The 72,089-nt window shown below is 41.4% G+C and overlaps 1 protein-coding gene and 1 long non-coding RNA gene across 2 annotated transcripts; one reads left to right on the top strand and one right to left on the bottom strand.

Moving 5' to 3' along the window:
* Positions 1–15,847: 15,847 nt before the first annotated feature.
* On the bottom strand, positions 15,848–48,146 carry LOC308408348 (uncharacterized protein; the record flags this gene model as incomplete). The annotated part of the gene is made up of 7 exons (XM_080900545.1): positions 15,848–17,607; positions 36,092–36,236; positions 43,667–43,804; positions 45,418–45,687; positions 46,753–47,357; positions 47,630–47,741; positions 48,105–48,146. The coding sequence occupies 7 exons, from the start codon at positions 48,144–48,146 to the stop codon at positions 16,268–16,270; spliced, it is 2,652 nt and encodes an 883-aa protein (XP_080756671.1). The 3' UTR covers positions 15,848–16,267.
* Positions 48,147–55,232: 7,086 nt separating this feature from the next.
* LOC308408574 lies at positions 55,233–57,681 on the top strand. Its single transcript, XR_013973810.1, has 6 exons — positions 55,233–55,353; positions 56,168–56,406; positions 56,504–56,615; positions 56,931–57,020; positions 57,135–57,307; positions 57,471–57,681. It is a non-coding gene; the product is annotated as an uncharacterized lncRNA (long non-coding RNA).
* Positions 57,682–72,089: the final 14,408 nt, after the last annotated feature.

Here is a 72,089-nt window from a genome sequence, read left to right as displayed (position 1 = left end):
CTGTTTTGGTGGATGAATTAAGCTTTTCTTCTTAGAAGGTTTACATACAGTATTTAATCTGAGCACAGTTGGAATCTTTCAACCTGACCTTTGCCATGATAACATCCACACAGTAGCTGAAGATAAAATACCAAAAAAGATGGCCTTTAAATTGCTTTTTCTCCACAGCTAGAGTAATATTTCAACTCAGCACAAACATATTTTTGGTGACACAGCTGTTAATTTTTGCCATTTATACTGAAAAGGCTCATAGGAATTGCTACAGATTGCAACTTGTGCAAAAATGTCAAACATCATTGATTAATCGAACTTCTTCTATAACCCTGGACTACTAATGTCATTACCCCTATGATGAAATAATAATGGTGTTGCTATTAAGTGATCCAAGAAGCAAGGAAATCAATAGCAAAATAACTAGATTTCTTTTCCTGTTTTGGAAGCCACTTCGTAAACAAATTTCTGCAAAATGGCCCAGGTTTGTCTCCCAAGATGCAATGCTTTCAGCAATGTGTGATGGTATCATAGCCAAGCACTTTCACATGGCAGCTGCTGCAATTATTTCCAAATGGGTGTGGGGTTTTCCGGCTTTATCCCCCTTTTCCATACTTGTTTAACTGCACTTTTTTTCTAAAGGAAAACCAAACACTGATTATGAAGCCAGTTGAGGTCATTAGATAACAGGAGTTCCTCTCTTTCTAGTTTTTAATTTTACTCGGGTTGTATAGCTACACCCCTCTGTATGATCTTGCAGAGTTCAGCTGAGAAGTCAAGGCTGAGCCTGGAAGCAGAGCAGGAGTCTGGTAAAAATATCAAACAACCATTGAGCTGGAAAGAAGTGTTTTGTTCCCGACACCGGTGTGATGGTGTTTGCTTAATCTCCAATCAATGCACTACCAGAATGGACCCTTTTTATTGATGGCCAAACCCTTGTGAGGCACACGCAGGGGATCTGGCATACAGGTGACATCATCAAAGCTGTGTGTGCATTTTTGTTCCTCTCTGAAAATAAATTTAACTGCTAAAGCTGGTTATTTCACAGCTGAACAGTGGAGCTCCTGGCTGTTTTGTTTTGGGTGGTTCTCAGAATCGCCTGCCAGATGTATCCGTATGTACAACAATCCAGAGGATATGTGGCCGATTCAGGCTGCCGTAGGGCTCCCAGCGAAATAACAAGAACCAAATGTTTATGAGATATTTCTATCTTTGACAAAGTTCCACTTGAACGTGTCTCGGTGATCAATTGATCGGCCATTTGTCACAGGGCAAAGACTATGGACAAAGTAAACAGCCTTTGTTGAAAGATATGTGCTCATTGCGGAACATCTGTGAAGCATTGCACTCGTGACCATCTTAACATCCCCACATTTTAACAAACTCCTTCTGAACTGCTTCATATGTTCAAACGTTCTCTCACTTTTTGTATTGTTCAGACCAAAAATAAACTGGCATAAATATCAAATCTGTGGGTTTCTACGAAGCAATTGCGTGTTTTCAGCTCAAATTTGTAGAAAAAAAATTAGCCCAGTGCTCCGTGAGGCATCTAAAGACTTCTATCAAGTCCAGTGCCATTCAGACGAGTGGAAGGGCAGCAGCTACAGTCTGTAGTCATCGGAGCTTTCCTTGTTCGACTGAAATTACGTTTCATCTCATTTTGTTTGCTCAGAGCTGCACAGGAACAGACTTGATGGTGTGGAGGAACACTTGGGAAATGTGGGTCAGTCCAACTCACTGAACACCACCCAGACAGCCCATGAAACAAATCCAAAATGAACAGCACTTTGCATGAGGCTGAAATGGATATACACAAGGCACTACCTATACGCTTCATAAAAATTTTTAAGAAAACAGGTCTGTGACCTTTCCTGTGAAACTGAATTCCTAAATGCTAAAATCTTCAGTCAGTTAATCTTTAGCAGTCTGCTGCATTCATCAAGTTTGATTAGAAATAAAACCCTGAAACGTTTAAATCCGTCTTCAGCAGAATCTGTGTTACAACTTGTATTTCCTGAAGTGATAACTTCTGCCATTTAAACATCTCTAACTCTGAGACTAGCAATGCTTTTCTCATATGAGGTAAATAGTGTATCTTTCAAGTTAGGTAATTTTTATGGTAAAACATCTGATTGACAAAACTTCTGCAGGTGTTAATAACCCAACTGTCTTGATGTAAAATCTAGTTGCAGAAGGCTACAAGACACTGTAAATGACAGATGCTAAACAACCACTCCTGTTGGTAATTTTATTCAAATTGTTATTAAAGGTGTAGTACGTAAAACTAGTATGTTTTAACATGACAGGAAAAGTGTTGAATCCACATCTGTCAGAAAAAACACGTCCTCCATCCTGTGGAATCCAAACAGATGGAGCAGGACACCCTGGTCTTTTTGGCATTGCTTGCTGCTCCCAATGCAGTTGCCGTTTTTAACTCACTCCTGGGAAGTCCCGTTCTGACCACTTTCCCCTTCTGCTTTTGTGATGGGTACTGGATCTCCTCCAGTGTCAAAACAGCAACCCAACAATTTGATTTTCTTTTTGGGAAAGAGGACAAAGCCCCAGGAAGACAAAATTGGCAGGTGGGGTCAGCTGGGTAGGAGAAACTTGTTGTGCTGTGTGTTCTTCCTCAGACACCTCAAAACAATACAACTGGGGGACAAGCTGACAGTGCACAATACCAAATGAAAGAAAAGAAAATGTTTACGAGCTGAAAACTGCTGTCAGTGGGTTGAATCCAGCAACACAGCTCTGATGGGAATGTCTTCTACATGAACGTTGGATCAGTTTATCACTGCCTTTTAAGAACCATGACAAAATGCATATCTTCAAGTGATCAGAACAAGACTTTCAGGTAATGATTAAAAACCTGCAGCAGTGGTGAAGCGGTTCTTTGACTTTCATCAATAGGGCTTTTAGGTATTCGCGTTAAGTCGTGGCCAGGGCTCTTGGTGAGGCTGTAAAGCTAATAGGTGAGGCCAGCACCTGCAGAGAAGGGAAACAAAGTAGAGCAAGCCTAAATATACATTGATGGGATTGGCCATTTCGTGCCTTGGCTCCCCTGTGTTACTGTCTGCTTTTCTTCAGTAACTGTGGTTTTAGCTTTCAGCTATGTGCTCTCTCACGGTACACAACTGAGAGGCAACACTTTTGGGGAGAAGCATTGCGACCACTTTTATTATAATTTAGAGGATTTAAGAGGTCTGAGACACTTTTATATTGAATTAGTGTATGAGTTATATGTCCCCATGACAAAAATTAAATGTTTCAGGGCTTTGTTAGTGTGAATAGATTGTGCAAAATGTTTTAGGGCAATTCCCTTAACCCCTTGCCTTAAGCATTTACATCTGAACAATATTAATCACCACTTTTCCTCAGAAACTCATCAAACCTACCCAATTGGGTCGCATTAGTTTGACAGTCACTTAATCCTGTCAGCGCTCTCCAAACCTGCTATAATCCCTGTTTAATCAACTGATCTGTGCCCTTCCCCAGTCATCAGTGACAGGATTATCATTTAGGGAGACACATCTGTGGCCAATTCAACATGCTTGCTGTTATGAGAATGACCCTGTGAGATGATACAAGAGATAAAATCCGCCGCAATGAAGTCTCCTTCGAACATAATCCTCTCAGATCGGAACCACCAAGACGTATCACATATCCGCTAATCATTTTCTAAATTGTTTACTGAGAATACTTCTTGTCTGGAAGACAGCAAGCCTGCAGGGAGAAGCAGCTTTCTCTGCATTACAGTCTGGGGTTGGGGTCACGCGGGGCAAGCGATTCACGCTTTAAATACTGAATGTTATACCGTGAAAGGACACAAATGTATTAGGTTATGGGGTTGTTAATGGAAAGAATTATTGCATTGACGTTTTTGGTTCACTGAGCCAATGTCGTACAGAAAACCTGCCTTTTATCAAGTGTCTGTTGAAGTGCAGCTATACTGCGGCATATTCCTGCGAGTCCAGTACATTTGACGAATAAACAAACCATGACTGGAAAGATTCAGTCATCTCGGAGACACAACAGCTAAGGCAGCGATTCATCTCCCTCAATAATATTCATTACAAATCTGCCTCTCTCAAAATGTTTTCCTTGTTTTTCGGTATTTGTCACTTAGCAGCTTTAAGTACAAACAAATGACTGCAAGTTATGTGACGATAACATTCTCCTGAACAACCTTTCAGTTGGCAACTTGTACATTCTGTAGGTTTATTTTGGGTTTTGCTCAGAACTACTACAAACTGCAGAGCAGGCTGTAGTTTAGTCAACATTGATGCCGTATATTTTACAGTGGAATAAAGAATCTGCCAACGACAGCAGCTGCACAAATGTATCTGCTAGAAATGTGACATAGCATCATTGCAATGAAGTGATTGATTTCCAGGATACAAGCAGCTTGGACCAATCCATTTTCTCCACCTCACTGAACTCATTGCAAACAGAGAGAAACAATATTTCAAAGTATAAATATCAAAAAGGTCAAAGATTGAACTCTGACAGTTATCTCTCTCTATTGGTTTTAATTTTCTGCCGTCATGCCTTAAAGCTATTACGGTTGCTCTTGCCAAAACAGACACGGGACTCGATGCATTCATGTGCTGTGCTCTCACGTCGCCCACATCACAGTATCTCAAATGGAGCACGACTCCTCTCCTGGCTTCTCCCCATCGTTTCGTACAACATCTGGCACTGTGGGCTGGCTCCAAACTCTGGTGGAGGTCTGTCACTGCATGCTGTAACACATCTCTGAGAGGACCCTCCACAAGATGAAGACTGACTGCGCTGGCAGGTCTGCATCAGAGCAGCGCGCGATGTTCGTCACACATCAACATCTGTCCACAACTCGGCGGGATGCAAAAAGGCCCCGTTTCATTTTCTACAGCGAGGGGCTTGTGCTCTGTAGTGTTTCAGTGCATGGTGGGGAATGGGTGCACCCGTGCCTGAAGACGATGATACACTGCAGCATGGAAAGATTATGCGTCTGTGGTAACATTTTGGTATGAGAACAGTTGTGATTCATGCTTATTTTGCACACGTTTTGGCCGGACTACTGTAAGCACTAAAAATTCATATTGGTTCAATCTTGTATATCCTTTCCTTTCCTTCTGTGAGAAGTCTTCAGCAGTGGAAAAGTAAAGCATACAAAGTTATTCATGAGACATCACCACTGAGTGATGCAGAAGTTTCTCTCTATGCTCTCTATGTTAATTAAGTCTGCCAAAGCAGGGTATACACAATTATTTTACCACATATGATACATGTTGGGATGCGGCAGAAAAGCTACTGTAAAATAAGGGTTTCTGGACTGTCAAACATTTGCCCTAAGTAGTTTGTTGTATGATTAAGCACAATATTTCTGAGTTCACTGATGTTGTGGTGCACTATCGCATTTTTCAGTTTCAGTTACTTGTCTTACCAACTACAAGTCCAGGGTCAAAACACGTATCCATCAAACATTCTGGTCTTTAATTAATCCCTCTGTATTTATTAAAAATAACATATTTGGGTTGTTGAGGTTTTTCAGTCATTAATATTTAACCTCTGAGTGCTAGGAATTGTGAAAAGCACCGTTTTTAAAAACCTTTGTAGCAAAAGATTCAGAAAATAATCAGAGAAAAATGTCTCAGCAATTGCAGTTATACATATTTTTAAAAAGCACACTTGGTAGGAAATTCTTAACATTAGGCACCTTGTCGAAAGCAGAGAAAACCATATGGAAAAATAAAGACGGCAAACGTTATGGTTACCAAAGAAAAAAAAATCTTCTTCAAATTTGGTAAAAATCTGTGGTTTGGATAAAAATCTACATATGGAGGACTAGAGTCCCCCTTTGCAGTAAAATATTTATTTCTCCCCTGACTTGGAGTCTTGTGTTCATGACAGCAGAAAAAAGTAGTAAAGTCTGGTCTTAAGAGTCCCGTTCGCCTCATTCCAGCCCAATTTGTTCCCCTTCTAGATGTAAATCATGCAACTTAAGTGTAAATCATGTCTGCTGCCTGAAATGATGCCCGGTCTTTGATGCTGATTTCCAAAGTGCAACATCCTCAGCCACTAGGTTGCTTCTAGGCGATGAAATTAGATGAAGAACAATACAACAGCAATTTAACAATGGTGGAAACTATGCTTTCGATATATTAAAACATACAAATATTGAGCCAGATAATTGTGCTAAGAAGACATGAAAAGAAATGCTGGAGAAGTTTGTTTGAAACTTGCAAACAAGCCTGATGCTTCTTGTGCAATCAGAGACGACGTTTGGAAATTAAAATACATAAATGGGAACTTATCCATATAGTAAGAGCCACATTACTGCTTTGAGTTTGCCGGTTTTCTAAGTTAAGAGTGGATGGGTGCATGAGGGCATTTGCTGAATAGGCACTGGCATGGTAACCATCCATGTGCATTTCAGTTAAAACTGAAATAAATACCTTCACTGCTCTGTTTGAACCTTTAAAAACCTTAATCACATTCACTTTGAATAAGTTGGCATCATGCATTGCCAGACTGAACTGTGTATTTATAGCTTTGCTTCACTGGTGCATAGGAGTTCAGAAACATTAAACTTTTCAAGCTCCGACATTGTGAGAAAGTGATGATAGTTTTTCAGTATTGTAAGCAGGATATTTACAGGGTATGGTTGTCAAAAAATTGATACTCGGATACTAACTGATTCTAAAAATTACTATTGGATTAAATACTTCTTTGCCACAGTGCAGTCGTTGCTTCTTCCAGTTGACACATGGCCTCACAGCATAGCTCCAGACAGGCAGGCACACAGCCTTCACTAAAGTTCCAGAACAAAGCTGAGAAAAGTCTACGAGCAACCAGACAGAAACAGTGGCAACCCTCCATAGCCACTCAAATTAATTAAGCAACAAAGATATAGTGACAAGTTGCAAGCAGCACAGAAACAGGGCTGTAGCTGAATACATAAAACAGTAGCCTAATCTTTATTTTAAAAAATCATACTTTTTTCCCCCAGTGGCACTGAAAATGTTTTCCTGGATATTAATGTTGAAATTTTAGTATTGTGACAACCCTACGGGCAAATCAATTTTCTCTTATTGCAATATTTCAGCAATGCCACTACCAATCAAGTCAAGTGGTGAAAATATTGTGGTTTGAGGTACTTGCTTTGTAGCCTATTACTCGACATTACAGTGAAGAAAAAGTTGATCATTGCCGTGGTTATTAGCTTGCTTTTGTTGCGACTTTTGCACCAACCAACCAACACCAAAGGTCAGGCACATCCACCATTAAGCACTGAAGCAACACACACATTTGAATCATTCCCAACTCTACTCAGTGTATGAAAATATTCTTTTTTTATGGATACCTGGACTCTAGCTGGACTTGTAACATCTGGGAAAGCAGCTACGAATTTTGTTTGCTTTGGGGAACTAAAGTTGCATTTGGATCTGTAAGTGGCTATTACATCAGAAAACAACCACGCTGGCCATTACTCTGATCCACGAGATCATCTTCTATCAGCACCATCCTAACCAAAGCTTTACTGAAGTCTGCTTTATCCTTTCTGACACTTACTGCCTCTCAGATATGAATTAACACCTCCATCATTTCTCTGTTTCTGGTGCAGCGGGCCTGTGAAATGCATTGTGGTTTGGGTTCTGGAGGGCTGTAATATGTCAAAACCAGGTGCTACACATCTTAATGCAAGATGGCCAATTGTAAGCATTCCATTGCAGACCATCGCTCAAAATCTCCGTCCTGGCAATGGAACTATTCAAACTGAAAGGAGTTATTTATGAAGGAGGAAAGTGACATATATTAGGCCAGACATGTCTTTATCTTTAAAATATCCTGACTGGTGAGCAGATATGGGTGCATATCGCAAGCTGTTACAGAAATTTAATACCGAATCCTGATGAATGCGTCTTTAATGTGGTTGATGGCTCCTGCAGACAAAACCAAAAGAAAGAACTTTGACTTGCATCTTTCTCCGGGTGTACGTCTGGCAGAAGGAGCAGTGGGGCAGCACTATCATGCAAGTGGAAACTTCTCCGCATGCAAAGATAAGAAAAGGAGGGGGGAGGGAGAGGAGGCATGGGGGAGAGGGGGTGGGGGGTTGCAGCTGGAAGACATTATGTGTACCAGTCATCCTCACTGGAAAAGAAATGACAAGGAAGAAAAAGAAGAAACAAGAAAATAAGAGACAACTTTCAGATATCCTCAGATGTTATTTATTAAAAAGAAGAAGCCCCCAGCCACCCCTCCCTCTCCTTGTTATTGGATGTATGCTTGCCTTGAGACTGAACTGTGCTGGATTCGGTTCTTTTTATAAGGTGCTTTGACATAATAAAGATTTGACAAATGCTTTCCGTCACAATCACCGTTTTCTTCGCATTAATTACTGCGTGTGGTACGGACGGTGAATGAACCTGCAGGATTTCAGACCCTTCAGGAAATCTTCAGTCATTCATAATAAAAGATGACCCTGTGCTACAATCAGAAGCATCAGGAAAAAATGGTACTATTATACCGCCATGTAGATGAAACACATTTCAAATGTTTGCCTGTTTTCTTTGTCTTTTCATGACTACAGTTATTAGTACTCTTCGCGATTCCTTTCATCTTAGTATATATATTATACCTTAATATGTCATCTGATTAAAGGGTTACAGAACAAAGTGATGGAAGGGAAAAGACTGCAGGACCCCATTTACACCTGGCATCATGGAAGTTGGGTCTCATCCAGGGTATACATGCAAGGCATGGCAACTGGAATTTACTGTCATGGTACTTTCTAGTCTGTTCTAGTCATTCTTAGACAAAAACATAAACAACTGTGCCACAGAAGATCGAAGGTCTCCTTAGGGCCTCCATTACCCTTTAATTTCCACCAATTTGCAAAATATTTACACCAGGCCACTGTAGATGATCCAAAAATGAGTTTTGTGAAGAACTGCATGTGAAAGTAATGGTTGTAGAATATTTGACATACATGACTCTCTTATTATATTCAGATTTGTTGGTTTGCAGACAATGGTTGCAGCATATTGTGAGAAAGTGGTCATAAGTAGTGTCCTTCTGACACTGTGAATTTTTGCCACAGGCTGTTTTTGACCACCACTTCCCAAATTTGTCTTTTCCCCCTTGATCTTACTTTGTGTGGTAAATCCATGAATACACGGAATCCGGGTGCTGTAGTCTTTGCATAATTCGACATGCCCCAATCTTGACAGTTTGACATTTGTGGAGCCTAAGATTTCATTGAATTTGCATACAATAAAATTAGTCAGTGTCTCTGAGCATGTAATGCCTAAATTGACCAAGTTTAAAATGTATTTCTTTGTTTGCTGAAAAAAAAACCCAAAGAAAAACACAACTCAAAAATACAAAGAGATAGAAACTTTGTCCATTCAGTCGATAGTCCAGACAGACTTTTGGCAAAGGTATTTGAGTCCCCCCATCTTGCAGCTGCTTTAGTAAAGTGAAGCATTGGCCAACAATAGAAAACTGTGGTTGTGGGTAGGTTTCCTTGCATGAAAGGATGTAATTATATGAATATGAAGTATGGACTTTGCTGAAAAAGAGGAAAAGTCTCACTTTTAGAGTAAAAGCAAAATTCAAAGAAAGGCTGTATCTGTTCATGGAGTACAAATAGAAAACTGGAAGAAAACAAACTAACCAAAATTCGCCTAGAACTGAAGTGGAATAAGATGACACTGAGGTAGTTACTCAAGATGGTAGGAAAGAAAATGCCAGAGTAAACTACAACGATGAGTCATAGACTCGTTTGTCCATTATTTCACAGCAGAAATGAACTGTCTGAATTCTTCATTTACACCCACAAAGGCTTTTTATCCCACCGCGAAAGTGCAGATTACCAACCCCAGTAACAAATCTGAACTTGTCAGCACGTCTTCCCTTCCACAGTCCTTTGGAAAGCTCAACGTTTCCACACTTCTCTCTGCATGTGAAGCTTGTACTGTACAGATGTACCCTCAGCACACCGGGAGGGGAAGTACAGCCGTGCAGCAATGGAAGCAAGTGCGGGTGTGTCCGAGGTCTGCTGTGGAAGCTCATGTGCAGTAACATTTTAGAAGTTGAAGGCTTGTTTGCGGTGTAGACACCAGCTTCATTTCCTCTCACGTTTGCCAGCACACACTTGAAATCACACTCATTAGATGTGGGAAAAGACCTCATGTGAAACCCCCACTCAGCTTTTATGCCGTGAATCTGAAATGTTTTCATTCAAAATATCGGCCAAAGTATATCTTAATACTGTTAGCACATTACATTGGTAATATTACTTTGAAACTTTTCAGTGCATTTTGATTGTAATAGACCATTTCCTTTTTACATGACTTTTCTAGTAGCTTTCAGTGGTGTTCACAAGTTCTTTACTTTGAAGGTTTGCCTTTTGTATCTGGAAAAGCGGTGAGAGTGCCTATACTAGTGCACAATTAATGTGCAGCAGGACCAAAATAACAGCTTAAAAAGGCTAAAATATGTCCATGAATCATGAGAGGAACTCCACGTTTATATAGATGTACACCTTGTCTCTATGTCTCTGTTTGGAATGAACCCCCCCATTGTTCCCCGCACATGACTTATTGAATGATATGTAAGTCCATAATTAGATGATCACATAGCAAAGAGCCAGTTTTGTCATCACCTACTTGACTGAACCAGTGGGTCTGAGTTTAGCTCCATTAGATCATCCATTGGAAGAGCGCCATCCTTTCAGTGTAGTGTCATAAATACAGAGGTGATGGTGGGAATGAGGAATTGTGGTGCAAGGGGCAGCTGCACCTCTCTATAGTATTTATGGCAGCAAACACAGAGGACACATGTAGATAAATTCAAAAACACATCATAACAATCCCGTGAAGGCTGCGGCTTATAGAGCTTGGTACGTCTGCTGCCAATTTTTTTACCGCCCTGCTTCGAGGGGACCAAGAAGGGGTCAGCATTTCAAGAAGCTCTTCGAAAAGTCTGTGGGATAAGGTACATTTGGGAATCTGCTTTATGACAGTATTGTAAGCATAGTATGGGTTTTATGACAGCTGAGGTCATGTACTTCTGTTATGAGTATGAAGGCTTATTTTATGCCAGAGACCACATTCTCTCTGAACGTATAGATATGTATCATGCCAAAAAAAGGTATGATGTCCAAATAGCAGTAGGGGCAGGAGAACTCATTAGCACATCAGTCCAACTGATATCTTTCTGGACAAAACGTTTCAGCCACGCAGTTTCATCCTTTGTGCACTAAAAGAAAGAGTATTTGTGTAAGCAGGGGTTTCTTCTTTAAACTATGTTTTAGCTTGTGTTTGCTCATAAAAAAGACATTTTGTGGAGATGAAATGGTCATAGGGAATTAACAAAAAAAAAAATATATTTAATAATTAATTGTAATAATGAATCAAGTTTTTACTGGGTAAAGTGAGAATGGGAATGAAAAATTAGTGTGATTAGGCATATTCATTGTGTCTTTGGTGGTTTTTGTACCCTCCGTGGTTTAGGCTAATTTTGTTACATCTTGAAAAGGCTTCTCTGGATTGGGTATGGGGAGTCTAGCGGCCAGATCTGTGAATACAGTGGATTTTAGCATCTTTTCCTCTTATTATTTGTTTTTGTAGCCTGAAACGGCATCAGACAGCAACCTCGTGGATGCTGTTTTCAGGTGACGGTTCTATAAACACGTTTTAAAGCAGATGCTAAGCTTCAAACAGCTACAGGCTGCTAACTGGAGTTTAAGTTGCAAGATAGCCTTTTACTGTTTATTTCTCAGAGGACTTCTAATAACATTATTCCTTGAAATTTGATGCTCCAAACATGAATTGCAGCCACAATGTGCATTATGATGTGAATGTTCATAAGTGCAAGAGTGCAAGAGTTACTCCTGCAGAGTTGTACAAATCAAACCGCATGGTGTTTGGTAACACATGCTATCTGAAATCTGTAAAGCTTCAGACCTGAAGAACCTGACACATGCTGGCTTTGTTAAGAAGCAAACAGGACAAGCTCTTGATCTAAATGCCACATATTTTGCTGTGGGTCGGCCACTGGCTTCATGCAAAATTATGTGCATTTTGCACAGCTGTCATTCAGTGAGCATATTTTATAAGCTAGTCTGACATAGCAGTTTGTAAACTCTTTGGTCTGGATCAACCCACTTCCTGTTGTTTGCCTCAGCCAGACTTGACAAATGGATTGTGCTCTAGAATTATATCGTTTTACTGTCATTATGTGTAAAATATTGGGTACAAAAGCTTGCAAATGTGCTATAGTGGGTATTTAGAGATACATCGGGCCTGCACAAAACATGTCATCTGAGTGCAGAGAGTCAACCAAGATGGTCAAATTATTGCAAGACAAGGCTAGACAGAGTTCTTTCAAAATACTGTTATAGAGGCACTCGAAATGTGAAACATCCATCCGCAGAGGAGTAATCTGACCAGCTGATGAACCACCATGTGGTTTCAGAGTTTTGGTTTTTAAACAACAGATATTCAAAGGGTTGTTATGCAATTTGGGGCACACAAAATAAATCAATCAACCATGTCATGTGAATAAAACTGACCAAATCCTTACAGTTGAGTGCCACTTTTGGGTCCTGACATTAATGTGAATGCTATTGTTACACATATAATTAGCTCATATAACTAATCAACCCTCGTCCACCCCTGGATGTCCCACAACAGAATTCACAGCCAAACGACCCAAAGGATACACCGCCATATCCAATCCCAGACACCTCAGACACATTGACTTTCTGTGTCCATGCGCTGATGAATCAGAGCTTTTTTTGTGTGTGTTGCCAACCAGTATATTTATTCAGTGTTCCCAGAATAGCTGAGTTTAGACCCATTTTGGGGGTGCTTAAAGCATATATTTTCCTAACTTCTCTACTGACAACAGTACAGGATAGAACAAAAACAGGTCCGTCATCAATAATAAGACTTTAGTTGCTGTGGCAGAAAGGAGATAAAGAGGTAATTTCATGACACAAATCAGTAATGTCGATTAAAAACACACTTCAACTTAAATACATCGAAAGTTCAAGCTTTTTTGATAATGAGGAGACATTGCTGTGACTTATTTTTATTTGTTCTGTTTGCCAGCAAAGGAGCTGATGTGCGTTATTATTTTAGTTTGTTAACAATTTTTATTCTGACTGAATTAGGTTTCAGTGTTTGTTTACAGTATACCTCCAGATCCAGCAAGTCGAAATTATGTTATCTGTCTATGTCCAGCAGCAGCCTGTATTCAGTTTGAATATTGCAATAAAACGATATGGACCAGTTTGTGTTTTTTATTCACTTCAACATTTAAATTCACCAAAAAGTTTTGGTGAATGATGCTACTTTCAGCGCTTGATGGTTTGGTGGGCTATCTCTATGTGATTAAAAGTCTGAAATAATGTTGTGAGTGTTTCTCATCTTATCTGCTTTTTCACAAATGAGCCTTTGTCTTAAAGGTGCCACCTTAAAACAGATTAGATTGAAATCTCAGATTATTCACTCTGAATTATTCTTAGACACTACTATAGGACATTCAATTAATTGGGTTGTTTTTGAAGGTAACATTGTAATGTTTATCCAGTTGAACTGAGGTTTGCAAATGTGAAAACAGTTGATGACATTTGGAAACAGCATATTCCATGAATATTGATTTCAAGGCACTGCATGCATGACATTGTGATTAGGAGCTGAGCCCGTGTAAAAGCTTGAACTTAGAATCGCCCCTGGTTCTGAGAAAAGGATTTCTTATGACTTAATGTGTTTTGTTTTTCTTTGTTTATTTTTCTCTTCTAAGTGAAGCTTTGCCACAAAATGTTGTAGACATGTTCACAACTCATGACTTTAGTTCTCCCTTAACTTTCCCCAGCATCACAGTTTTGATGCCCATTAAGTATATAATTTACTTTAGTGAAACCTTCACTCCTTCCTCGCTCCATCAGGTCAACAATCTGTTCTTTGAGCAATGAAAAAATGCCGACTGTATTCCCAATGATTTCTATACTTTGTGTTTGTACTTTTAGCTCTACAAGACTCAACATACAGTACCCACTAAACATCAGCGGGCCCTCTGTGGCTAAAAGTGGACTCTCAGGGCTGGCAGCATAGCTATGGATCATTATTTTCCCATGTTCACAAGTAATGGACACATCAATTTAAAACTCAAGCTAGAGTAACTGGATCTGGTTTAGTTGCTCTCATAATAAATCCCCCATCAAAAGTTTGTCTCTGTCTGCATGTGTACCAAACAAAGAACCAAGCACAGTCCGCCTGCATTTTGTTGTGGAGGGCTCAATGACGCTCACTCATCGTGTCTATAAACCATCGTGCTTTTGTTTGACACACAGTGCTGGGAAACTCAACTTCCCAGCCCTTGAAATAGGATTGCCCAACAGGATTATTTCATCACCAATTTATTGCCATCTAATCCCAGAGATTTCTGTCTTGGCATGGTGCCTTTCTCAAACAAACAAGCAGACAGAACAGGGCGGACATGGGGTACAAGTCCTTAATCATCTGCTCCCCCGCTGAGTCATCTTGTGAAAAATGGGGGGCTTCCTCCCTTTTTTTTTCAGCACTTTTTACTTCTTTTGATTTATTTGAAGGACAATTCTGGAGCAGTGAGTCTGTAATTAGGGAATTGTCTTTGAGGTTTTGAATAGAATAGCAAAAGGATGCCGTCACAGCTTATTCAACCAGCTTCGTGTTCAAAACCATTACTAACAGCATAGAACAATGCATGTGGTTAAAAGGCCACATTTCTGAACCTCATCACAGTGTCTTCCTAAATGGACAGAGCTGCAGCTGTCAGGAGATGAATGGTGCCAGAGCATTCAGTTTAATTCTATTTAAATATCACAACTTCAAAGTAGCAGTCATCTGAAGGAGCTTCCTATGGTAAAAGATAAGGACCCAACTATGTCAGAGGTAGAACCTTAATGATCTAAAAATACCTCACAGTATGTGTAAGGATCAAACTTTTTTCCAGCATGGCACTAATATCTTGGGTTTGGGTATCTGCTGATACCATCACCAGTGTTAAAATAATCTGTATTCCTCACTGTGGCCTAAAGACTGTAAATCATCCCTTCATTCTTCAAATATTGTTTTCCTACTTCCTACTAAGTGTTACAGCAAACATAAGAAGAGTGCAAGTGGGAGAGCATGCCACCGAGAAGATCAGCACTAGTTATAGTCTGCAAGCTTGTTAGCATCACAAGCATGAAATGCTGCCAAATTGCTGGCCCCTTGCTGTTAGCTTCCTCCATGCTACGTTAGCACTCTACCTGGTACACTGTTGTTGACTTCTGTCCTAGCAAGCAGAGAACAGTGTTGAATTTAATTAAGTGGATTGGACCCGTATATATAACCAGTATCCAATCCAGATATCAAATTAATGAAGCCCCACCTATGAGCAAAGACTTGGTGATAACTCCCATCAAATAAGAATAGTCCAACAGAACAGGCTCAATGAGGGGCAGCCATCTGCAGTGACGGACTGAGGGGGCAGGAGAAAGACATGATAAAAGAGAAGGGCATAAAGTGATGAAAAACAGGGTGTAATGCAAATTATGGGAGAGAGAGAACAGATGAAAAATAAATAAATAAGGACATACAGTAGTGAAGTTTGGGGGAGTTGAGGAGAAATGCTCTTTGTTCCCCCAGCAGACTGAGGCTAGAGCACCATCACTAATAGTTGGTTCAGGATCACCTAGATCTAAAATGGGCATTCATTACAACATTAATAACTTATAAGGGAAACAGAGTTAAATGGGCTACTATTGGCAATAGTAAATTCAAATTCAAATTCAAATTTTATTTGTCACGTACACAGTCATACACAGTACGATATGTAGTGAAATGCTTGGACAACTGCTCGTGACCTAAAGAAAACAAAAAAGGAAAGGCTATGAATAAGATAGGAAATAAATATGAAAAATTAAAAAGGGTAAATTTAACTAGGAAGGAATAAAATATAAATTAAGGTTAAAAATGAAATAACTGTACAACACAAATTAGAATGAAGGGTAAATTTAACTGGGAAGAATAAGATAAAATATATAAATTAAAGTTGAAAATAAAATAACTGTACAACAAAATACACAATACACAATATAGAACTATATAAGAATGTATGAAGAAATCTAAATATAAATAAATATATACACAATAACAGCAGCTGTACAAGTATTAACTGGAAATGAAGAATATAGTGACCAGTGTTGTGCAAAAACAATGTCCAGAAAGTCCAGTGTGTGTGTAAGAACCATATGTGTGGGTCAGTACTGTGTGGTGGTGTGATTGAGAGACCGTATCGCCTGCGGGAAGAAGCTCCTCCTCAGTCTCTCTGTGTTGGTCTTCAGGGAGCGGAATCGCTTTCCTGACCTCAACAGAGAGAACAGTCTGTTGTTGGGATGGCTGAGGTCCTTCACCATCTTCCTGGCCTTGGTCCAGCACCGCCTGCTGTAGATTGAGTGCAGGTCAGGGAGCTCGGAGCGGATGGTGCGCTCAGCTGACCGCACAACCCTCTGTAGAGCTCGTCTGTCCTGCATGGTGCTGTTCCCGAACCAGGTTAAGATGTTTCCCGCCAGGATGCTCTCTATGGTGCACGAGTAAAAGTTCCTGAGCACCTTGGAGGGCAGTTGGAAGTCTCTCAAGCGTCTGAGGTGGTAGAGACGCTGACGGGCCTTTTTCACCACGGTGTTGATGTGACAGGACCATGACAGGTCCTGCGTGATGTGAACTCCGAGGTATTTGAAGCTGTCCACTCTCTCCACTGGGCACTCGTTGATGACGGGGGTCTGGTAGTTCCTCTCCTGCTTAGTGCTGAAGTCCACTATCAGCTCCTTTGTCTTACTGACGTTTAGAAGGAGGTTGTTCCTCTGGCACCAGTTCTCCAGATTCCTAATCTCCTTCACGTAGGCCGTCTCGTTGTTATCAGAGATCAGGCCCACCACGACGGTGTCGTCAGCAAACTTGTTGATGGTGGTGGAGCTGGTAGTGGCCACACAGTCATATGTGTACAAAGAGTACAGCAGGGGGCTCAGAACACACCCCTGGGGGGCTCCAGTGCTGAGAGTGGTGGAGGCTGAGACATGTCCGCCCATCCTTACTGCCTGTGGTCTGCCAGTTAGGAAGTTGGAGATCCACTGACACATAGATGAGCTGAGTCCCAGATGCTCCAGCTTGGTGGTGAGTGTGGAGGGAATTATGGTGTTAAATGCAGAGCTGTAGTCTATGAAGAGCATTTTAACATAATTCCCCCTTCTAGTGTCCAAGTGAGTGAGTGATGTGTGGAGGAGATGAGAGATGGCATCGTCTGTGGAACGATTTGGACGGTAAGCGAACTGTAGTGGGTCCAGTGTGTCTGGTAGTGAAGAAATGATGAAGTCTCTGACCAGGCGTTCAAAGCACTTCATCACTACTGAGGTGAGGGCTACAGGGCGATAGTCATTGAGAGAAGCAGGGTGGGGTTTCTTCGGGACAGGAACAATGATGGACTCTTTGAAGCATGTGGGGATCACCGACTGAGATAAAGAGATGTTGAATATCTCAGTGAACACAGGAGCTAGCTGGTATGCGCAGTCTCTTAGGATACGACCTGGGATGCCATCTGGTCCTGCACGGTTCAAATATGTGTTAATATCAAGATGCAATAAATAAAAATGTTTTGAAGTGTACTGGTGTATATAGAGTATGTTGCTGTCATGGTCCTGGGTCGTTGACCCAGCGTTTTGTGTTTCATTTTTGATTCATCTTATTTTTTGTGTTAATTCTTATTTTGTATTAGTGCTTAGGATTTGGTTCTTGTGTTTAGTGCTTTAGTGTTCTCCCTCCTGTGCTCTGTTCGTGTCCCTGAGTTTGTCTTGGTGAATTTCCTGTTTTACTTTGAAAGTCTGTGTCTGTTATTACTGTGTCAGCTTGTGTCTTCCTGTCATCTTGTGAATTAGGATCAGCTGTGCTCCCCTCCTGTGTGCCATTACCTGATTACCTTGTGTGTGTATATTTAGTGGGTGTCAGTCTGTGCTCCTTGTCAGTTCGTCTGTGTTATTCTGCTCCTCGCTGCAGCTCTCTGCCCTGCCTTCTACGTGTCATGTCTGTGTATCTCCCACTGTCCTTATGTTTCAGGTTTGTTTGTTAGTTTTTCCCAGTTTAGGTTTATGTTCAGTTCTGCCCTCACCTTAGCTATTGTTCACTGTAAATGAAACTCACTCGCACCTCCGCCGCTGTCTGTTACTTGGGTCCTCATTCACTCCACCACACGACTGCTGCCCCAGCCGTGACAGTTACATAATTCTCCCCAGTTTGTTATAAATGGGATGGCCTTTCCTTAAACTGAACAAAAGTTAGATGTTAGGGTGACCCAATAGTTCCAGTGAATGAAATTCTCTCAGCTCTCAGATCAAGCTGTAATGGAGGAAAACACCCTGGTAGTCTCATGCAGGTTTGTTTACAGAAGAAAATGCTAGGTAGAAACCTCAGTTGATTGATGACGATAACCCATATTTATAAGTGGAGTCACTCTAGGATGCTATGATTTTAAGGCTATTTTGAAGAAGAGACACAAAGTTACTTTTGCTTTATTAACAGTCAAACAATATGAAAGCTCTGTGCTGTAGTTATTATGGACAAATCCTAGTAAACAAAACTATAACAGGAGTGAGAAAGCTTTACTGGTCCCTGGTGCTGGGCACTACTTATTGCCCAGACTAATAAGCACATAAGGGTGATCCAACAAATTCAGGCTGATGAGTCCTCTGTAAATAACAACTCCAATGCCACATTTGACTTTGGGGCTAACAACTGTGTCTGACAGAATCCAGACTGAGAGGAGAAAGTTGGAATGAAGGGACTTCACGAGGAGTAGCCAGGCAATAAAATCAGAGTGTATGTATTTGTTGGCTAACCTTGATTCAGTCTCATACCCATTACATACAACAGAAGGGCTCTCCAGGGGTCAAGTCAGCAAAAGCACAGTACACAATGTTTGGTTAAAAAATACAAAATGCATAAAATCAGTTGGAAGCTGAAACAATAATTTGGGTTAATTTGACTGAAAAACCTTCTAAATTAACATGCTGGATGCCACTCAAGTAATTGCCATCCAAGCATAAGATATTTTTGGCACTTGCAGGATTCTTTAATGTGTGTTATTTGTATTTCTGTTTATTGTGTTCATGCAACTGTCCCATTAGAGACTCTAATAAATGGAACTTTGAGCTAATTTTTCCCAGTTTACTCATTACTGTGGCAACAAATACTAAAGCCAATATTTTTTAAACTAAAGGTCCATATTTCATTTTTGTTCCCAGGGGCTGCTGTGAATGATTAACAGGGTCCTTACCAAGTAAGATGTACATCATTTGCAAAGTCTGACTGTGCCCTTCAGCAAAGTTGATGATGATCATGGCTGTTTAGCTGCAATATGGCAATAGTTTGGTAAACTACTGCGCTGAGAATGAAAATACAAAGGAATCAATCCATGCTTTTTGGAGTACAAACAAAAAGATGAAAAAAGATCAGAATAAAATATTAAATGGCCTAGATTTCTGCTCACACCACTGTGAGCAGAGCTTTCTGTATCCTCTCCAACGATCACTTTTTAAATGTTTTTCCACAACATTTTCCTCATCATTTCACAGATTTTCCACCTTTATCCCTCTTTGAGGAAATAATCCGTAGGAGACGAGGAATTCCCAGACAGTAAAAGTATCCCAAGAAACATGAGACACTTAAGCTCACATCTGCATCCCCATATAACCCAGCATCCTCGAGTCCATACAGTAGCTTGTATATCATGCAGGTTTTATGGACCTGACCCCATTGTGGGTGGGTCAACGGTATCCAGTTAGGGCAGTGATAAACTTCACAGCCAAAGGCACAAAGTTTGCTGCTCAGTTTGGTGGCCTGTGAGACATTACTTATCAGTGCTCTGGTGAATAACAAACCTTGTCTTTTAATGTGGTTTGTGTGATCATGCCAAGCTGCACAAAGCAGCCGTTCAACCCACAGCAAAGTGTGGTTTCAGAGGAATCCCTTTACCCCCTACCCTTAAGCCTATCCTCAAACCCCCTCCCCTCCTGGATGAGCTGCCTCACAATTTCTTGGGGTCCTGCAGATGTGGAGTTAGTAACTGGCACAAGCTACAGTATACAACTTTGCGGGCTGCGAAGCCTCACTGTGGCAATCAGGGGTACATTGGACTGGACTGCAGACTCTAAGTGGGCTGCTGCCAGTGCTTTGAACTGTGAAAATAAATACTGAATAGAGCTACGTTGTGCTAGCCAGGCCTCGAGTCCTATACTCATCTGTCTTGGTGTACACATCAGTGGGAGTGTTTGCCTTGGACTAAGGCCACCGCATGTGGTAGCTGCAAGATTTTTTTTGCCCTGGATCACACTTTAATAAAACTGGCTGCTGAATATGAGGGGCAAGAATTCAGACTCATTTTGCACATGTGATAACTTTCCCTGCTCTGTGCCCTTGTTGAGGATGATATCTGCACAAAACAGTATCTCTCGTGTCTGGTAGAGCGGTTTGTTTCAGAGCTGAAAGAGAGATCACCGGGGTGAGAGGAAGTGGGCCACTCAGAGGAAGGAGGCGAACGAAGCACCTGGGATAGGTTGCTTTGGATGTTTGGACGTTGAAGGGGAACTTGTCTGGTGGCCAACTCTGCATTTCTTTACAGAAATGGACTGACAGTCCTGTGCTGTCCCCTGCACATTAGTTTTAAAGAGTGAGAACAGGAGACTGGATGTCAGAATAAAGCATTCGCAGTGTTTCAGAAGACTTATAGGTCCCCCGCTGCTATATATTTCTTTATCTGCTGCATTGTAAAGCAGAGCCAACAATCATGCCATACTGCAAAGCAGCATGAATGAAGGGATTTAAATCTAACAAGGAGTTGTGTAGGTTTTGGGTTTAACAAGTTACAAAGAGGATTACAGGGTATGCCATGCATACTTTGCAACAAATACCCTACTCTTAGTTTTGACTGGATTTTCACTCTGCAGTCAAACATTAGTTTATTCTATGTGGTAGCTCTCCACAGGCTGGGGAACTCTAACATTTCATATTAAGTGCATACCCTGAGCTTCTATTAAGATTTTGATTTATGATGGTGTATCTTTGGCCACATTTCATTCATCTAAGTGAATTTACTGAGCACGCATGCACTTTTTAATTCCACTTCAATATGCGGAAAGATATGTACTGTCTTCTTTAGCTAGAACAACCACACGCTTCTGCTGCCGGCTACTAAATATCTTTGATGGAGCAATTGGAGTAATCCTCAACTCAAGTCTTCACAACTGGCTGCATTTGGGTTTGGTGCAGCTGCATATGCTGGCAGTTCATTTGGTAAAATTTCGATACTTGTGTTTGGTGTCAAATAGTAGTACTTATCGTGTGATTTTCTTTCCAACTCAGCTATTTTTTTTTGCCTCATAAATCAGCTTTTTTTCCTTGTGGAAACATCGCAAAACCTTTTAACTCCTTAGCATAATGCTTTAATTGTAGAAGGAGCCATTGGGGAATTTTTATACATCTGAACTAAAAATACTAAAAATGAAAAATGCTCTATTATCCCATTTTAGGTAGTTATTGTGGTCTAACTATAAAATCAAACTGTCACAATAGTCATCCCTACATGCATGAATGCCCCTTTCAAAGTGAGGCACAAACTTGTACCCATTTTTTTGAAGGACATGGACATTTTTAAGTCTAGTTCGGAGAATTTTTATTTTGCGTGTTTCCATTTCACAACAGATGCCATTCAAACTGCTTCTGCAAAAGCATGCTCTCAAGGAGCTCAAATGTCACAGGTGGATTCTGCCTTCACCATCGAGTTCAATCTAACACTGATAGAAAACAGATTAGATTTTAATAAGAGTTACCAGTCGAGGCCGTTGTGACAATTTTTGGTGCACAGATGTTGCAGGGTGTTTTGATAAATTTCCCTCTTTTTGCATTGTTGCAGATATTACGATCCGGAATAAGATTATTGCAGTTGGCATTTGTTTTTCCACATCTGTCTGGAACCAACATTTTCCTGTCTAGAGCCATGTGCCATCTCCTGCAGCAGATGGAAACTGAAATATGTTGGATAGAAGTGGCAAAGTATGGGAAGCCACTCCATCGTTCTGAGAAACAGGTGTGGCAATAGTTTTACAAGAGTCTCTGTATATACATTTGGAGGAGGATCGTAAGTGCTTCTTGTGTCTGCTGTAAAAAGAATTCATGGCAGACCATCACAAAGAGACAAAATGCTCATATCTCTGACATGAAGGTATTATGATAGGGATAAAAGTACCAGATGTTAATAATAAATCTAGATAATGTCAACCGTGTATCAGGAGGGGGAATTCATAAGACTGGTTTTGCTGTATTCCTTAGAGGCATCCAATAAGAAAGTTACCATGTGCAAAAGACATTATTACAAATGCTAATGCTGAAGCAATCACAAAAATGGTTTATCAAGGTAACCAAACATTTTGTGCAGATGTCTGTCCAGTGTGAATATAAATACACCGTTGTCTTAGCATGAGTACCTCAAGTACCCATCCATCAATGACCTCCCCCAGCCACCATCTCCAACTTTTCCAAGGGGGACCCTGGGACATTTCCAAGTCAGCCAAGAGACATATCATCTTGTCCCGGGTCTACTCCAAGTTGGATATACTCTAAACACCTCACCTAGGAGGTGCTTTCTATAATACAGAGCATAGTGTCTCTACTATGAGCTTCTTGCTCTGTCTCCAAATTGAGGAGGAAGCCAGTTTTGAAGCTAGTACCTGAAACCTTAGTATTTCAGTCATTACCATTAGCTTAGCTTTGGAGATATAAATGTATAGATGCAGAGGTACAGCTATAATTTTAATGGATTCACAGTATGAATTTTATTGTTAGACTGACATGGAAGGTGGCTAAAGCTCAGGAGGTAGAGTAAGTCATCTACTAAGTGGAAGGTTGGTTTTTGATCCCTGGCTGGTCTAGTCTTCGTGATGCTAACTCCAAGTTCTTCTCTGATTCATCCATCAGAGTATGAATGTGTGTAAATGTTAGATAGAAAGGAACTTCAGCATGAAAAAGGTGCTTGTATGAGTCATGTTGTATAAAGCGATCCGAGTGCTCAGGTGGAGCAATAACCTCTATATACGAGTCCTTTTGTCATCTATCACAGGAAACTAGCACTTTTGAGTCATAATAACAAAGTCCTGGGTTTGATTCCAGGCTGCTGCCTTTCTGTGTGGAGTTTGCAGTCTCCCCCCATGTCAGTTGGATCCCTCTGAACACTCTGGCTTCCTTTCACAGTCTAGACTCATGCACGGGGTTAAGTTGATAGGCGACTAAATTGACTATAGGTATCATAATGAGTGAATGAATGTCCATCTCTCTGTTTTAAGCCCGCAGCAGTCTGACAACTTGTTCGGGGGGGTACCCTGTCTCTCACCATATGGCATTTTGGATAATCTATAGCTCTACCAACCCTGAAACTGATGAATCAAAGTATGCCAAGAAGATTATTAAAATGTCTTTCTTCTTTGTTGCTTTTTTCCCAACCCTCAGCAAATGCAATATGGCCAATCCATATCATGGAGACAAAAAATCAATGCACAAATCAGTTTAAAAAAACGCACACGGCACATTTTCTTTCTGTGAGTGTGTAGCTAACAATACAAGAATAGGAAGACACATTCTGGCAACAGATACTTTAGTTTGAACCCTTATCAAATTGGAAAAAAAATCTTCTATGTCAGTAAACAGTAGAATTCCACAATCATGTCAGTTTATAGTGCAATCTAGAGCAGGTTTACACTTGCATGTATTGGCTGGCTCAGTGAATTGCTTTACCCTTCTTGCCACATGACTCTAGATTGTTTTCCTGCCTCTGTGTTGGCAGACATTGGACTAGCTGAAGTGAATAATATTGTTGCCATTTACTCTGTTTTACATTGTTAAAAGCTCCCATTTGAGGTCTTAAGTTCTGGTCTTCTTTATGATAAAACTTCAACCCAACTATGTTAGGTATTTCTGACATAAGAGCTCCACATATTGGTGTTTCCCTAGATTTAAACCTCATATCAGAGGATAAAAGAAGCTGCTATACTGAAGAAGAGAAGGCCATTGTGGTTTTCATACTCAGTGACTACGTACCTTTATTGGGGACACACTATGTGGTTCAGTACAAACACTGATGACTGGAGGAGGCTAGGGGCCGAGAAACCCGATTCTGGAATAACAGTAGTTTACCAAACCCTCGTGTATGTTTAGAATTGAATCAGTGAGCAGCTGTTCCCGTGTTGAGTGATTTCTCTTAAGCAGACCGTGGTTGTTTGCATGCCCAGTACAAAGTGCCAGGCAGCATTGGCTGAACTTACTGCAGCTAACCCTCTGCCACGCATGTGTCTTTGATTCCTATGCAAGGCTTGAAGAGCAACATCTTCTTGACATTGCAGATGTTTGTCATTAATAGCACATGTTTGTCGTCTTATTTCTTTTCCATCTTGTATCCTAACAGCTCTTGAACTACCATTTTTTAATCACTTACGTTTCCTCAGTTTCTTGGAGGAACATCTGAGAAAGATTGATGATTTACTGCCTTGTTTGAAAGAAGCTCACACGAAAAGTGGGGTATAATTTTGTCCTTGTGTGAAAGTTATGCTTCTCCCTATGATGCCTGAAGCCCATGTTACAAATTACTGTTTTTCAGCTTTTGCTTCAACAATTAATTACAATGACAAATAGTTTAGGATGTGAGGAGGCCTTTATGACACTGCCTAAACAGTTCTTGAGAGGCTCAGCTTGATTCTTTTTTTTTTTTTTTTTTTTTTGCCTAATTGCTTCATTTCCATGTTTGCCTTTGCTCAGCTGTAAACAGTATACCACACCAGGTAGGACTTTTCAGATGTTTATGCAAGCTTGACCTGCTGTTTTGTATTCATACAATTTGAAGTTCTCATCCTTTGGCTGAAAGATTTTTGCTATTCATAATAGAGATGGACTATATTTTTCCTATTATTATGATTCTACTGGTTGTGTTTACAGTTCGGTTTCTTTTTTTTTTGCATGATTGGGATGAGGTATGGCCACTTGAGAGAACGGCAATCTTAGAAACTCGCACACTGTCTGCTTCAGTCATTGTCGGGGAGTTGATCCACACGACTGTATTTAGTGTAATGAAAACAGTGCAAAAGTACAGCACACACATTCATTCAGGCTGAAGTTAGACATTTTCCAGAGGAAGGAAATCATACAAAAGATTCAAAACACATGCTTTCTTGAGCTGGTCTACAGAGAAAGGCTGAAACATGGGCAGTTGAAGTGGTTTTGATGAATTGTAACCAGTTGCCTAAAGGGTGTGAGTAACCGTAAATGACTGAATGGTCTGTGAAGTGGACAAAATTTAGGGTATTTAGGGTAACAAACCTGTGCTTGGATATAAGCAAGCACACCCTGGCACTAAAGATACCAACAAGTCCTTTAATCATCAATTTAAGAATGGAATTCATCAAAAGGTGAATCAACACCACGTTTTTTCAGTCCAGAACCAAGAAATGGTTATTACTGATCGCTTGTTGACTGCTTGCAGATAATGCTCTAAAGCAGAGCTTCCCAAAGTGTGGGGCCCGCCCCCTAGGGGGCGCGCAGAGCCATTGCAGGGGGGGCGCAGTATGAAAAGGGGAAAAAAAAGAAGAACGCTTGGACACTGCTAGCATAATGGACAGGTTTTTGACGGAGCTCCCACACAAACGCAAACCAACTTCATTCTGGTTTCACCTGCGCAAGTGCCAAGGTAGGTTTTCCCTGCATCGGGAGCACACGCTGGGCTGTTTAAATCACAGGCAAACAGTATCCCACATTCTTGATTTTTAGTTCACTAACACTTGTTGTAATAACTAACTACTCCTGACATTTTGGAGATGTACTTCTTTATACAGTAAAGTTACAACGGGATACAAATAACATCAGGCCGTTCCTGCCACGATTTGTTCCCTCGGTTCAAATCAAACAGTATCCCACCGCTGTTTATGTTTTTGAACCCATTTTGCACAGAGAGGCATTTTTTGCAAAATGTATTGATAGCAATGTTGAATATTAATATTCAGTTACACAGGAAAAAATAACTACAAGTAAAATAATTACACCGTGACGCCTCTGTCACGGACGAGAATGCGGTGGACTCAAGAGCAGACTCAATTTGCTTAGAACTGTGTATAATTTATTGAAAAGAACAAAACGTGAACGGAACTGGGTTTAACAAAAACCATACGCAGAAAACTAAAGGAAATCCGTGGGCAGAGAAACCGGCATAGAGCACGGGGAGACTTCTAACGGGAACTTCTGTAAACACAGGGGAGAAATGTTACTGAATGGGAAACAAACGAGTAAGGGACAAAGGTACGGAGTGCCAGTGAATAGTCTTGGGCTTACTTGGCGACCCTAGTCATTTAACGGGGAAAAGGCTGCCAGGGGTGTATTCCAAAGAGGGTCAAGAGTGGAGAGTCCGGTCCAGATTTCGAAGAGATGGAGAATACAGACTGAAGGGCAGGCTGAGGAGAAGTGGAGTATATAATCCTCGGGTTCCGAGCAGATGGGAGGACAGGATGGAGACCAAAAACAGCACTACTGGTGAGTGCGATGGGTGGAGAATCTGAAGAATACAGGAAACAAAAACATATTAACCCAAGGTCCAGATATACAGAGTCAGAGCTCAGAGGAGGGCGAGTTTACCACAGATGGTAGCAGGACGAACTGGCGAGGAGTGGCAGGCCGTGCTGGCTTAAAAACCCTCTAGGTGGAGCCCCGGAGATTGACAACAGGTGATGAGCTGGCCAACTCCACTCCCAGGGACAAATGACAGGAACCTGGACCACGCCCAACCAGACACTCCCACAGCATATGACAGCCTCTGCCTTTCTAAATGGAGGGACAGTAACTGCGTGTGTGTATGTAAGCGTGTAAAACCTGAAGATTGTCAGATTAATAGTATTTTGTCTCTATCTGCCATTCTGCAATTCATCTCATGTAAACATGATTGGTGATTCGAAACGCCGTTTACGTGTGGATGAAAGGCCCAAACGTATAGAAACAGCTGCGTTTTCAAAAATACCCGTGTAGGTGTGGACATAGCGTAAAAGAGTTAGTAGTGTATTTTATTACTACCTGTAATTTATTGAAGATTACTTGTATTTGCTTAATTGTTTCGCAAATGTTTGAGGTGTGAAATAAACCGCAATGGAGTTTGAAAACAAAATATGGGGCAAATATTTTTCTTGTAAAACAAAGGCGGGCCCAGCAAAAAACAGTTTGGGAACCACTGCTCTAAAGCAAGCCTACATTCTTACTAAAGACATGAAGGTCAACAAAAAAGTGCACTAACTCTGGACTGTACATAGTATAACTTGGCTGATGTATAAACTGCTTTGCCAATAGTGATGTTATGAATCCCTGGGGAATAAAATCAACATCAATCCACTGAGCAGAACAGCTGATGAGAGACATTGGGCTGACAGTGATGATCAGTGGATGCAAACATCCTGCCACAGGCTGTTACTGTGCTTATTCAAGAAGTTATGCACCTTTGATAAGACAGCTTGTGGTGAATGCATTTGAATCTCACACTTCTGCACTTCAGCAAGCTCCGAAGATAATCAACTGACGTGTTCTCACTTCTCCAGTGTTTCCTATGTTGGGAGACATCACACTTATTTTAATCTGTTGTTTCAGGTCTTTACTAATTGTTTGGTAACGCTCATTATATTAAACGAGCCTCTGTCAGTTACCTTATGCTCATTTCTATTCTGGGACCTAAAGTAGCTTTGCATGAGTCACACCTCTTGTGCAAAGCTGCCTATCATGCAGACCTTCAGTTCAGCGTCTGCCTGAAACAGGAACTATTTAGTCAGAGGCACCTCAGCTGATGAACCACCATGTCCTGTCATGCCTGTTAAGGATTTTAAACAAGGTGTAACAAGTTTCTCATTCTTAATTGGAAAAGACGACTTCTTATATAAATCTGTTCATGTTGGAGCTGAAACGTGATCTGGAATATGAAGCAAAGATAAGAAGGACATCTCAGTAAATACTACGCTGTTAACGTGCTTAACCCTTTAGAGCCGATCGGAGCGGGAACGCTCTGTTATGCGTAACTATTTTTAAATCCCAGTAGCACTGCAACCACATAAGCTAGCGCAAAAATTTTTTTTGCATATGAAACCGGAGGAGTTGTACTTACATCTTATGCCATCAGCTTGTCCTAGGTCACGGTTTCCTTCCACATATAGCTTTGCAAAAACTGCATAAAAAGCGCTTGCAGGAACAAAAACATAATATTCCAGAAACACGCTTTACCGATCCGATCAGCTGTCCATAACACTTCCTACGTTGGAATAGACGTCAGCGCGAACTTTTGCATTTCCGCCATTACCTGCCCGAAACCGGAAGTGACGTCATTTTCGCGGAAACGTAGTCTTTTTTGCGATCAGGGCCTCAGGGCCTATACTGCTCTTTTTAAAAGGTATCTTTGACTTTATGACTTTCTGTGTCGTTTCTGGGATGCTTAGGACTCATATTGCACTGCTGGAAATAGTTTATTTTGATGCATATGCTGCTTTTTTGCAAATTTGCAGTATAATATTTATTTTCGTTTTTCCTGCAGTGTATAAAAATTGGTGTATTTCAAAAATAAAACTATGAAGACACTCAAAATAAATTTCCTGTGGTGGGAAACTATTTTGTGCAACTTTTTTGTATTTACAGTTTTGAGGGATAAGCCTCTTAAATTTCTCTAACTACAAATATATGTTAAAAAATCAAAAACGATTTTCAATTTTTTTGTAGTTTATTGCACTTTTTTGCAATTTATGTAATTACTATGCACTTAATGAATACATATTATTAAAATCTGGGCTATAATGGTTGTATTGATGTATAGCAACTTGAAATGCTCCCAAAAATGGCTCCACAGCATGTAAAAATATAATATAAGCTCTGGCGGACTTGGTTCTATGGTAGGTCTTAAAGGGTTAACTGACTTAATCTCTAAATCACTGGATATGTAAAAACTGTCTCTCTCTGTTAGTATGTGTGAGGATTTCCTAAAAGAGGAAAATGTCAGCAGTCATCAAATACCAATGAAAACAAAGTTGTTGCTCTGTTATTCTGCTGGTGTGACCCAGTAGCTTAGTGGTTAGGGCTCATGTCTCATGGGTGCAGATGCCAGGAGTAGTGATTCCCCTATTCTGATTCCTAGCTGGCTTGAGTATTTGCTGCCACTGCCTTATTTTACTATATTTCCCATCTCGCCTCATTTAATCTCAGCCCCATTTCATATGTAATGGGGCAAAATAGGAAATATTAGACCTTCTCCTCCACCAGCTCAACAAACGTGAAGCTAACGAGAAGCTAACTTAATGCTAAAACAAAGTGGCATCAGCTGCACTGTAGCTTAGAAGCGCCACGGTTACAAACACATACATATATTCTTTATATTTATATTCATTTCTTTTTTTGTTCATGTGGTCTTGAAGAAGAAGAAAACTTCTATTATTTCTGCGTTTTATCTTGCCATCACATTGTTTTTCACAGTGAAAACATTAAAATCCAAGCAGCTCCTTTTCTGGGACATAACACAGCACACAACTTCACGCTTTAAAGATCTACCTCCAACAGGGGCACTACAAAGATAGCCACTGTTTGAAAGAGCCTTTCTCCTCGTTGCCAAACAAAGCAACACAGTCAATTTTCCAGCTTTGGAAAAAGGATTAAGTCTTGTTCCTTCACAAGATTCCATCTCTTGCCTTGAACTGGTAACGGTAAGAAGGGGAAAAACAGAAGAAAACTTGGCCAAACGCTGCCCCACTGTAAGGTCACATTCAGCAGCGGAACCAGAGGAGGCTGTAAATCAGTGGGTTCGTAGTAATGCTACGGCGTTTGTGACACTCCCTTTTAAAACTATATGAAGACAGTTGAGGTGTGCAGAGACTTCTCCCAGGTGCTTCAGATTTCATGACTAGACACAACATTGCACTCCTGACACTGAACTGCACCAACACAGGCAGGATATAATTGCTGTTTACATTATTGTTGCCAGCTCTCCCTACTAGAAACCAGGTCAGTGGAATTTAGGTCAATTTTGTCCTATGTGTAAGACACTTAAAGAGTAAAGTACTCAATTTCCTGTTTATACAAACTTATGCGGAGAACTTCAATCTCCCCACAAAACCTCTGTTTTCTTGGAAACCACTTTTTTTTCACTTCCTGTCACTCTAAGCAGTTCGGTCCTCGGCTGCCGCCTGAGTAGCGGCAGCAGTCACCGGATTATTATCTTGTATCTCTTTCAAATTAAATTCTCTGAAAGGAACCATCTGACAAATTAAGCTGGAAGCAGCTGGCATTGTGATGCCCCTGTTGGTTTGAATGGGTTTCCTCTACCAGCAGTGGGTGGGCGGTCCTGCTGCTAATAACGCAAAGAGGGGCTAGGGGTGAGAGAAGGTCAACCAGACTCTGAGGAAATGAGGCTCTCGAGAAATAACTGGAAAATACGTTTTCCAAAAGGAGGGGGAATTGAAGCCAAACTATTGTTTCATACACTGTTTGTCTCTCTTTTCTGTCCCCCCCCCCCCCTTCTGTTTTTGGATAAGGGAACCATCTCGCACTGCTCCTTTGTACCTCAGAGCTTGAATCCGCAATGCTTTTCCAAAAGCTCAGCACACTGCTGCACCTCACACTCTCAGGGATGTTAGAACAACATTTGGGGAGCCATATCTGCCGCCATGCGTGAGCCCTGTGCTGTAGGTCGCCAAAGCCTGCTGTGAATCAGAGGCTTGATCAGGTAGTTATGTTGGCTTAACTAAATTAAAAGCAAAATATACTCTTGGAGAGAGTAAATGGCTTTATCTGAAGCCAAACCAGCCGTGATCCCATGAACTCATTATTCACAAAACGCACGGCTGCCTGCATGCAATGCCACAAGGACACGCGCGCTGTGCTCTGCTCTGCATGTGTGTGGCACCCTCTTTGTACAAAAATAAAGCTTCAAGCTGCTCTGTTGAATAGGAGTTGTGTGCTCATGCACACTAGAGATTTCCTGTGGTCTAGTCTAGCGATATTGTGGGTCCCGGATAAAACACGATCAGGAGGCCCTTACAATGAAACATGTGAGATCTTGGCACGCCAGCTTAGGCCCAGAGAATTGTGTCAAAAACAAAACACGGCTTCGGCAAAGGAGGCCAATAAAGACGGAGCATTACGCTAGTCAGTGGACAGTAGAGATGCATCATGTGCGATGGAAAACACCTGATGCATGCAGGCTCCCTCGAGCGGGGCTAAAGCAGAGGACAGGGCCAGGGTCAACAGGTGGATGCAAAAGCACACTAGAACCTGCCATCGAGGCAAATGCTTTTTCTCCTCTGACTGCTTCCCATCTTGAAAGAGTCACTTCTGGTTCTCATTCCACCTGAGTAGTTTAACTCTTCCACGCGTGCCTTGTGCAAAGAGGGCCCCACACAGATTTAGTTAATGGCTCTTTTTCTAGTCCCTGTGAAATTAGTGCTTATTTGGTTTCAAAGACGCAGAATTAGTCTGCGGTTCCATGAATGAAGAAAAGAAAAGATGGAGCTTAACCCTTTCCTGTGCAGGTGTGTTACATGAAACAGAATGTCTCTGGTCGTCTCACGCTGAAGGGGCAGGTTTCTGCATTATACATTTATATACAGCTGCCTATTTTTAGAGGTTTGACTGAAATGCATTTACCCTTTCTGTTGACAAACTGGTATGGTTATTCAGTGAAAGATAGCATTGGCACACAGTTTATTGACACTTAAAATAGACGGCTCTGCACCACGTCTGAGGAAATACATCACTAAAGTAACTGGCTTGCACTGCTGCCAATATATGGACCAATTTAGAGCCTGAGTTTGTTGTAGAATATCAATCAAAACTACAAAAAACTCTGATTTATCATCATAAACGTTAGTTTAAAGTTCAAATTTATTCTTACTCAGATTTTATAAAATCTTAACAGTAAAAACTATTTGGACGACTTTCTGTGACACTCGTATTTATTTTTGTACCACTGACTTTCTTACAAAGTTCAATGAAAACATCAATACCCTTCTCATATCTGTTTATTGAAGACTGTAAATTGAGTGTAACGGCATCTCAGAATCAGGCCAAAAGCTAACATGTCTGCCAGCACTTTGAAAGCGTACTATTACATTACTGTGTATCTTGACTGTTTAATCTCTGCAATCAGTAGAGTCTGCGGGAAGCCACTGCTTGCCTGCACAAAATAGCCGGCACATAACGCCACCTTCAAACTACAGCCAATTGCTTCTTTTAGCCTAAAAACTGGAAAAAAGTGCAAAGTTTTTAGAACAGCATTACAACTATGATGCCATGTGATCAATTTTCTATTTAGCTAGATATTTAAATAAAAAAATAAACATCAAAGCTTCTCAAACACCAAGTTAAATGACGATTAATCTAATTTGTTGTCTGTTGAAAAAAACAATGCTCATATTAATGCATTACTGCAGCCAGTATCTGACAATGACTTGCACATGCACATACAAAGAAACATGCAAAATAATGTTCCAATCCAAGTAACCAGACCCTTCAAGAAACCATACCATTTGTTTTATAATTGCGGGTTTCCCTCAGCAGTCCCATGAATACTTATCTCAGACTCTAACAGTAATGGAGAATCATGTAAGATGTGATTGATGAACAGCACAGGAGGCATCTCATACCATAGACTTCACCGACTCACCATCTTTGGATGTGGCACTGTCTCAGTGGAACCGCAAGCAAATACAACGTGTGATTTAATGTAAAAAGAGTGGAGGTCAGAGGACATGCCGCATGCATATGGGATTTTTCCTCCTCTAAGTTCAATCCCCAAAGCAATATAAAACAAACCTGCTGAAATGTTAACTGCACATGACTTCTGTACACAGAGTTGGTTGAGCAGCCACAGTATGCTACTGTTCTGCATGGCAGCATGGCCCTGTGGGAACACTGCACCGCTGGGAGTTTTTCAGATCGTCCAAACTACATTTCCTCTGTGCTGGGTCAGTCAAGCATGAGCTGATGGAGTTTTGTGGTGGGTTTTGTTATTACTACTGTTATTAATCTGGGCTTTGAAATGAAAAATGATGTTGAGGATGAAAAGGCACACATTTACTTTGTTATGCTGCGCGTCCAACGTATCAACATTCACTGTAGATTGGGCATTTTATGGGCAACAAAGAGTTTGTTGAGTTTGCCGTTTTTGGTTCCATTTAGGCTTTTATATGAAGAGTTTGAATCAGTGCTCGATGATTCAACTGTAAAAATACAAAATGTAAAATACACTGCCCTGACCAAAAAATCCATCCAGAGTTGCATTAATTTTCCACCAGGATCTTTACTACAGTAATATTGGGAGAATGACACCACTGCATAAATTCATCCCCAGTACATTCCAGAGATTCTACGCTGGGGTTTAGTCCGTGTGTGAACCACTCTTTCGCAGTTTGAGCCAAATGACTCCTGACATTTTCATTTTGGAATATATTCCTGCCATCTTCGTCTGTGAAGGTTCTCAGTCATCCAGGTCATCGTAGTCTAAGGAGCTTGAAAAGAAAAGTGACTGGACTTCTTTAAGTTGCTTGAAGACGTTTTACCTCTCCTCACCTCCCCTATACATGCAATCATTGCAATAAACAAAAATAACTGATCGTAACTAGGTAGGTAGTTGACCTTTGGCCTCGTATGATGTTGCTGAACCTAGACCTGAGCACCACCAGATCACAACACTGCCCCCACTAGGCATGGTGAGTCTGTCGCTTCATCCTCTTGACTTCTTCACCTGATGCACCCACCATTTTGGAACAGGGTAAATCTGGGCTTGTTAGATCACATGACCTTCCTTCCCACTTTCGCCAAAGTGCTTGCTCATAGGGGGTATTATGATTGTTGAGTTTTTCTCAGTGTGTATCATTGTAGGTTCTACTTTAAATTATAAAGTGCTTTGAGGTGCCTGTTGTTGTGATTTGGCGCTGTATAAATAAAACTGAATTGAACTGAACTTCAGTCATTTTCTGGGTTTGACATAGGGTGATAATTTAACCCTTCTGAATAGGGCTGCTCAATTAATCGAATTTTAATCACGATTACGATCTGGGCTTTCAACGATCATTAAAAATGACAGAGCCGATTATTAGCCCCTCCCTCATGCTTTACTCTCGCGCTGCTCCGTGTGGCAAATCAAGCGCACTGCTCTGCATTTCGAACACGCGTCACAACAATTAAGAGGACCCGAGGGAAGCTCGGAAAGCTAAGCAGAAGTTATTTGGAGAGGAGAGTGACTGCCGTTGGTTGAAAAGAAAGGTAAAGAAAAAAAACTTCAGTGGTGTGGAAACATTATGGGTTCGCGGAGTCAGACGTGGATCAAGTAGACACAGTGTGTAAACTTTGCTATGGTGTCGTAGCTGCACCACAGAGCAACACTGCAAAGTTCACATTTTTCATTTATTTCTTATATTGCAAACATTTGCACTGTTATCAGTATTTGCACACTATTTTATATTATTTTTTTAAAGTCATTATTCAATACATTGTTATTCTTAACCCTTTAAAGCCGGTCAGAGCAGCATGCTCGTTTTGTATAACTATTTTTAAATCCCTGTAGAACCTGAACCGCTAAGCTAGCACAATAAATTTTTTTCCATATGAAACCAGAGGAGTTACATCTGATGCCATCAGCTTGTCCTCGGTCACGGTTTCCTTCCACATATAGCTTTGCAAAAATTGCATAAAAAGCGCTTGCAGGAACAAAAACATAATATTCCAGAAACACGCTTTGCCGATCCGATCAGCTGTTCATAACACTTCCCACATTGAAAAAGACGTCAACGCGAACTATCGCAAGTGACGTCATTTTTGCGGAAAATGTAGTTTTTTTTACTTGTAGGCCTTAGAACTCGAATTGCACTGCTGGAAATAGTTTATTTTGATGCACATGCACATTCTTTGCAAATTTGCATCATAGGATTGTTTTTTTGTTTTTCCTGCAGTATATAAAAATTGCTGTATCTCCAAAAATAAAACTATGAAGACACTCAAAATAAATTTCCTGTTGTTGTAAACTATTTTTTGCAACTTTTTTGTATTTAAAGTTTTGAGGGATAAACCTCTTAAATTTCTCCAAGTAGAAATATATGTAAAAAAACAAAACAAAAACGATTTTCAATTTTTTTTGTAGTTTATTGCACTTTTTTGCAATTAATGTAGTTACTATGGACTTAATACATACACATTTTAAAAATATGGGCTATAACAGTTGTATTGATGTATAGCAACGTGAAATGCTCCCACAAATGGCACTACAGCATGTAAAAAAAATATATATATAAGCTCTGGCGGACGAAATAAATATCGTCAAATAATCGTGATCTCAATTTCAGTGAAAATAATCGTGATTATCATTTTTGCCATAATCGAGCAGCCCTACTTCTGAATGACCACAGGATGCACCTTCTGGCATGGTTTCGTCAGAAATGAGAAGTTACTCGCTGTATCAGGTTTAAATAACATGCTGAAACATTAATCGCTGCATTAATCAGCCGAGAGAAAACTGTTACCTATTTGCTTACTGACTTTTTTGGCAGGGCAGTGTCTAAACATGTGAGTCTGTTGATGACGTTTGTTTTATTTTCACTGGATATATTAGGACTTCAGTTATCTAAAAGCACACTGTTTGTTTCTAGAATATGATTTTTATTATAATTAAGGTGAATTAAATTACTTTCCTTTGCATTCATATTCTTTTTGTTATCTTGGTATATTAGGAAAAAAAACTTCAAACTCATTTTACTGATTAATAATATTACTTATCTCATTGATACTGAACACAGCAAACAGTCAGTCATTGTTATCTGCTTTTAAATTCCATCTCTCTAATCTCTATAAATTGCTGCCTTGGCCAGGATTGTGACTAAAGCCTATATGCTGTTTTGTAAATATTTCTAGGCTTAGAAGCAGTTCAGCTCTGCCAAATGAACTTTTCCAAGCTCCAAACAACACTACTGAGCCACAATAATGCAAAGTCAATGAATTACCTCGTATTACCCCAGATGACACCAACAGAACCCAAATGGAGGAGTTGCATGTCAGGAGCAGCTGCCGGTTTGGAGAAAGACACCTGTGTGGATTAAGCTCTGGTGTCCGGTTGAGTTTCATTCTCCCAATGGCCTCGAGCCTAGACTGATAAATGATGCACATAACTTACTGACACACATCTCACAGACATGCTGCTCTGATTTCAACCTGGATCCAAAATAGAACAGTTAGGTCATGTTCCACAACTACTGGGAATAAAGCAGGACTGTCGTAGTTAAGAATGGACTTGCCAAAAGTTTGGACCTTAAAAAAAAAAATAAAACCAATAAAGCAAATAAGGCACTATTAATCATAAAGTGTTGGCAACTGTTCTGAATGAGTTAACAAAAAGTGTGTGAAAATCTCTTGCATTTTTCAAGCCAAGCGGTCATTTTTTCCAGTTCCGCAAATGTGATCACTTACAGCTTTATTTCCGATATTAAAAACCATGTGATTCTGAATGTTCGTCTACACAAGCAGAGGAACAAAGAGTGGGCTAAAGCTCAACTTTCAGGTATAGCATGGGGCTTTTGTCCCCCCCTAACTCTTTCCAGGCCGTATCTATCATTAAAATACAACCTGATGCCATATTCAAAATGTTGCAGAACATTCAGTGGAGAGGCCACCTACAGCTCTAGTATGAAACAATGATTTCAATGATTTGTTCTGTTTTATCTCAGTTCCAATAAATGTGGTTCTATGAAAGTTGATATTTTTAAGAATAGGTTTAATAACTTCAGCTATAATTTTGTGTCTAGTTAAGTAAGAATGCTACGTTTTGCTGGAACTCCCTTGGACCTCCAAGGATAAGGAGATTTGATATTTAAAAATCAATTTTTATTTATTTATTCATTTATTTTTAATCATTTTGGCCTCATTAAATTTCACATAATACTCTAGGGCTTAAGACATTTACATGTAACAGATTAAACCATTTACAACAAAATAGATCAGGAACCTTTCAAAAAGCATCCCTAAAATTAAACAACCGTTCCAGGGATTGAACAAATCTGTCTAATGATGCTTTTTAAGTGTTATTTGTGTGTTGGGTTATTCTAATTTATTTACATTATGTGTTGTAAAAATTCTAAACTCTCTTCTAAACTCGTTTACTTGGCATTAAACTGCTGTGACTAACTCAAAAATAATGGTTAAGTTAGAGGCTAGAGCTAGTGAATTTTAGGTATTAAGAACAGAATATTATTAGATTCAAAAGAACCAAAAAGAAAAAAAAAACATCTTTTAGCAGCTCAGCATTTTTAAACCATTTTCCTTTTTAATTAAATACATGACAATGGAGAGCAACAGGAAATATGGAAACAAAGAATGGGGTTTACATGACACTAGAGCCACTGACTAGGCTTCAAGCTAGATTGTTATGGTTCCCTGCCATGTGTTTGAAACCACTGGGCCACCAGGACTCCGCTTTTGATGGTTTTGTTTGTGGAATGAAACAATGTTTGTCTTTGATGAGTTTGTGCCGTGGCACCAATAATAAGTAATAAACCATGAGGGTGGCATCTTTACGTGATCCACCCAAGAAAAGCTGGAAAAAAAGAATAAAAACACAATACTCACACATAGTTTTGGGAGAAGTCTAAAAATAAGGTTTATGTGGCTGCTTAAACAAATCATCACATCTTACTGATTTTTTTTTAGCCTTACATGAGTGTATTAAATGTTCCAATTCAAGCCACTAATTACAACATGCCTAACTAGCTCTTTGATAAGGAAGTTCCTTACATCAACTTTACCAGTGAAATAGTCAACATTCAGTACATTTTTTACACAGAACGTTAAACACTGTCTGAGGAAAAAAAAACTGTATATGCATTTAAGACCTATTGAAAAAAATCAATCCTCAATCGTATTCTCTAACTAAATTGTATTTTAAATGTATTTAATGTATTTTAAATTATATTTCAAACTGCTGTGGTGAAGAGAGAGCTGAGCCAATAGGTGAAGCTTTCAATTTCCAAGTCCCTCAGTTTTAGAAAAGAGATTTTAGATATTATTAGAGTCACAATTTTAAAAGGCTAAAATGAGCTTCCTCTTTAGGGTGGCTCAGACATCCAGGAGGTTCAGGCTTCTGGTTATGATGCCTTCTAGATGCCTCCCTTTGGGGATTTTCCAGGTAGACCAAACTGGGAGGATGTGGGGTAAGACTCAGAACTGGCTCGAGAAATTAAACATCTAATCTGTGTTTGGAAAGCCCGGATCCTTAAGGAGGAACTGGAAAGTGTTGCTGGGGAGAAGGATTTCTGAAATACTCCGCTTAGCCTGCTGCAACTGCAGCTTGACTTCAGATAAGCAGAAGATAATGCATGGATGGACACCAGTGCCATTTTGCACGATTCATACCATTGCAACACTGAGTAACACATTGCTGAGTATCACTGATGTTAGCAGTGCTAGCACCAGCAGCCATTTTTCCTTGCAGTTAAACATGCCTGGTACAATTACTCATTGCTTGCTCAAAACATATAGGCACGGAGAAGAAACTAAACCTCCTGAATCTGCATATAGGACACAAGCAGTGAAAGAGAATTTTTTTAAATCACTATTTTCTGTTGCCTACATTGTAGAGGGTGACTTTGCCTCCACACCTAAACAGTAAAACGAGTACAGCCAAGGGTTACAGAGGGATACAGCAGGTCGGAAAACCATAAGATCTGTGCAGTGGCTCAGAGTGGGGAAAAGAGTCACAATTCACAATAACTTCTGTTGTGAGCTTCAGTAAGTTTTCTCAGTGTATAGGCTGTGATCAGCTGTGATATCAGCAGTTTCATGAGCCATCATGGCTGATGTCTATGCCCTACAGTGACACCATACTGTTTATATTGTCTTTACATCAGATAGGATAACGTTGGAACTTGAATTAACCTAAGCATCATCAGCTTAAATGCAGATATATGTCCACTACTGCTAATGCAAACTAATGCAAAACTACCCAGTATTTTCAGGCAGCATTTGAATAACACAAAGTTAGTAAAGCTTTATTTGTTTTGCAGGACATTTCACAAAATGAAAACGCATAATTTATCAAAAATAAAATCCCATGTAACCTTTAAATCTGCAGTTTATCAAGTGTCACTCTTTGCCTTTAAATCTAACCTCTCGTCTTCCTCTCTCTGTTCTCGCGCTCTTTTCTCTCCCTGTGAAATACAGCAGCTGGACCTTTACCGACAAACTGCTCAAAAACAGTTTGTGTGTTTGCTGATGTTTGTTCAGCTGATAGAAACGTTGAATTTGAAATTACCTGCCACTTAAAAAAACATCCCTTCATGCTTCCTCCCCTTCTGTAGCACTAGCTAGATTCTGAAGTAGCGCAAACATAAATTATGGACACCTGCGCTCCTTCCAGCTTAAACCCTATAAATGATACTTTAAAACCACAAGAAGTAAAAAGTAGAGATATTTTTTTTAAGGAGTAAAAGTGAAAAGTTAAAAATAAATACACAAGTAAAGTACAGATGCCTAAAAATTTTAGGTACTTCCCACCTCTGTATATGGTAGGGCTAGTGGTTGTGCAACATTAATACACTGATAATAAAACATGCATAAAATTTCAAGCTTAGCTGAAAAAAATACATGCACACCTTATTAGTTTTTAAACCATCAGCGTGTGACTATTTCTTAAATTAAAGAGTTGTAAGTGGTAAAACTGACACATCCCATCATCCCATCGCCACCAGCATGCCATGGCAGATTTAAAAACCTGCGACACTAATTAAGCTTGCAAAGGCTATTGGTTAAAATGATTTTTGATCCAAAATGGAGAGAGGGCTGGAGAGAGCATCAGGCACAATTTAAGGCCAAGTTTTACCACAAGGACATCCCAGTAAAGGCAGGAATGCAGCTATGAAAGAGCCAGTAATCTAGCAATATGAAGATATGCTGTTCAACCCTTTAAATAATTTTGCTGCCAACCAATAATTTACTGACCTGTCACCAAGTTATCAAGGAGATTTCACAGTGCTGACTTGCACGAACCCCCCCAAGTATTGTTGGATTTCCTCTCGAAACACACTATGCATAAGGTTTACTTTAAAGTTAACCACATTTGTCTCACTTGAGTTTGTCCCACTATTACTTTCATGTTATAAAAATGTGCTGCTGTCACAATCTGTAATCCACAAACTGTGGAAGAAAACAGTCATTGCTTTACATTTATTTTTCCACTATGCAACAACTTTCCTCCACTCTGGCCTTAAAAACGGTAAGCATGGACTTCTTTGTAGTGCTAACTGGCATTGAGGGCTCCTGCCGCAAACACAATCCAGCCAGCGACAAAGTAGTAAAGCATGAAAAAGTCAGGCGGGGTAAAAGTCTGTCACTAAGATTACCTGACTGACTGAATTAAAGTGAAGAGGGTTAAGTAAACAGTTAAAGATGACACATGGGTGCTATGTGAACAGTTCTCTCTCCTGGCTCCGTCCAGGGCTGATATACTGTAAAAGGAGAAACGTGAGACGGTGTGTGTCTGCAGCGGTAGCAAACAACACAACATAAATCAAGTCTGTGATGATGTCATTAGATTCCTGTGAGAGTAGCAACATTAAAACTTGCACAGCATGAACGCAGCCCTGAGAGTATATTCCCTGTGCAATGTCTTAATTTTATGTTTGTAATGTGAAAAGACAGAAAACCATCCTCGAGGCTTCTGGTCCGGCAGGATCCACCATTCCAGGATCCAGTGAGAGCACATCTGTTTCACATGCAGAGCTAAGACTGTGGCAAATCCTGGCTTATTTCGATTTGAAATTAAATTTATAAGCCATGTTTATATTCAAAATGTTTATGCTATGGGCTTGAATAAAACTTGAGTTCTGCAAAATCTTCAAATAAATGACTACAAAAAACAGCTGTGATGTGCCTGCCTACCTACTGTACACTGGGCTTCATTTACACATTGGGAAGATATTTTTGTAAAAAACCAACTGAATCCCTGGACTATATTTGTCCCGCAGTTTTATCTGCATTACATCAGCTACAGTAATTTCTAAAGTATGGCAGGCTATCCAAGTTTTAAAATTGGGGCATCCATTTTAAATTCAATAGAGTTTGTTATCTTGAGGCACAAACATTTCGTTGGATGTAGTCATCTTGGTTTTCAGCGAGACACACAGCTTTTATCTGCAACAAAATACAATGCATAATGATATATGTATAGTGCTCTGCACTGAACCGTGAACCATGTGGCTTGTGTGGTATGTCAGGATTATTGTCAACAAATTCCACAAAAAGCCAAAACCACAAGTGTATTCATCCAGCTGTGCATTAACATTCCCACCCTGTATGTGGAATTCAGTCCCAAAAGTAAAATGAAAAAGTTTGATGCAGTCAGACTGAACCCCTAACTCCTTCCAGCTCCATAGTGCAAAGCCGGCGTGTAGTGATGGGTCGTTCGCGAACGAAATGGCTCTTAGAGCCGGCTCTTTGACGTGAACGACGCGAGCCGGCTCCTTATCGCGAGTCGTCACGTGGGTTTTTTTTTTTTTTTTTTCTTTCTCTCAGCCTCTCTCTCGCACTTTTTTTCCGCTTCACTCTGCACGCGAGCCTTGTGCTTTACGCTGGGCAGAGGGGGGAGGGGCGGTAGTTACACTCAGTAGCACAGGAACAGAGCCAGAGAGAGCGAAAGAGAGGCAGGGACAACAACATTAGAAAGGTATAGTAATCATCCACAACTATTTTCGGTTGCAGATGATAAAGGATTGAGAAAGTTTATTCATGCAGGTCCATATGACAGAGAATATGCATGTTCTTTTAGTTTTCATATTATAATTTATATTTAATTGTGTTGTGGTTTGCAGTGTTTTGTGTTCTTTTCACTTTAAATTTGTGAAAGGAAAAAGCTGAAAATTTAAATAGTTAAAACTTGAAATGTGAATAGTTGATTTTTGTATTATATGATTTATTTATTACATTTTATGTGGAGTGAATAAATAAAAGTATATTTACGGTGGCCCCTAGAGACAAAGCACATACAAACTTCAAATCACGTACGAACTCTGAAGCATGTACAAACTCCAAAACACGTAAAAACACGTACAAACTCCAAAACACGTAAAAACTCCAAAAACACGTACAAACTCCGAAGCACGTAAAAACTCAGAAGCATATAAAAACTCAGAAGCACATAAAAACTCAAAACACGTACAAAAGACAACAGAAGTGCTCCAGGATGCTGGGCGCAGTGTTGAGCCTTTGTTATCTTGTGGCTACACAAGCCAGCAAGTACCAACGACCGGATTTGGTGTGTGGTAATAACAGGTAAATGAACTTTTTTTTAAATTATTTGAATATATATATGAGTGCCTGTGTATAAATATACAAACAATACACACATGCTTTCAATTGTGTAATTTAAGTGATCTAGTAGCTCTGCTTTGGAAGTTCAGTTCATGCTAGAAATGTGTTTTGGAGTTTGTACGTGTTTTGTCTCTAGGGGCCACCGCATATATTTATATATAAACATATATAAATAAAACCACTTGTTTTTACGTTAGTAATTCCTTTTGTGCATAATTTTATATTATTGTTAATAATAAATTAATTAAAGCAACAAAACAACCTGAAGAGCCGGTTCGGAGCCGAAAGAGCCGGCTCTTTTTAGTGAGCCGAACCGAAAGAGCCGGATCTCTAAAAAGAGCCGGAAATCCCATCACTACCGGCGTGATGTCCGATTGCAACAGTTTGCAACAATGTGAGAAATGCACAGGTATAGTCTTGTGAATTCACAGCTCCATACTGTTTTTACGCTGCCTTCTTACCTAAACCAGGTCATTTCCAACAGTGAGAAAGCACATGATGTAAAATATGTTCTGCTGGATGCTGTATACCACTGAAAAAGTCACTGGGTTGAGTTTAAACAAGTTAAAAAATGAAATGAGTAAAATGAACTTGATAATCAACAGGATGTTAGCGTCTGTTTTTTCTGCATTTTCAGATTGAAATGAGTAAAAAAAAGTCTGTCTTTAACTTTACAACATTTAACTTTTTTCTAGAGGACAGTCTCCTTCCAAGAGCACTGAAAAGAATTCAAAACTGTCCACATTTGACAGACAGGCAGAGCTTCACATGTACACTCACTGACCACATCATCAGCCAGACCTCACTAGTACCGGGTTCAGAACTGGTGCAGAGATTTTTAATAAGGTCCTCACAGATTTTGGTTCATATTGACATGATAGTATTGTAACGTTCACAAGAACCAGACGGTTGGGTCTCAGTTTGTCCGTTTATTCGGCACATACAAGCGGGTTGCTAACTCAGGGGAGAGCGCCCTCGTGCTACACCTCTCTTCAGCCTGGCACCCACACAACACGGAACCCAGGTCCCCCCTCCCCTTCCTCCACACCACCCTCCCAACTTCCTGCAGCACAACCAAACATGAATCTTAAAAGAACAACAACAGTGTGCAAAGATAACCAACATGTACAATAACACTTAACCATCGTTACACTGCCCCCCCAGCAATAAGTTCCTCGTCCCCGAGGGAACGACACAGTCTCTGAGGCGGGGTGGTAGCCTACGTTCCCTCCTTGACCTCCTGAGCCCCTGAGGTGGGCGCGGAGCGTCGGGGCTTTGGGGTGAAGAGTCCGAGGGAGGGGAACGCAGCCCCGGTCGGGGGCCCCTCTGAGCAGGGTCATGGACGCTCTGTACACGTCCCTCTGGAAAGGAGGGGAGGGACTGCCCTCTGTAGGGGGCCATCCGGTCTCTGTGCAGCGCTACTATCCTCCCCCTAGGAGGCAACTGCACCCTGTAAACAACCTCCCCCACTCGCTCTAGGACGCTGCAAGGCCCCACCCAGCTGCTATCCAGTTTAGGACACCGTCCCTTCTTTCTCTTTGGGCTGTAGACCCACACCAGCTCCCCAGCACGGAAGTGCCTCCCCTTAGTGGTGATGTCATAATTCCTCTTTTGGCGCAGGCCTGCCTTCGCCAGCTGCTCCCGGGCGTAGGAATGTGCAGAATCCAGCCGGTCCTGCAGCTTCCTTGCGTAGTCCCGGCCTGGTGGTGCTTCTGGCGCGTCCGGGGGCTTCCCAAAAGCCAACTCTGCAGGAGTTCTCAGCTCTCTCCCTAACATGAGCAGGGCAGGCGTACATTGGGTGGAGTCTTGCACTGCCGACCTGTAGGCCATGAGGATAAGGGGAAGATGGTAGTCCCAGTCCCGTTGGTGTTCTGAGGTAAGGATGGCTAGCTGCTGGGCCAGCGTCCTGTTAAACCTTTCCACCAGTCCATCGCTTTGGGGGTGAAGTGGGGTGGTGCGGGTCTTCTTAATCCCAAGGCGGTCACACATGGCAGCAAATACCTTGGACTCAAAGTTACGCCCCTGGTCACTGTGGAGGGTCTCTGCTGTTCCAAAGCGGCTGAACATCCCCTCCACTAATACATCAGCGACAGTCTCAGCCTCCTGATCTGGGATGGCGTATGCTTCCGGCCACTTGGTAAAATAGTCCATGGCCACAAGAACATAGCGGTTTCCTCTGTCTGTGCGAGGAAATGGGCCCATGACGTCCACAGCTACTCGCTCCATTGGAGCCCCTGCTGGTTGCTGCTGAAGCTGAGCCCGGGACTGGTCCTGTGGCCCTTTGTGTGAGGAACATGCATCACAGCTGCGGCAAAAGTCCTCCACATCCCTCCGCTGTTGACCCCAGTAATAGCCCTGGCGGAGGCGGCGGAGAGTCTTAGAGACCCCAAAGTGGCCGGAGCCAGTGCTCCCATGGCAGGCTTCCAGCACCGCTGACCTCAGCGACCTTGGCACCACAACCTGCCACCTCTCCTCCCCCGTGGCAGGATCCTTCCAGGCACGCTCCAACACCCCCTCCTTCAGCCTGAGAGCTGCAAACTTGGCCCATAGCCCCCTGGTACAGATGGAAAACCCAGTGACCTCATCCCAAAGGGGTTGCTCCCCCTTCTCCAGCCACTGCAGGACCGGCAGCAGGTCTGTGTCTTGTTCCTGCCGTGCCCTCCACTCCGCTGCATCCACCACCAGAAGAGCCCTGCAGGCGAGCTGTGCTGCTCCGTCTATTGTCGTGAGTTTCCTCTCGCTTCTCACAGTAACGGCAGCCAGCTGCAGCACATGGGCGGCGAGAGAGGGCGTCTGCGTTAGAATGGTGCGTCCCTGCTCTGTGCTCCACAGTGAAATTGAAGGCTTGGAGCTCCTCCAGCCAGCGAGCCACCTGCCCCTCTGGCTCCCTGAAAGACATCAGCCACTGAAGGGCAGCATGATCAGTTCTGATAACAAATGCTGTGCCGCACAGGTAGTACTTAAAGTGTCTCACCCCTGCCACCACAGCCAGCAGCTCTCGTCGTGTGACACAGTAGCGCCGCTCACTCCTGTTCAGGACCCGACTGAAGTACGCCACCACCTTCTCACCTTCCGGCCCAACCTGCGACAACACAGCTCCCAGCCCCACATTACTTGCGTCAGTGTCCAGGACAAAAGGCAGGGTGGGGTCAGGGGGGGCGAGGACTGGGGACTCTGTCAGCGATTTGCGGAGGGTGTTGAACGCCTGCTGACAGTCCTGGGTCCAGATGAAGTCACGGTCCTTCTGCAGCAGGTGGAAGAGTGGTGCGGCTATGGAGGAAAAGCCCTTCACAAACCTCCTGTAATAAGACGCCAGTCCTAGGAAGCTTTTGAGCTGTTTCTGGTCTGCTGGTGTGGGCCACTCGGTAATGGTGTGAATTTTTTCCTCCAAAGTGCTGATGCCCTCACGACCCAGCTTGTGGCCCAGAAACTCCACCTCCCTCCTCATGAAGTGGCACTTGTCGGGATGCAGCTTCAGGCCTGCAGCCGCCACCCTCTCCAACACTTGTCTCAGGGCATCCAGGGCAGCATCAAAGGAGCTCCCGTGCACTAGAAGATCATCCAGGTAAACCAGACACCGTTGCCGTGGGACGCCAGCCAGCACACTGTCCATAAGCCTCTCGAAGGTCGCAGGAGCGTTGCAAAGACCAAAGCTCAGGACTTTGAACTGCCATAGTCCCCTGTTAGTGCAGAAGGCTGTCTTCGGTCTGGATTCCGGGGACAGTGGCACCTGCCAGTAGCCACTCCGCAGGTCCAGGGTGGAGAACCAGGAGGACCCGGCTACTAAGTCGAGAGACTCATCAATCCTGGGAAGGGGGTAAGAGTCCTTCTTCGTCACTTTGTTGAGTGGTCTGTAGTCCACACAGAAACGCATCCTAGGACTTTTTTTCTTAGGCACCATCACCACCGCGGAGGCCCACGGGCTATCAGATGGCTCTATGATGCCCGCCTTCATCATTTCACACAACTCTCTGTCTGCAGCCTCCTGATGAGCCAGGGGCAGGCGGCGGGGGCGCACTTTAATAGGCTGGGCATCCCCGGTCTCAATGACGTGCTCTACCAAGTGTGTCAAGCCAACATCACTTTCTTTCAGGGCAAAAATGTCACTAAACTCTTTTAGTACCTGCCATAGACTCTCTTGCTGCTGTGGAGTCAGCCCCTCACAGTTCTTTGACCAGATACTCCTCACTGCTGAGAGCCTCTCCTCCTCCTCCGCTCGCTGTTCTGCTGGCGGGTCTGCAGGGGTCTCTGCGGTGGAGGTGGACGCCGCGGCAGATGCTGTGCAGACCGGGGGGGGAATAAGCGGCACCTTCTTCCCATCAGGGAGTGCGAGGAAGCCTTTGCCTAAGTCCAGTACACCACCAATGGCTCGTAAAAAATCCAGCCCAAGGATGCAGGCGTCCTGCACGTCAGCCACCCAGGCAGCATAAGACACACCGAGGTCCCCCACCTTGAACTGGAACACTCCCCTCCCCCTCATTGGGGCCAGATCACCGGTCACAGTCTTAAGTTGCACATTAGTCGGTTGCACAGCAGCTCCGGGTGGGACAACATCGGGTCGGACCAGCGTTGCATTGGACCCCGTGTCCAGCAGGGCCGCACAGGACACCCCCGCAATCGTCACTGGAACATGGCAAAAGCCGCCAACCTGGGTCCAGCCCACAGCGATGGCCGCACCAGGTGGGGGTGGCGGTGGAGTGGGGATGTCGTTCTCCCAGGCCCGTGTACTCCCGCCTACACGGGCCCATGGGCGTTTCCCTGAACCGCTGCAAGCTTGGGGCACTGCCTGATGAGGTGTCCGACTTGTCCACATCCCCAGCAGCTCTGCGGTCGGCGGTGTGGGCCAGCCCGAGGGGAAGGCGACTGCAGCGAAGCCGCCTGCACCAAACTGCACAGGCCCGCTGGCGTCTCCGTCTGTTCCACAGGTGCTGACACAGCCCTCACCACGTGTGCGTCATCAGCGCCCCCAGAGGATCCCGCAAGCATCTCCCTCTCCAACGCTAGCTCCAGGGCTGCACTGAGTGTGGCCGGCCGAGCAAGCTGAGTTTGCATACGGAGCTCTTTAGGGCTCAGGGCCTGCAGGAACTGGTCCCGAGCTAACTCCGCCTGCACTGATGGTGGCATGCTGTCATACGCCCTCCGGCAAAGGCACTCGACTTCATGGGCCAACATGCGGAGGGGCTCACCTGGCAATCTGCGTCTGTTGTGGAACTCCGACCTCAGCAGCACTGGTTGGTTATACTGCCCGAAGCGCCTCTGAAGTGCTCCGACCAGAGCATTATAATCTCCCCTCTGCTCCTCGGTTAGCAGCAGCAGGCATGCAGCTGCATCCTCACACAGGCACAAAGCCAACTGGAGAGCTTTATGTTCCTCAGACCAGCCAGCTGCAACAGCTAACAGCTCGAACTGTGCGAAAAACACTTCCCATGGCGTCTTGCCGCTGAACTTAGGCGTTTTTATATGCGCTGCAGCTTGCTGGGCGCCGCCATGTTTGTTTACATCACGTGACGGCGCGCCAAGCGAGGTCGACTCCTTCCCGCCGGAATCGCGGCCGCTGTGCGAACAGTTCCCGAGCCTAGTCAAACCTGGAGAAAATCCAGCCTCGGCAGACAGCCGCAGCGCCATTTCCCTCACTCCATGGGCGGGCGAGCGCGGACGAACCTCCCTCTCCTCCGTCTCCTTCTTAATCCTGCCCGGCAACATCCTCGTCCCGTAACGGCAAGCGTAGCCAGCAACAGGGTGTCGGGCGTTCTGGGGTTCTTTTTTCTTTCTTCACTTCTGACACCAATGTAACGTTCACAAGAACCAGACGGTTGGGTCTCAGTTTGTCCGTTTATTCGGCACATACAAGCGGGTTGCTAACTCAGGGGAGAGCGCCCTCGTGCTACACCTCTCTTCAGCCTGGCACCCACACAACACGGAACCCAGGTCCCCCCTCCCCTTCCTCCACACCACCCTCCCAACTTCCTGCAGCACAACCAAACATGAATCTTAAAAGAACAACAACAGTGTGCAAAGATAACCAACATGTACAATAACACTTAACCATCGTTACAGTATCGTCAGTGTTGGGAAGGTTGCTTTTAAAATGTATTCCATTACAGAATACAGATTACATGCCCTAAAATGTATTCTGTAACGTATTCCGTTACGTTACTCAATGAGAGTAACGTATTCTGAATACTTTGGATTACTTAACATATTATCATGCATTTTACAACTACATGAATGTACTATTGCTGTGTGATTTATTACTATTACTGAAGGTCCACGGCTCCGAACCGTAGTAAAGGGACCTCTGACTAATACGGGTTCCGTGTCGGGCTCGTAGCCGAAAAATAGCTTTACTTTGTTGTGTGGGTCAACTCTGCTTGCGAGAGACAGAGAGAGGTGTTGAAAGGCTGCTCCAAGGGAATTTTAGAACTTAAGTAAGCTTCGGAGGAAAGCGCGAACAAAGCGTACAGTCGAGTTTTAATAGCTTACTTACAACTTGGCTCGTCATGTACTCTTGTTGGCTGCAGTGGTTATTATTATATTTACATGCTTCCAGCTCCCATTTCTGCTTGATGATAACTCTGATACTTTTCGACTCTCCTTTTTCTCCCACCTCGTGCTCACAAACACATAACGAGTATGGCAGTCCATTCTCCCTGCAGCACGGACTACACTGCCCATGATGCTACATTCTTTAGAGCTATACCTGTAGCATTCTGCCTATTAGCTTAGCACAACAACAACAACAAAAAGGCACTCTCTCACCCAGGAAACACGCCGAGCGAGAGCGTTCACCCTGTAACCATGGCAACCGCAACGCTGCCGCCTGGAACTACAGAACGTAGCTGTCAAACAAAACCCAAACAGTCCTGACCCAACAAAGAAACTGTATTCTAAATACCACCTTTTTAAACGGTACCTGTAACGGAATACAGTTACTCATATTTTGTATTTTAAATACGTAACGGCGGTACATGTATTCCGTTACTCCCCAACACTGAGTATCATAGTCGTTGCAGATTTCCTGGCTGCACATCCTTGATGTGAATTTGAGAAGGTATAAAGTTGTACTTATTAAAGTGTAGCACATTAAAAATGTGTATTAATGAGTGTATGAAGAATGTATGAAGCTGTCCGTATTTCTGGTAACAAAGAAGCAACCCAGTGCCACTCTGGAGTTCATCCATGCTCACTTTTCAGAAAAGTCAAGTTTGAATAAGCAGGCAATAGTTTGGAGGCATTTATTGCTTGTTTTTGTGTGACTTGTTGATAATAAAAAACATGCGGACGGTCATCATATTTATTTTCAAGCTGATGTTAAAACTCAGATTTAATAGACAGGTGTTGTGGTAACCCACCAATCTAAGCAGCTTCCTCTTCCGTGCTGCAGGCTGTCTAGTGTCACAGCACAGTAACCAAGCCGCTGCATGTGAATAATTCTGATATGAGTCATCCTCTCCTTTTCTCACAATTACCAATTAGGAGAAGAAAGGGTCCTAAAACGCATCGTTTATAAGTTCCAGTAGTGCAGACATTAATTTTTGCCCAAGTAAAGCTGTCTGCTTGAGTTAGACATCAGGGTACAGTTCAGAGGATGACAGCAGCAGGAGGGCTCGTGCCACCGCAGAGCGTTGCCTTTTGAAAGGATTTGAAACAGTTCAGATGACACGGAGGGGGCAGGAAGTACAATAGTGATGGCAATGCTCTTCAACACTGTAATCCTATTGTCAAGTTCAAGGATTAAAGTCCTTTCATTGTGTTCATTATTTTTTATGTGTGTATGAGTGCATGTGGAGGGTGGTCAGAGGTGTGTGTGTATGTTGGGGGGGGTCGTCTTAACGGTTGATCCGAGAAAAAGGCCCCCAGTAAATTATAGGTCAGTCCCTTTGAACCTTTGATGGCACCTGCTGCTGTATTGCAGGTTTTTATGTTGCACCAACAAAACTCTGAAAACAGAAACAGGAAAGAGCAGAGATACCCAAAATAGTTGACAAGGACCAGAATTGACCCTGCAGGAAATTCTTCATTTCCTTCCAATAGGGGGGTCCAGAGAAGGATGAGGCATTTCAAATATTTTGTTTTGTTTTCCTTTGACATAAACTCACACTTTAAAACACTTTGCAGTGCATAATTCACCCATCTACACGCACAGGTGTCTGCACAGCTTCTATGTAAGGTGCCATTAACAACTTCAGATGGATGTCTTGCTCCCAAGCCCTTGAGCCTGCGATCATGTAAAGGAAAAACAACAAGCAAGCAACCTTGGGTCTTATCAGAAGAATAATATGCACAGGCCTTTCTCAAGAGGTCAGTGAGGAGTTACCAATGACACCAATCAGCCCAAAGTAAGAAAGCAGTCGGTGAGCGTGAGCGTCAGAAAAACAGAATATCATCAGGATGACATTTTAGTTCAGGTCAAGATGTGAGAGAAAAATATATTAGTTTCTATTTTCTAAAAATAGTATATTCACCAGGTAATTGCAGAGATTTGACGAAGTGTTAGCAAAAACAGACAGACTGCCTGGACAGTCGGATAAATTCAAGTTATCTGAGACCTGAAAGTAGCCAAGAAACGTTTTACACTGATCGCATTGTTTAAACCACCGCAGGATGTTCTAAGCTCATTTTCAAACAGAGATTGAGAAGGTGTTAATGCATCCATCCCTCTTATTTACATACTTAGGAACTCAGTAATCTCTCAGTGGAAGTGGCTTCTCTAGAGTCTGTGGCAGGCGTTCACTCTGCTGTCTTATTACAGTTTTTCTCAAATGTTAAAACACAAAAGCCAATCCTCTAACCCAAATGACCAGTAGTCTAAACACATTTACTAAATGTAGCCACCATATTCCAGTACCATAAACACATGTCACATGAAGACACAATTCACAAAACACAACCCTCTGTACTCATAAATCTAAACACATTTTTCCTTGCTAAAACACATGTTGCAAAACAACTCTGCTCATATCCTCAAATGAAAGCCCATGTGATGCAAAATGCTTGCCACAGTCACCAATCTTTGAACACAGGGAACACACCTGGCGTCATTCACTACACACAATGACTCAAAATTGAAGACACTTGTTGCTAATGCTGTACCCACATGTAAAAGCAAGTTCAGAGTGCACAGTATGCTGAAGGTTCCAAACAAATACAATGGATGAAGGCAGAGTCAGGGGAAGAGGAATTTGATGCAGAGGAGGGAGAAGAGCTGGCCCTGGAAGAAGAGGAGCAGGCCAATGAGGAAGAGGAGTTCAAATGAGAGGAGGAAGAGGAGCGACCAACGAGGAAGAGGAGAAGGCCAACATGGGAGAGGAGAAGGTCCAGGAGGGAGAGCAAGACAACCTCGCACCATCATTACGGACGAGATGCGAGCAACAGCTCAGCGACATGATGCCGCACAGTGATTGTGGTGTGTGTGTGGTGTGAATAACGTAAATAAAAAAACTTCACACCCTGTTCATGTTTTCAAGATTACTGTTGTGTGCAATAGATTCTGTTTTTGCATTGAGTTGTGTTACAGTAGTGTACGTACATGCAGGATTTTCTATAGATTTATACTACTCATATGAAACTCACAAATCTAAATGCCTAATCCTCTGCAGAGATCTACGACGATCCGTTACTGTATAGCTTCTAAAATATGCATTGGCAGTTATGAAACAAAGAACCTTCTCACAAATTGAGCATTGTGTTTTCAATTGTTTTGCTGTAGTGTGTAATGCTGTGTATAGTGTTTACAGTTTTGACAGCTTCGAGCTGCTCTCTTGGTGTGGGAGTTTGAGTTTTGCAGTGGGAAGGTGTGGTTGTGTTTATGTAGCTTTAGAGAAGGGTGTTGTGTTTGGACATTGGGGGACCTGGTGGTAACGTTTGTGAAATGTGTTTTAGCATTTGAGAAAAACTGTAAAGTGACAAAATGTCTGGAGCTGCTTTTTTTCTTTTTCAGATTTATATTGTCACTTTGCCTTTATTGATGGTACAGTGCAGAGAGTGGACAGGAAACCAGAGGAAAGAGTGTCGGGGGAAATGACACTCAGGAAATTGTCTGGGGCAAAACTGAACCCAGGCCCCTGCACAAGCCTACAGCGTAAGGGTTCCCAGCACATCTTGGTGAGCTATAGGTGCGCTCTGAGTTGGTTTAGCATCAAAAGTAGTTAAAAATGGCCAATTATACCCTGGACCCCAGGGGGTTAGACTTTTTTTTTTTTAAAGTAAACCAATAGTTACTTTTCAAGTAATTAATTTGTTTTAGAATCTTGTAACTCAGTTACGTTTTTGAAGTAGTAACTAATAACTATAATTAATTACTTTTTCAAGGTAACTTGCCCCAACACTGATTATACCACATTTAGTTTTTCTCCAGATGTGACACGCTTGAAATGAATAGAGTTTAAGCAGATGCCTGTTGTAAAGTAATTTTTAGCAACTTGGATATAAAGAGTAAAACACTCAAGTAACATGGCTGCTCTGGATAACATTCCGAATTAGAGCTCCATTAGCTAAGCTATTAAAGATACAATAACCAACTATAGACGGCCATAGTATGTCCTCTTATTTGCTAAAACTCTGTTATACATTTCTGAACATGCAAGTCATCTACAGTTTTGCCAAACCAATACATTATGAGCCTCAGTGATCCAGTGGTGAATCCAGCCTGGAGCCAGTAAGATTGGAAGGCACTGCCAAAAAAGGGAAAAGAGCAGTCATTGTAAGCTGTGAGTTTAAGCAGGTGGAATAAAAACTCCTATTAATTTCAATAACTCTCTGGAACACATTAGAGTAAAGAATTTTTCTATTTCACAGAACATATTGATACTGTAATAAAAGCCATTGTTTCGGGGGCCAAGTAGCCAAAATAGCTTATTATTAAGTGATTCCACGGGACTAGGAAATGATTGCCCTCTCTGTGCTGCAGTCAACTCAGCATGATGAACATCACACAGATGAAAGAGGGGGGGAGTGTTTTGGTCCTCACATGAACAGGTGGGAACATTAACTGCAGTTGGCAGGTTGTGCTAACAAGCTGGAGGGTGTTTGGAGGCTTTTTGAGATGTGTGTGCCTGCACTGTGGCTAATTAATCACAGAGCACTGACACAGTTAAAATGAGGCAAATGGCTGTGCTTCTCCAGGAACAGAGGAATAAATGGGTGTGTGCTCTGTAATTGATTCCTCATTTTCACAGACTTCAAACGCAAACGAGAGTTTTAATCAGATTACAGTTCTGGATGATTCCAAAAGAATCGGCCAAATTAAGAAATATTAAACTTACTCCTGGAGGAGCGCGGATTCTCTTCCTGACAATGTTGGGAATATAATGACCTTATGCTAATAATGCCGGTAAAAAAAGGAGAGAGATAAAAGATCCCCCTCAGGGTTTTGAGAAGTGCTGTTTTGGGTTAGATCTTCTTTTATGTCTTTGGGTTTGTTTTACATTTATTCAAAAAGCAAGCAAACTTTTGGAAACTGGAATGCTCTCGCTGAGCTGTATAAAACTGCAAGAAGGAACGCAAAGAGAGGACGACCTCGTAGCACTTATTGAATTCCCACTTTATTACTTGGTTTACATAGTTTTAAATGTCCGCCATCGCAAACATCTGCCATCCATTCAAACTATTTAGTTAACAGTGATTTAAGGCTAAACAAAAGCAAAGGAGATTGGATGTCACAGTTAGTCTTGGATGTACGTAGTATGTCATGAGTAAGTACTTTTATTTAGATAGAAAGGATTTTGCAAAAGTGACCAGATAGTTTATGATGATATAAGATGAAGCTTGTTTGTCACAGTTACACTGTTTACATGACTTTTTAATATCCCACCAGTTTGTTTATAGTGATTGGGTTTCAATTACCCAGCTGAGTTTTTATAGAGGAACCCCTCTGCTCATGCTGGACTCCAGCGTCCACTTGTACAGTCTTTATTTTTTGGAAATCCCAGTGGGGGCTTGGCCTAGATGAATCCACATTATCATCCTTATTAAAAATAGTCTTTTTGTATTTCAGTTCAAAAACTTTCCCGCTTCAAGGGTATGATTAATGATTAAGAGGAAAAACCTCTCATCTTTGAAGCTCTTAGAGACATCAAAGCTCTTCAGCTTATTGTTAGACTAGGTTTATGTCCTAAAGCACAGCTAACACTTAACTGCATTAAAGAGAGTTTCATTGAACATGAGGCAAAGAAGAAATCTGGCAAGTGACCTGTAAGCTGTCAAGAACGTATTTCATCCACGTGTATTTATGCTATGTATGTATATTCAGTTGGGTTTAAATGGAGTGTAATATGGATGTTAGCATATAAATGTTTATAGTCAGATATACAGTTCAGTATTTCATAAGATTTTCCCTTGTGGCTGGTTAATGTTAAGACTGTTCTTAACCTAAAATACAGGCCAGGACCTGTGCATACATCATACTGTCTGTCAGATATACATTTTTTTTTAAAAGTTGCAATGTTACATTTGCTAAATGTTGTACTCAATGACCTCAAAGCCAATAAACTTCCCAGATAGCAAGGAGACATTGAACAGATGTTGAATTTCCATCTGAACCATCAGAATCGTCAGGATTGAAATGTCAACACAAAACCAATGTTGAAACAACATTGAAATACTGATGAAACCTTACACTGACATTGAAATAACATTGATTCACTGTTGTTCTGTCATCGTTGATTGTTGATCTATTTATAGTTGACAAGGTGACAACAATCACGTTGAAAAACCATCGATTTATGGTTGAGCGGGAAATTAAAGCTGCTACCACTTGGACTATTCCGCAGCACCCCTCTCAGTGGTACATCCCTCCAGGTAACCATTGTCTTGTACAGTAGAGCGGGACATTAGATTTACTCTCAGCGGAATTGACCGGAGAAGGCATCAGTTCATGCACTGCACTGGCCTGCGCCACGATTAGTATAAGGTAAGAATGAATGACTTTTGTTCTATTCGTTATTTCCACGGTTGCATTTGAATAACAGTAAAAAAATAAAAAAAAACTTGTTAATGTAAAGTTTCGGATAAAATGTGGGAGCCCGAAATTGTGTCTACTTTCATCTTACAATCCGGCAACAAATAAATTGCACTGCAAACAAAGTCTATCAACAAAGAAAACATTTTCGTTTCATACTTTTCCGTTATATTCCCTTACAAAGCTAGCTTTAACGCTTCGAGGGTTCCTTTGTTCTTGCCGTCGCCTCGGCGCTTGACCCAGACTTTCGCTCTGTAGTTGCTTTTTAGCATAGTACTACAAAAAATTGTAAATCTGTGATATATGATTGATAAACGTAAAGGTAACTGTATAAATGTGTTCAATGACTTTGTTACTTTTAATGATTGGAGAGCACCCGCTTCGATTCGCACTCAATTCAAACTTTACGCTGCACGCTCACCTAACTTGCGTTTGCACCTTTTGTCCACACGTAAACTGCGTTTAGCATTTACGTGTGGACGAGGAAGACGGAGAAAACGCAGCGTCAAAGGTGTGCGCCTATTTTGACGCCACACTGTGCGCCATGTTTTTGTCTCGGTGCCATGAATTCCTACAATGGCAGACTTAGACAAAATACTGTTAATTTTATTATCTTCAGTGTTTAAATGCTTACATATACGGGTTTGCTTGTAATTGTTGCCTATATACATTTTAAGCTATTATTTATTATTTAGTTCAATCAATAGATCAAGTTTTGTAGTGACTATGAAATATATTGTAATTATCTGTTTCCTGTTTATCCTAGACAGGGCAAAAAAGGACTCCAAATTAAAAAAAAGATAAAAATGAAAGACTGGTGCATTGTGCAGTTCAGCACTGGTGGTACAGAAATAGTCCCTAGATCATGGATAAATGGGGAGAAATTGTCATGGCCTCCATATCCTCCGTGAGACACATTCAGGATCCACGACGCAGTAAAGAGGAGAGTTCATCCTGGTGCAACATGGCTCACCTATGCACCAGTCCGACTTCTAATAAGCCATGGTGGGTATCATCTGGATTGGTGTTGTATAAATGTAACAATAACAAGTTTTTCGTGTCCTAATTTATGTCTGGCCATACATTGTGTTTGTACTTCCAGACACATTTCACGAAGCAGAACGCAGTCTTCAGAAATATCTAAGTGAACACTGTGATACGTCTGACCTTCAGTCCGAAGCTGAAACTCAGACCAGTCATAAAAGAAAGCACAAGTAAAACTTTTTTTATTTCACAAACATATCTTTGATTGCTAAGAATTTATGATCTTGTCTTTTATACATATCTGTGGTGCTTGCATACTGCAATATCACCACATAATATAGTCCAAAACGTGGAAGCTTGTAAACTTTTTATAAATGCAAAGCCGTGTACACTTGTGCACTTCAAAAATTCCTTGTATACTGTACCTTCTTGCACATCTCCGTTTCCTGTGTGTGTTGTTATAAATCAAACTGTAACTTTAGGAAAAAATATTCCAAAAGCACATTTGTAATTACTTATGACTGTTTTCAACTTTTTTTCTTTAGACCAAATCCCCTGTACACATATAGTGACTCAGAGGATGAGCAGCCCACAAAAAAAATGGTTTCCCCAGGCCCCTCGAGTGAAAATACCAGGTAATAAAATACTGTCTAGTGTCTTTGTACATATCTGTGTGTGACACAAGGAAACGTTTGACAAGTTGTCTGTATTCTTAAATACTTAAAAAAAAAAGCATCTTTTTCTGTCAGACCTGACGAGAGCTGTTAACGAACTCCGTGAGGAGGTCAGAGCCATCCGCAATACCGGCTGCAATGAATCGGTAGATGCTGGGGTACTGGCTCTGGATTTGCCCTTGCACAACATTGAGGAGCTAAACAATGCAGAGCCAGCTCTTCAATCACAAGAGGCAAATAAGGCAATGGTAAGTATATAAAGGTTATGTACACTTTGTAACTATAAATTGTAATAGCTGTCAGATGTGATTTAAATACATAACAACAGCCTGTTGATTAAACACACAAGCACTTGCATACACATTTAAGACATGAGACACGCTAATTCCATCTCTTAAAATGTGTCTATAGGTGAGACGCTTTGCCTTGATTGGAGCCTGACGCAGCAGTTAGGGGCAAACTCTATGTCCGAGTTTGTCTTTGCACAAGCAGTGCAGAAATGGCTCCGATACGCCCCAGATCGTTTGGGTGGTGCAGGACGCACATCATGCAAAAAATTACAAACTTCTGTGAATCATATAAACGTAAATCGGAAACTGTCTTTTAATAAAGTATTTAGCAAACGAAACATGCCTATTGACCTTTTTTTGTTTATTTTTTTTCTCTGTTACATCACATGCAATGCTTTCTTATTTTAGGATATTAATATTGACATGATACATTGTGAGACATTTGGGGGTTTTTTTATAAAGGGTGTCCAATTTAAGGAATAAGTACAATTATGTGTTTAGGTGGTTGAAGTATTGATGGAAACATGCAGTAGTTTAGTATTGGTTAAAATACCTATAAAGAAAGGTAGATTTCCAGTCATGATTTAACTGTTTTAATAAAAAGCAACTGTGCGAAAGAGGCGGAAAATCAACACCATAGCTCAACAGTGTTTCAATATCAGAATCTGACATTGTTTCAATGTCAGTAGTATTAGAAAATATAACGTTGAATCAACGTCAGGTTTCAACATTGATTCAACATCAAAACCTGACGTTGTTTCAACATTAAAAAAGGGTGCAAGAGTGATGTTAGGTCAACGTCACACTTCAACGTTGGTTCAATGACACAGCCTGATATTGACTCAACATTGTTTCAATGTTTCCTTGCTATCTGGGTTAAATTCGTCTGGCGCTGTATTATTTTATAAACTTGATCAAGTGTAGCGGATTAATCAATTAACAAGGATAAATATGTATCAGAAAATTAACACTACACATACACTTTTCCTGTATAAATAAAGTACTGACAGGATTCAACTACCAGAAAACCTCTCAACTTGTCAAACAGCTGGGAGGTTTTGGAAAAACACTGAGAACAGGGAACTCTGTCACACTAGTTTTGTTTTTCTGAGATATATAAATATATGAATGAATATATTTTTATAAATTGACATTGATCAAACAGTCATTGGTGTGCTTCTTTTCAGTTTTCAGATGTCGAAAGTGAGCGGCACCTCGTCCATGTTAGTGATGTGGCTGGGCTGGATGTGTTTGTCGGCGATGTGTTTGCTGCAGTAGGAGCGGAAGATGGCCAGCTTTTCATTATAATCCGCTGGAAGTTGCTGCGCTACCGTAGTCCTGGTCCGGATGGAAAAATGGCACCGTTTCATGAAATGAAAGCACCAAGACGGACCTCCTTGGAAATGTTCAATTTTCATTTCTTCTGCTAGCGAAACCGCTTTTAGTTGAATGGTGACCGTCGAAACGCTTCTCCCACTCGTTCTTTGCTCGATGATCCACTGCTCGAGTCTTTCCTCCAACTCAGGCCACCTTGCCTTATGTCCGCGGGAACTCAGCTGCGTCTTCTTAACCTGCCGGAGCTTGTTTTCCAGCTTCCTCCACTTGCGAACCATCGATTCATTAATCTTAAATTCTCTTGCGGCTGCTCGATTTCCATGTTCCTCCGCGTAGCTGATGGCCTTCAGTTTAAACTGTGCTTCATAAGCGTGTCTCTTTGCCATTTTCAGGGTTGTTAAAACAACAATGTTCCGCATAATGCACATACCTGTCCTTTTATACAGGTATGTGCGATTGTCCCGGTATATACGATCAACGCCCACACTTCACCCTTTAGCGTTCTCATGGTGTTCTCTACTACGTCCTCCTTACAACACACAGGGCGCACTGCACTATAGGGCGCGCCGCACTTTTTAAAGAAAATCTAAGGCTTTTATGTGCGCCTTATAGTTGCGAAAATACGGTAGCCAGTTAAGTGCCAAGACAGATTAGGATCATACAATTATGCTAAACAAGGAGGGAGGGGCAGACGCTCAGAAACACTCACTGTTAACGTTCGGTTAGGACGCAACCTTGTCCGGAAAAAGTGAAGAAATGAGAGAAAACTGAAGCAGTATGAGCAACTAGCTGCATGATATCAATGACATTAGAGCCTGCAAAGCTGAGTGCAGAATGGAAAATGAAAATATCTGCCAGACCAGGGTCAACAACAGATCTTCAAAGACATCCTTGTAGATGCCAACCACTTACCCGCTTAATCTGGAACAGAGTCCAGTTTTGGGTCAAGTGCTGCAGCATCACCTGTCCTGCTGATAACTGCAGGTCAACCACGACCTTCTGCTACTCAAAGTAAAAATGATGCCAGCCAAACAGTAAGAAGGATGAAAAGCTAGCTAAAATGGTAGCCAGTGACCTTTAGCCACTTTCCATAGTGGAGGAAAAAAATGTCAAACCAGGGGTTTTACTCCATTCATGTTCACCCTACTAGTGGTAAATGCATAAAAATAAGGTTTTTATAAAACCACAAAATAAGAAAAGAAAAAACTCACCAACACAAAACTGTCATATTTGCTAAATTAGGCTAAAAGTTGGCGGCCTTATGAGAGCTGGCTCTTATGAATCCCAAAGTGCCGAATCTTTGAAAAGAAGCGGGTCTCCTGTCACTACATGTTAAAACGGTGCTCTTGAACTTGTTTTAGTTTGACAGGAGAACCTAAACGCTACAACATAGCCATGAGTGACAGTCATAAAGGTTGTTAAAACAGACATAGAGGAGAAGAGCCCTTTGTGGTCATCAACCAAATAGTGCCACAGCTCAAAAGTACTTTTGTTGCTAAATACTGGTATATTTACACATGCATATTCTGAATTATTTCAACTGAATATTGCAGGCATTATTCCTTTGCTTTCACAGCCACCCAGGCTCTTGGCTACAGTTTAATATGGTTAACCTGAACTCAGTTTCACTGCTGACCTTTAGCAACTGAGGCACAGCAAACCTCCTGAAAATTTAAACCACTGCATTTATTTAATCTCATACACAGCTGTTTTTATCCAAACCCACGATAAGTTAACAGCAGACTCCGTTAAGCGTTTCTCTCGTTTCCACTTGGTGCCCAGAAGCATTCACACCGACACTGGAATGTGTTTTTATTCCAAAATAAAGAATCAAACATAGGTCTCTTCCTGATAAAACTGACACTGGTAGGGAATACTTGCTGGCAGACAAACATATGGAGAACTAAGGTTCTTTAATAAAATCCCTCATCAACAAGTAGCTGTCTTTGAATAACTTAGCAAAACACTTTACTCCACAACCACAATTTAATCTCCACAATCTCTACATTCATCTCATCACCCGTATCTGTGATAAATTTTAAAAACATACCAAACTACCAAGCCCACAGCAATTTACATATTTACATACAGAATTCTTGATTTTATCAATAGTGCACATTTCTAAACAATTCTCTTGATGGAAATTGCTAAACTCAGTACTAGCACAAATTAGTACAACGTTTGTGTGTGTTTTTTAAAGGTTGCCATGGCAAAAAAAAAAGGCAGAGGTTTAAAAGGAGAACTGAGAAAACCAAATTTATTCACCACTGCAGATGACCCATTACCAAAATAAAACACAGTCTGTATCACAGAAGCCATTTGTCCTCATCTGGACTTGGGGTATCAACAGTCCTCAGTCCAAGTAAACTAAGTTAGGACAATATTTAACCAGGAAGCATATTGTCATAAATCTTCTGACAATACCAACTGGGGACTTGCACCCAAAGAATCTACCAGTTACACTGCCCACTCTTACGAACAGCAAAGATATTTCCGCCAAACAGACAATACATCAAAGAAAATGGTTTGGTTTTCAGCTTAACATACAATTTACATTATATGAGCAAAAACACTGGGCCATGCCATGAAGCTCCTAGAACACAGATTTTGTCCTGACGCTAATACCAAAGAAGGTTTTACGACTGAGTCAGAGTCACGGTGTTGGTGACTTTTATCCACTATCTGCCTCAGCAGTAAAGGACCAGACTTTAATGTTATGCAATCTGTGATGATCTTGGAGGTGAAGAAATTTCACAACCAAATTGCTGCAGCACTGGAGTCCTGTTACAGTAGAATGTTCAAATTCACAAATGTTAATAAAGGCAGACTGGCGCTTGACTTACACCTATTGCAATGGGACTGAAAACAGAGGTGGAGTGGAATACTTACCATAACATAAATAGTTCACTCAACCCTCTAAATACAATGATTAAACACTGCCAACAATAACAACAAATGGAAAGGTTAATCACCTTCTGAAATGGAATAACACAGCTTGAAAGGCATCTTTCTATCACTACACAAACAAATCACACACTGAACACTTTAAGTAATAACTGAGGCCTGTTACTGGCCTTAACTGGCTCCTTAAATAGGCTAAACCCCTCCTATAACAAATGATTAATGTTCAACATATAAACGAATTAAAACAGAATGAAGATGAACTCTATAAAAACCTGACAGGAGCACCCTGGCACCCCAACACTGCCGGTTACACTAACAAATCAAGCTGAAGATGTTTGTGGAAACAAACGTTTGAGAAAAGCTGTAAAAGATCACAAAATCTGACCATTTTTTGCATTGTGTAAAAGTCATAAAATGACATAACTAGGTTGTGCACATATGAATAGGTATGTTCTTACTTGTCCTTTTCTTAGCATTTGAATGGGAAAGGTTAAAAAATAAGTTGTGTATTTCTTAGACTCTAAGACAAAACAATGTTTTATTGGAAAAAGGAAACATTAAACAGGATTCAGAAAGGCAATTCAAAGGTTAAAACCATTACAATAAAGCCCTGTTTCCCCCTTAATAGTGTGTGTGCATGATACTGTCTGAGAGCTGACATCAGGGATGCTTTCATCATGATTAATAAACATACAACTACACTCTACACATTTTTCCACACACAAACACATAGACTGTATATCAAGCAAAGTGATACCACCTTTGGGTCAAAGGGGTTTGATCCAATTATAGCCTAGCTTGAGATCACTTCCACATCTAACATAAAATGTGGCTGCAGCCTGGTTACGATCATATCTTACTTGTTTTCCAGCATCATGAACCAATCTAAACCAAGCTGGGGAATGTTCCCCAGGAATGACAATTAAATGAACAAAGAGCAACCTGTGCAATGAACCAAAACAAATGGGAAGAGTGAGCAGTTGCCAAAATCTATAACTGTGGAGCAGCATTTTATGTATGCACCCATGCAAAAAAAGAGAAATAAATAAAAAGAGAGATTGTGCGTTGACCTTGTATTGTGCAGTCTGAAGTGATGCGGGGGTGATTTCAAACAGATGCCGGACAGACACCTGTATCCTTCCCCAGGTCACCAAGCGATGTGACAACCCTCGTCTCGTTTTGCACCCAATATTGTTGAGTCCTTAATGAAATAATCCAAATGGGATTAGTATGGAGGTCTTTGAAGTCTCATTTTCTTTGCCTCCGGTGGAATATCGGGACACGGTGCTTCTTTTGATCAGTGCAATCAGAATCAACTTCGGAGTGGTCCCCGCTGTGTCGGATCCAGTCCAGGAACAGAAGCTTCCGCATGGCTTCATCTCTGCTGGGAGAGCCAAGGGATTCCCTTATTTGCCACAAATAACGTTATGAGCTCATAATTATAAACTGTTCAGCTGTTGTTGCAGCGTATGAGGTAATATGTCTTTTTATGAACAGATTACTTTAATTAATTTAACTGAGGTAAAACTTGTTCATGCAGCATGAGCAGTGGATGTAAAACAACAACTTGTTTCCTCATCTCCCGGGGTGCAACGGGGTGTGTATTTGCCCGGACATCTGAGCTAATTAGCGCTTTCTTCCGGGGTGGGGGGAGGCTCACATTCGCAATCTATAGCTTGATTCACAAACTTCACCTCTGGGGCTGTCGTTCGTGAGAACCGGCATTTCAAACTTGTTTTGAGGCAAGTTCAAAGTTATTGTGGGAGGATGGTCCTTTGTGTCGCCTTTAATCACTTTGCAGCGACTGAAAGGAGTGAAAAGCATCACCATGACAAACTCAGTCATCTGTGAAAATAAACGCTGGTGTGCATTCTCTATAATAAACAAGTAGCCACATGTTATGACGCAGTAAGGTGTTTGCATAGCGTGTGAGATGATTCATTTGTTACTGAACAGTGTCATTTAGAAATGAAAGAAAAGCCTTAAAAAACAGTATCACAGTATATATTTACTATTCATTTACACTTTACTTCAAATTCTAAATCTAAATAATGAAAAATATTACATGCATCATCCCAGGTTAGAAGAAAATGTCCTTAAAGATCAAACCAGTCATTTTTTCAACTTTGCAAAATGTCATCATAAATCAGATAAATATGTTTTTTGTAAAAAAAAAAAATTCCATTTCAAAACAACAGATTAGAACAATCATAATAAAACTACTACAGTGATGCCAAATATTGAATCCCCCTAAATTTAAAATTCAGAAAGTTTCAGTTTCAGTGTTTGGTCTTTTGAATGCTTGTTTTTAAGTTTCCTGATGTCTTTCCTGAGATGTTTCAACCCAGAGGTCAGCATATACTCCTCAGAGACTGTGCAGAGTGTTTTATAGTCTAATATATTATACTCCCATCCAAGAGAACAATGCGGTTTTTGTCCTGGTCGCTGAACTGGACCAGCTCTTTATCCTCTTGAGGATAATGGAGGGTGTGTGGGAGTTTGCCCAATAGTCTACATGTGTTTTGTGGACTGAGAGAGCATCTGATGTGTCGCTGATGTGGGGGGTGGGATTTCTGGAGTACAGGGTATGATCTGTTGTTATGGGTTATTCTGACACTGTACAGCCACAGTGAGAGCTTGGTTTGCATTGCCAGTAATAACTCAGACCCAGGATTGGACTCCATCATTGTCAGGGATTTCTGGGTTCTGTAATTTTTTCAGACATCATTTCTGGGCAGAGGAAAGGTGTGGAGGGCATAGCGTTAAGCGATTAAAAGATTCTTCTCTGCTTTTTGGATGATGTGGTTCTTTTGGCTTCGTTGATCACCTCCAGCTTGTGCTGGGAGTACATGTACAAGACTATACTTCTCAGTTGAAAAAGACTGGCATGCCCACTTTAGATTGGAAAGAGTTGCTTCCCCAAGTGGAGGAGATGCAAATACAGTGGGGCAAAAAAGTATTTAGTCAGCCACCGATTGTGCAAGTTCCCCCACCTAAAATGATGACAGAGGTCAGTAATTTGCACCAGAGGTACACTTCAACTGTGAGAGACAGAATGTGAAAAAAAATCCATGAATTCACATGGTAGGATTTGTAAAGAATTTATTCGTAAATTAGGGTGGAAAATAAGTATTTGGTCACCTCAAACAAGGAAAATCTCTGGCTCTCACAGACCTGTAACGTCTTCTGTAAGAAGCTTTTCTGTCCCCCACTCGTTACCTGTATGAATGGCACCTGTTTGAACTCATCATCTGTATAAAAGACACCTGTCCACAGCCTCAAACAGTCAGACTCCAAACTCCGCCATGGCCAAGACCAAAGAGCTTTCGAAGGACACTAGGAAAAGTATTGTAGACCTGCACCAGACTGGGAAGAGTGAATCTACAATAGGCAAGCAGCTTGGTGTGAAAAAATCAACTGTGGGAGCAATCATCAGAAAATGGAAGACATACAAGACCACTGATAATCTCCCTCGATCTGGGGCTCCACGCAAGATCTCATCCCGTGGGGTCAAAATGATCATGAGAACGGTGAGCAAAGATCCCAGAACCACACGGGGGGACCTGGTGAATGACCTGCAGAGAGCTGGGACCAAAGTAACAAAGGTCACCATCAGTAACACACTACAACGGCAGGGAATCAAATCCCGCAGTGCCAGACGTGTTCCGCTGCTGAAGCCAGTGCATGTCCAGGCCCGTCTGAAGTTTGCCAGAGAGCACATGGATGATACAGCAGAGGATTGGGAGAATGTCATGTGGTCAGATGAAACCAAAGTAGAACTTTTTGGTATAAACTCAACTCGTCGTGTTTGGAGGAAGAAGAATACTGAGTTGCATCCCAAGAACACCATACCTACTGTGAAGCATGGGGGTGGAAACATCATGCTATGGGGCTGTTTTTCTGCCAAGGGGACAGGACGACTGATCCGTGTTAAGGACAGAATGAATGGGGCCATGTATCGTGAGATTTTGAGCCAAAACCTCCTTCCATCAGTGAGAACTTTGAAGATGAGACGAGGCTGGGTCTTCCAACATGACAATGATCCAAAACACACCGCCCGGGCAACAAAGGAGTGGCTCCGTAAGAAGCATTTGAAAGTCCTGGAGTGGCCTAGCCAGTCTCCAGACCTCAACCCCATAGAAAATCTGTGGCGGGAGTTGAAAGTCCGTGTTGCTCGGCGACAGCCCCAAAACATCACTGCTCTCGAGAAGATCTGCATGGAGGAATGGGCCAAAATACCAGCTACTGTGTGTGCAAACCTGGTAAAGACCTATAGTAAACGTTTGACCTCTGTTATTGCCAACAAAGGTTATGTTACAAAGTATTGAGTTGTATTTTTGTTATTGACCAAATACTTATTTTCCACCCTGATTTACGAATAAATTTTTTACAAATCCTACCATGTGGATTCATGGATTTTTTTTTCACATTCTGTCTCTCACAGTTGAAGTGTACCTCTGGTGCAAATTACTGACCTCTGTCATCATTTTAGGTGGGGGAACTTGCACAATCGGTGGCTGACTAAATACTTTTTTGCCCCACTGTATCTCAACGACTTGTTCAAGAGTGATTGAGGGAAGAAGCGGGAGATTGCTGATGTGAATGCTGTACTGGTCTGTTGTAAAATAGGAATGAGATTGTAGATTTCCTTGTCAAACTACAGTCCCACCCCACTTAATAATAATGGATTGCATTTATATAGCACTTTCCGAGACCCTCAAAGCACTTTAGAATTCCACTATTCATTCACTCTCACATTCATACACTGGTGGAGGCAGCTACAGTTGTAGCCACAGCTGCCCTGGGGCAGACTGACAGAAGTGAGGCTGCCATATCGCGCCATCGGCCCCTCTGGCCAACACCAGTAGGAAGTCGGTGAAGTGCCTTGCCCAAGGACACAACGACGAGACTGTCCGAACCGGGATTTGAACCGGCAACCTTCTGATTACAAGGCAAACTGCCAAGTTTTGAGCCACGATCGCCCCACTTATTCCCACAAACTCTGGATAATGACTGAAAGAATGAGATTGTGGAGACAGGCAGCAAAAATGAACTTGTTTCAAAGGCTTTTTGGGCTCTCCATTAGAGATGGGGTGAGCAGCTTGGTCATTTGGGAAATCTGCTCCTCCTTCATGTCATAAAGAGCCAGCTGAGGTGTTTTGTGTTGGACACCTCCTAGGTGAGGAGTTTCAGGCATGTAGTACTGAGAGGAGAACCCAGGAAAGACCTATATGGCACAATGGTGAGATTATATGTGTCAGTTGGCTTGGTAACACCTTAGCGTCTCATCAGAAGTGATGAAGGAGGTGGCTTGGGAGGAAAAGGCCCCAGATAAGCGATGGATGGATGGATGGATGGTCTAAACAGTGAACCTTATGAAAAAAAAGACCTGATTGTTGTGGTGGTACTTAAAGTAACATTTGCATAGACATTTGTTTTCTTTATTTTTAACTTTTTAAGAGCAAAAAGTAGCCTCTAAAAAGTTGTATTGGTCTGTTTAGGACACTGCCTTTTTTGGGAATGCATTGTGTAAGCATGAATATGTTAGAGTAACCATATCCACCTTAGAGGGGTTGTGATATTTGTTTGAACCCATTTGAAACAAATGGTAATGTTGGTTAATTTCAGCTGCTTTTTTAGGTGCTAATATGCCGTCTTATTGGCAATTCAATGACAGGAAATTCAGATTAATGCCTGTACTGTATCTGAGGCTCTGTCTAAAATTATTTTTCAATGATTTAAATTGCATCTTTGTGAAAACAGTATTTAGAACTGGATCTGGACTAAAATTAAGGACAAGATTTATGATAGAAATGTTTGGCACAAAATCAAACAAAGAGTTACAAAACAGCATGAGCTCAGTCGTCATTTATACGAGTACAAGGCCAGTAATGTACGGTGTGGAGTCGGGTGTTCACACATGGTAGAATAACTGCAGTAGCTTTTGATGTCCTGAGCACCTTACAAGCTGATTAAACACAAGATTTACAAGGCCTGGCTGTGAAACACTAGAGATGTATCTGAGCAGCATGTGGTGTTGCAGTAATTAAGTTATTAAGTCCTTACTTGAATGTCCATCCTTCGTGCAAGCTGTTGTGCAAATTTATGGCTCGTGTTAGATCCACAGCCTCTCGCAGCCTCAGTGGTATGGAGATACCCATACAGAAAAGAAATAGTAAAAACTTATATGTGATTACTCATGAAAGTGGCCACTTTCATGAGTAAATCATATAAGGCTTACATGATTTACTCATGAAAGTGGCCACTTTCGCATTACTTTCATACATTGTTTTAGTAAGTATCCAAAACATACAAGTTTCATTATATAATTTTTCAAGGGATCTTATATCTGTTTTCACACTTATATGCTTTTCATACAAGTTTCACACAAGACAGATACAAACTTTATAAGATTTATATATATCTTTTCCATATGGGTAATTTAGCACGGAGAGTAAAAAAATAATCCACCAAACTCTTCCCAACAAGAATATTTGTCCATATGGACATGTTTAAGACTGAAATGTGTTCCTTACATAAAGCGGCGCTCAAAGAGTTATGAATTAGCTTGTGACATGCAAACAGGTGCACATGGCCAGAAATATCTACCAGCTAAGCTAATGTTTATCCTGAGTGAGTCACAGCAGGCATAATGATTATCATTCCACAACCTGTCCAAGATTCCTCGCAGTGCATTAGCAACATTACCAATCACGGTGTCATGCTTTGTGTAGATATCCAATCAGCTTGTTTGAATAGTGGCAAGATGTGTGGATCCCAGATGCGAGCGAATCTCAGGAAAGTGAACTCGGAGACTACACCTGCGATTTTATCGCATCTGCAGATTCAGTCCAGTCTTTGCTGTACGTAATGTTAAGCGTCGTTTCTCATTTAACTAATTTGACCTGTTAAATTAGTACCATCCTTATGGCTTTGGAACATTAAGTTTTTATAATCAAAAACAGTTGGTTTAAGGCTAATTTAAACAGGACTTACACCAAAGCTTCATTTGTTTATGTAAAGCCCATTCTGTTATGTCTCACTATGTGTAATTTCATTTGTCAGGGTCTTTGTGCAGAATAGGAAATTTAAATGTTCACAGGCCTGTATATACATGACCGTAACCAGCTATGAGCTCACATAGGTCTTGTTTTTTTCCCTCCTCCAAAATAAGACTGTATAAATCAGCATACATAAATGTGGGATTCTCTAGATGGCTTTTACTTTGAAAAGACTCTTTGGGAATTCTATGAAGTTATGGCTTGCCCCACGGTGCCTCTGATTGGGTTGTGATTAAGGGGTTAGGCTGACACATAGTTCACGAGGAATGATTATGAGGTTTATGATGGTTGGTTTAGGCACAAGAAGTGAATCAGAAGAACTCTTTCCCACAGTCCCATTTTACTGGAAGCAAAGGAATAGCTCTGTATTTATTTTGCTTTATACACACAACACTCTGCTCTTTCATAATTCTGAATACACAGTTGCTCCTTATAAAAAGGGAGATATAGAAAATAAACTTAACTGTATCAAAACTATAGCACCTATAGTTTTTTTTTCTTGTCACTGGAGCACAGGTAGTGCACTTGAAATATGATACATAAAAACAAAAAAACAACCTAGTCTTCTAAACCCCGGTTATGGCTCTGTCTCTCCACATTTTCATGGGAAAATACATGCGGAGATTATTCTCAAGTTTAAAACCAGTACTTACTTGTTTAAGGCTGCACATGTCAAAACGTTTCTATAAAATATTTCTCAGTTTATTCTCGGTAGTAAAAAAAATAAATAAATAAAAGAGAGAAAAAAATTAATTTCCCCATTCTGACATCTCCCTGAGCTTTCAGCATCTTTAGCAGAAGGCAGATGTCTCAGTGGTTTACACTGTTGCAAGAGGGTTTAAGTTCAAACCTGGGAGTATGCATGGTTTCTCTGGGAGCTCCGGTATGTCCCACCATTGAAAAAACATGTTAGGGAAATTTTGCCTTGGATACTCTGCAAAAGAAATTTTTAATCAACAGTTTCTTGTCCTGTCTGAATTCAGTTATAAATGAATCTTCCTGCTCTATTTTTATTGCCACCTCTAACTTCACCATTATTTTTCACTATCACCGGTATTGTCATGTTTAAAGCAACAGCAGCCACAAACTACTTGATAGAAAGCTCCAGCAAGGCTGACTTCTGCATTAGATTTACACCACAAGTCGTACCTTGGGTTTTCAGTCAAAGCCTTCTGAAACGTTATACTGTAACCTGACTTGGAACAGCCTGCCACAACTGATTGGCTGTTTCCTCCTATGCATTTCTGGATTCTACTACTGCTGAAACCTTTTAAATGGACTCAAAGGAAACAGACAAACTTGTTTTTTGGTGGTGAAACTGTGGGGCAATGGAAAAACACCACAGACTAGTATATATCTCGGCAAAGGTATTGCTCTAGGCTTTGTTGTAGATATCAAGCAGGTTTGTCACAGAAGGATAAATTAGGATAAAATGAGCAGGTGGTTTGTGAATAAAATGGTACATTTAGCCTGTTACAAAGACAGTGGACAGACAAGAGGACAGTGAATGCTGGACTTTTGGTTGTTGTTCTATGAATTGTCTATGTTAGTTTGGGAATGCGGCCTCAAATAAATACATAACAATGTTACTGGTGTAAAAAAGTGCCAGAGATTAATAGAAACTCTGATTCCGAAGATGATCTTTCGTGGCATTTCCTTCTGTCCTGCTCCGCTGACGTGTCCTGATCGATTTCATGGTGCATGAATTTTTACAAAAAGCTACTGACATTTTAATGTTATCAGAATTTCTGCTGTGTTAGGTCCTTGGTTACTATTACCATTCAGATGTGCTGACATTATCTCAGAGCGGGCTGACATGCCAGCTGAGCCGCTGCTTGGCAGGCTGACCCACAAACCCACACCCACCCTTGGCTCAGCTCAGCTACTGGTGAGATTTACCACAGACAGAAACTGTCGAGAGGTTTCAGCTTAGACAGCAGATTGCTGCTCTTTGGTAAATGCATGCTTTGAGTTTCTGCCAAAAGATAACCATCTGAAAAAGTTTGTATTTCTTGAAATCTTCTGACATGATTTGAATACACTTTTTATATCCAAAGAGCAAAGTTAAAAACTTTAGCCAGTGAAAGAAGAAGTTCACATTCCAGCAACATACAGCGGCTTGAAATATTCATCTGATAATAATAATAACGATGGATTGCATTTATATAGCGCTTTTCGGGCGCTATAAAGTGCTTTACAATACCACTATTCATTCACTCTCACATTCATACACTGGTGAAGGTAAGCTACAGTTGTAACCACAGCTGCCCTGGGGCAGACTGACAGAAGCAAGGCTGCCATATCGCGCCATCTGCCCCTCTGGCCATCACCAGTAGGCGGTAGGTGAAGTGTCTTGCCCAAGGACACAACGACCGAGACTGTCCGAGCCGGGGCTCGAACCGGCAACCTTCTGATTACAAGACGAACAACCAACTCTTGAGCCACGATCGCCCCTGAATATAAAGAATGCCAGAAAAAGAAGTACGCAGCCTTCTCCTTGCTTCTTAACCTTATCTGTCATGCCCACATCTTAATTCTCATCAGCTGGCAGAACTGTTAGCATACAGATTCTCTCAAGAGTTAGTGTCTTCCTGTAACGTGAGAAGAACTGACTTTAGCATGTAGCCCTAATGCACAATTGCATGGTTGTCATACAACAGTTCGACAAAATATGCTCCTAAAGCAGTGGAATGGAAAAGCAGCTTTTGTACAGTGCATGTGTGAAACTCTTATGGAAAGCTAGGATAATTTGTTATCACAAATGCACAATTGAACATTATGGAAATGTGAAATTGTATGAAATGTATGAAATTGAGGAAATAAAAATGATTTATCATTGACATAAAGACTGAAGGGGAGCATTGGAGAGGAATGTGAAGGAAATACTGTGTTCGGTGTCAAAAACAAGGTCCAAGTTTGAAGCCAGAGAGTGCGCTGTAAATGATCCATTATCCCTGCTGTCGGCTTCACGGAGGGTAGGAGTTTAATCCACATGATTTACTTCTAAAGATTGCTGTCCAAAGAAGGATCTCTGCCCACACACTTTTTGACTTACAGAAAATCTGCAGCTAAAAATAAATGTTAAATGGACAAGGTGTTCCATATATTCTGCACAGAGCATATCTGACTCACATGTAATGTTATATCACATAAGGTTCTTATATTTCATAGCACATCAATAAGGGAAGTCTCTGTTTCCTCAAACTGATGACTACACATTTTTGCTGAGATACTTGGGATAGAAAATGTTCAGCTATGCGCTCCCTAGCTGACTGCCCTCTTGCCTCCTGCCTGCTCTTCTCACTAAGCTTACCCTTGACATTTAGGGGAGGTTGTGAAGTTTTTCATGGACTCCTGGGAAAGAGCCACACAGCACAAGACAGGGAGGGATGTAATGTCTTTTCCAGAAGTGATGAATTTTAAACTTTCTTTATCAGCAT

Source organism: Rhamphochromis sp. 'chilingali', assembly GCF_963969265.1.
Source record: "Rhamphochromis sp. 'chilingali' genome assembly, chromosome: 13".
Lineage (NCBI taxonomy): Eukaryota > Metazoa > Chordata > Actinopteri > Cichliformes > Cichlidae > Rhamphochromis > Rhamphochromis sp. 'chilingali'.
This window is presented reverse-complemented; position numbering and strand designations above follow the sequence as displayed.